Source organism: Mustela lutreola, chromosome 15 (assembly GCF_030435805.1).
Source record: "Mustela lutreola isolate mMusLut2 chromosome 15, mMusLut2.pri, whole genome shotgun sequence".
Classification (NCBI taxonomy): Eukaryota; Metazoa; Chordata; class Mammalia; order Carnivora; family Mustelidae; genus Mustela; species Mustela lutreola.
The window spans coordinates 22,156,523-22,222,581 of NC_081304.1; the positions used below are offsets into that span (position 1 = coordinate 22,156,523).

General features: G+C 56.4%; 5 protein-coding genes across 18 annotated transcripts; 1 reads left to right on the forward strand and 4 right to left on the reverse strand.

Moving 5' to 3' along the window:
* The first annotated feature begins 5,475 nt into the window (after positions 1 to 5,475).
* PGAP3 (post-GPI attachment to proteins phospholipase 3) lies at positions 5,476 to 18,401 on the forward strand. 5 transcript variants are annotated; one of them, XM_059147519.1, is made up of 8 exons: positions 5,479 to 5,719; positions 6,948 to 7,045; positions 8,037 to 8,189; positions 16,245 to 16,307; positions 16,936 to 16,997; positions 17,275 to 17,463; positions 17,777 to 17,981; positions 18,152 to 18,401. In XM_059147519.1, exons 1-8 carry the CDS (start codon positions 5,539 to 5,541, stop codon positions 18,164 to 18,166), a joined length of 966 nt encoding a protein of 321 aa, XP_059003502.1. In that variant the 5' UTR covers positions 5,479 to 5,538; the 3' UTR covers positions 18,167 to 18,401. The 5 variants fall into 5 exon arrangements, with proteins under 5 accessions (XP_059003504.1, XP_059003505.1, XP_059003502.1 ...); XM_059147518.1 differs by having other exon boundaries at positions 17,309 to 17,463; XM_059147520.1 differs by having other exon boundaries at positions 5,481 to 5,719; positions 17,327 to 17,463.
* A 1,940-nt stretch (positions 18,402 to 20,341) lies between these two features.
* Positions 20,342 to 22,353, reverse strand: PNMT (phenylethanolamine N-methyltransferase). The gene is made up of 3 exons (XM_059147523.1): positions 21,706 to 22,353; positions 20,938 to 21,145; positions 20,342 to 20,849 (listed from the first exon to the last, which is right to left on the reverse strand). Exons 1-3 carry the CDS (start codon positions 21,905 to 21,907, stop codon positions 20,408 to 20,410), a joined length of 852 nt encoding a protein of 283 aa, XP_059003506.1. The 5' UTR covers positions 21,908 to 22,353; the 3' UTR covers positions 20,342 to 20,407.
* A 1,362-nt stretch (positions 22,354 to 23,715) lies between these two features.
* On the reverse strand, positions 23,716 to 25,113 carry TCAP (titin-cap). The gene is made up of 2 exons (XM_059147525.1): positions 24,817 to 25,113; positions 23,716 to 24,574 (listed from the first exon to the last, which is right to left on the reverse strand). Exons 1-2 carry the CDS (start codon positions 24,924 to 24,926, stop codon positions 24,181 to 24,183), a joined length of 504 nt encoding a protein of 167 aa, XP_059003508.1. The 5' UTR covers positions 24,927 to 25,113; the 3' UTR covers positions 23,716 to 24,180.
* Positions 25,114 to 26,789: 1,676 nt separating this feature from the next.
* On the reverse strand, positions 26,790 to 49,247 carry STARD3 (StAR related lipid transfer domain containing 3). 8 transcript variants are annotated; one of them, XM_059147515.1, is made up of 18 exons: positions 49,121 to 49,247; positions 45,415 to 45,444; positions 39,226 to 39,346; positions 38,349 to 38,673; positions 36,129 to 36,401; positions 32,841 to 32,918; positions 32,381 to 32,458; positions 32,206 to 32,259; positions 31,691 to 31,808; positions 31,382 to 31,480; positions 31,121 to 31,173; positions 30,667 to 30,759; positions 29,950 to 30,012; positions 29,695 to 29,790; positions 29,296 to 29,375; positions 29,100 to 29,204; positions 27,963 to 28,056; positions 26,790 to 27,569 (listed from the first exon to the last, which is right to left on the reverse strand). In XM_059147515.1, the coding sequence occupies exons 5-18, from the start codon at positions 36,348 to 36,350 to the stop codon at positions 27,465 to 27,467; spliced, it is 1,338 nt and encodes a 445-aa protein (XP_059003498.1). In that variant the 5' UTR covers positions 36,351 to 36,401; positions 38,349 to 38,673; positions 39,226 to 39,346; positions 45,415 to 45,444; positions 49,121 to 49,247; the 3' UTR covers positions 26,790 to 27,464. The 8 variants fall into 8 exon arrangements, with proteins under 8 accessions (XP_059003498.1, XP_059003494.1, XP_059003493.1 ...); XM_059147511.1 differs by lacking the exon at positions 45,415 to 45,444; XM_059147510.1 differs by lacking the exons at positions 38,349 to 38,673; positions 45,415 to 45,444.
* A 490-nt stretch (positions 49,248 to 49,737) lies between these two features.
* PPP1R1B (protein phosphatase 1 regulatory inhibitor subunit 1B) lies at positions 49,738 to 58,960 on the reverse strand. Of its 3 annotated transcripts, XM_059149188.1 has the most exons (8): positions 58,809 to 58,960; positions 58,283 to 58,463; positions 56,555 to 56,615; positions 56,207 to 56,229; positions 55,738 to 55,816; positions 52,290 to 52,499; positions 50,646 to 50,765; positions 49,738 to 50,558 (listed from the first exon to the last, which is right to left on the reverse strand). In XM_059149188.1, the coding sequence occupies exons 2-8, from the start codon at positions 58,361 to 58,363 to the stop codon at positions 50,509 to 50,511; spliced, it is 624 nt and encodes a 207-aa protein (XP_059005171.1). In that variant the 5' UTR covers positions 58,364 to 58,463; positions 58,809 to 58,960; the 3' UTR covers positions 49,738 to 50,508. The 3 variants fall into 3 exon arrangements, with proteins under 3 accessions (XP_059005171.1, XP_059005172.1, XP_059005170.1); XM_059149189.1 differs by lacking the exon at positions 58,809 to 58,960 and having other exon boundaries at positions 55,738 to 55,813; positions 58,283 to 58,802; XM_059149187.1 differs by lacking the exon at positions 58,809 to 58,960 and having other exon boundaries at positions 58,283 to 58,802.
* Between the last annotated feature and the right edge of the window lie 7,099 nt (positions 58,961 to 66,059).

The following is a 66,059-nucleotide window of genomic DNA, read 5'->3' on the forward strand; positions in this document are numbered from 1 at the left end:
GCTTCTGACGAGAAAATCCGCCTTTCTAGGAGCGCCTGGGTGGCTCAGGTGGTTAATCGTCTGCCTTCTGCTCAGGTCATGATCTCGGGGTCCTGGGAACTAGGCCCGCATCAGGCTCCCTGCTTGGTGGAGAACCTGTTTCTCCCTCTCCCTCTGCTGCTCCCCCTGCTTGTGCGTTCTTTCCTTTTGTCAAATAAATAAGTAAAATTTGAAAAACAAAGAAGGAGAGAAAGAAAAAGAAAGAAAATCTGCCCTTTTAAAGGTGGCCTTTTAAGGACACTTGCTACCCAGCCACCAGGAGGCTGCTCCCTGGGCCAGGGTTAGCTTAGTCACTGGGTAGCAAAGAGCAGAGCCCAAGCCAACATACCAGACATGCTGACCCCAGGCCTGCTGATCACCCCCCTTAGCCCTTCTCACCCCATCTCAGGAATGCAGGCCCAAGGCCTAGGGAGTTTTGTCTTTCTCGCTCCCTCTCTAGGCTGCATTGCCAAGACAAAAGGCATTCCCAGCCTTACCTGGCTTTAACGCATGAAGTACACAGAGCTTCCCTCCTGGCCCGTACATGCAAGACTGTCGTGATCTGTGTTCCTGTGTCCTGTGCTGAGTGATTGGGCTGGCCATTTAACACGCACCCTCAGTTTATCTAGGGATCTCTCCTCAGACAGTAGCTGGGTTCTGTGACCTTGAACAAGGCTTCATTTTGCTGACTGAAATATGAGAGAACTGAATAGTTCCTGGTCGCTGTTTTAGACTTAAGTGTGGGAGCAGCGACTCCTTCAAACCCAGGCTTATCCCTTGAAAGCCCCACTGAGCCATCCCTCTGCCAGAGTCCAGATTCTCTGTTTCACAAACACTGAGTTTTCCTGCTCTACTCAGCCCCCTCAGGACTCCAGACTACCCTTGCTTGCTGCTGAAGATGCAGACTCCTGGGATGTGAATGAGGACACTCTTGCCTCTGGCTTTTAATCTGGGGAAGAGAAGGCTGGGAAGTTTCCAGAAGCATAAAACTGTGGCAATCACAAAGTCCTGATTTGGAGAGACAATTCCAGTTTCAGATTATTTCATTCACGGGACCCACGTTAATGATTCTTCTTCTGGCCTTTTACATCTGGTCGTTCTCAGATCTACCACTTCCTCTTCTGATACTTGTGCTTTTCCTCCAGCCCATCCAAGGATTGGCATCTTTGCCATCCAGCCCATCCAAGCCTCTATCAGGTCTTCTCTGGGTGAAAGCACTACCCTCTGATCTCCTACGTGTTGCTCTTGCCTTCTTTCAATCCTACATCCCTTCTTTTCCTAAAACAGCCAAAGTACATGTTTTGTTGTTATTGTTGTTTTTAAGGATTTTATTTATTTATTTGAGAGACAGACAGACAGACGAAGAACACAGAGGCAGAGAGAGAAGGAGAAGCAGACTCCCCACTGAGCAGACTGAGCAGGGACACACCCCCCCCATGTAAGGCTCAATCCCAGGACCCTGAGATCATGACCTGAGCCGAAGGCCGACACTTAACCAACTGATCCACCCAGGTGCCCCAAAGTAAATGTTTGAAACATAAGTTTATTTGTTCGAGTGCTAAAATAGCTCACAATGACTTCCCAATGCCTAAACTCTTTTTTTTTTCAAGATTTTATTTATTTGACAGACAAATATCACAAGTAGGCAGAGAGGCAGGCACAGAGAGAGGGGGAAGCAGGCTCCCTGCTGAGCAGAGAGCCGGATGTGGGGCTCATGACCTGAGCTGAAGGCAGAGGTTTAACCCACTGAGCCCTAAACTCTTACCTGTGACCCGAGACCTGACAGAATCTAGTCTCTGGCTGTCACTTCAAGCTCATAGCCTTCCAAACACACAAGCTTCTTTTCTGTTTTCCAAAGATGCCAGATTTGTTCCTGCCTTAGGGCCTTTGCAAGGACTGTTCCTTCAGCCTAGAACAATCTGCCCCCAGGTGTTCACAGGACTGGTTCCTTTTGGTCACAGAGGTTTCAGCTCAAATGTCACCTTCTCCAAAAGGCCTCCTCAGACCACCCAATCCAAAGTAGCCTTCTCCTCCCTCCCCATTCCCTTACCCCCCCTCCCTATTTACATTATCCAATTATATAACTCCACAGGTGTGACTACCTGAAATTGTTCTTTTTACATTTCCTGTTCCTTTTTATTTTTTTAAGATTTTATTTATTTATTTGACAGAAAGAGAGACAGCGAGAGAGGGAACACACCAGGGGGAGTGGGGGAGGGAGAAGCAGGCTCCCTGCTGAGCAGGGAGCTGAATTCCGGGCTTAATCCCAGGCCCCCCGAAATCAGGAGCTAAGTCTCTAAGGCAGACTAAGCTACCCAGGCGCCCCTTCCCTTCCTTTTTAATGTTTGATGTAATATGTAATATAGGATGAAGCCTCTGAAATCAGAAATTTAAAGGTTTTAAAAGAACCCTATCTCTACTCCAGAGTTCTCTCAAAGGGAGAATCTGCTTTCAAAGGATTTTATCCTCTTTTATGCTAAATTTCTTCATTTTGGGGGGTAAGATCTTAATTATTTATTTAACAGAGAGAGATCACAAGTAGGCAGATAGGCAGGCAGAGAGAGGGGGGGAAGCAGGCTCCCTGCTGAGCAGAGTGTCCAATGTGGGACTCCATCCCAGGACCCTGAGATCATGACCTGAGCTGAAGGCAGAGGCTTAACCCACGGAACCACCCAGGCACCCAATTTCTTCATTTTTAAGAAAGATTTTATTTTGGGGGGTGCCTGTGTGGCTCAGTCAGTTAAGCCTCTGCCTTCCGCTCAGGTCCTGATCCCACAGGCCTGGGATTGAGCCCCACCGTCTTGCTCCCTGCTCAGTGGGGAGTCTGCTTCTCCCTCTGCCACTCCCCTTGCTTGCTTGCTCTCTCTCCTATCTCTCTCTCTCTCTCTGAAATAAACAAATAAAATCTTTTTAAAAAATTATTTTTGAGTAATCTCTATACCCAAAATGGAGCTCAAACTTACAAACCAGAGATCAAGCCTGTAACTTCTGATCTCAGAGTTGTGAGTTCAAGACCAATGTTGGGTGTAGAGATTACTTAAGAATAAAATCTTAGAGGCACCTGGGTGACTCAGTTGGTTAAGTGGCTGCCTTCGGTTCATGTCATGATCCCAGGGTCCTGGGATCCAGCCCCGCATCTGGCTCCCTGCTCAGCAGGGAACCTGCTTCTCCCTCTCCAGCCTCCCTGTGCTTGTGTTCCCTCTCTCCCTATCTCTCTTTGTCAAATAGATAAATAATATAATATTTAAAAAATAATAAAATAAGATCTTTAATAGAGAGAGAGAGAGAGAGTCGTGAACTCTACTGACTGAGCCAGCCAGGCATCCCTAAGGTTCCTCATCTTTAAATGAAAATTCTCAATGGGGTTTCTGGGTGGCTCAGTCCGTTGAACATCTGTCTTCAGCTCCCATCATGAGCAGGGGCTCCCTGCTTAGTGGGGAGTCTGTTTCTCCCCTCTGCCTCCCCCGCTTCCCTGGCTTTGAGCTCATGCTCTCTCTCTCTCTCTCAAATTAATCAATTAATTAATTAATTATTTTTTAAAAAAGATTTTATTTATTTGACAGACAGAGATCACAAGTAGGCAGAGAGGCAGGCAGAAAGAGAGAGGAAGGGAAAGCAGGCTACCTGCTGAGCAGAGAGCCCGACACGGGGCTCGATCCCAGGACCCTGACTTTTTTTAAAAATGAGGATGCTCATTTAAAAATGAGGATGCTCATTAAAAATTTGATCCCAGAGGTGCCTGGAAGGCTCAGTGGGTTAAAGTCTCTGCCTTCAGCTCAGGTCATGATCCCAGAGTCCTGGGATCAAGCCCCGCATGGGGCTCCCTGCTCAGCAGAAAGCCTGCTTCTCCCTCTCGCTCTCCCCACTTGTGCTCTCTCTACCTCTCTGTCAAATAAATAAATAAATATAAATCTTTTAAAAAATGTAAACCCAGCATTATAGTAAGGACAAAATGAAATAATGTAGTAGAAAAGGACTGATCTATCAGATGCAAAGTAATATTAGCACTAGATTGCTTCTGGTCAGCTCCTGGAGGGCTGAGTAGTTGTTTTGTTCCTTTCAGCTTCCCAATCATTATCAATTGGGTGTTCAACTCCAGGGGATACTATTCAAGTTATACTTAACTTGAAAAGGAACCATTCACAAAAAATACAGTGTGGATGGTGCACCCCTGAGCGCTATTCACAGAAAATACAATATGAATGGGGCCTCCTGGAGTTGAGTCTTGCCTAGCATGGTGCTAGAGCTAAGTACTCAGGAAATGTTTGCTAAAGGAGTAAGTAAATGGAATCCAATTTTACTTCTGGTTCATTCCACTTCTCAATATAAAAAGGAAAAGTTGACCTGGTTGGAGAGTGAGAGAGGAGGAAAGGCTGTCATTAATCTACACACACTAATTTGGCATCTAGCTACAAGGCTTCAGTGCTTCAATGACATGGGTATGTCTGTGTGTCCTGGTGGCGATGTCGGGAGGAAGAAATGGATATTAGAGCAAGTATCCTAACCCCAAAGTCCTCTTCTTGATTTTTTTTTTTTTTTAATATTACATCTCAGTGTGGTCTGTATCACGTTGGTGATTTGAGAGCCCTGGGTTTAGCACCCAGATTCTTACATTGAATTAACATAGTTTATTCGTTTAAAAAAAAAAAAGGGAAGAAGAAAAAGAAAGAAAGAAAAGAAATGAGTTCTCAGCGCCTACCAGAGCCAAATTCTCTCCTAGAGCTGTAAGTAGAGTGGTAAACAAGACAGCAGAGGTCCCCACCCCCCTGGGGGAAAACATACCACTTGTATCTTATATCACCCTGCAGGCGTTACCACTCTCAGAAATGGTGTTTAAATTGAGACTAGAAGAAGAAGTAGGTGTGAGAGTATGAATGATAGAGACGAAGCAAAACCAGGAGGGTTGACAAACATGGCCCCTTGGGTCTAGCGCAGGGGTCAGATCATGCAGGACTTGTGGAATTATGATTTTTATCCAGAGGTAATTAGGAGCTAGTAAAGCATTTAAGAAGAAAAGTTTCACGGTCAAATTTGAATTTGTTAACGGAACGCGGAGTCGATGGGGTCAAAAGGAGGGGGCAGGGAGACTCGTGAAGGGGCCCCTGCGACTGTCTCGGCGACAGATGATGAGGTCTTTAAACCAGGGTGGTGCCGATGGAGAGACATGGACAGTTCCAGGTCCATTAGGAAGCGAAATTCGACGGGGCTGGTGACGGAAAAATAACCATGCCTCATAAAAGAAAGCATAGAGAAGAAAAAGGGCGCATGTTGATAAAAGACCAGTTTATTTTGCTCCTTAACCCACCTGGCGTCCCCCTTCTCTTAGCCCTGTCGCCTCGATATATAGAGATGACAGTAAGACGAGGGGCGGGGCAGGCGCCCACAGAAATCCGGGCACTTTTATATTTAAGGCGGGTGGACGTCACCCGAGAGCAGAATACAGAACACAAGGCACTTCCGGTTACTCCGGAAGTGAAGACTTCTTAAGCTCCTCCGCCGGCGGAGGGCCAGGTTGAAGGGATGGCCGGGCGGACGGCGCGGCTGGTGCTGCTAGCTGGAGCAGCCGCGCTGGCAAGCGGCTCCCAGGGCGACCGCGAGCCGGTGTACCGCGACTGCGTGCACCGATGCGAAGAGCGGAACTGCTCGGGGGGCGCACTGAGGCACTTCCGTTCCCGCCAGCCAATCTACATGAGTTTAGCAGGTAAGCCCCACCCCGCGGAAAGCCCCGCCCCTCAGCCTTGGTTCCGCCCCCTTGCTCCCCTAAACCACCTCTGAACCTTCGTTTACCCCTTCTCCGTTATGAGTGTGAATGGAGCCCCAGGTTGATCAGAGCAGCATCAGCCAGTCTTAGTTACTTTTTTATTTATTCAATTAGGTATTTATTTAATATTCCTGGGAATTGGCCCGAGAATGACACTGAAATTGGACCCAGTGCCCTGGCATTCGGGGTCATAGTCTTCACGGGAACATTAGCCTTCTCCAGCCCAAGGGAGAGGATGATTTGAGTCCTAAAAGACCCCTAAGTCAAGCAATAGCGGCATATGGAGGAGGAAGGAATCATTCTGGCTTTGAGACTGTAGGGGCAGTGATCATCCTTGGAACTTTCTTCAAGGGAAGGGCTTCAGGATGGATACATTAAATTTGGACCTGTGGCCATTGTGGTCAGCTGGTGTGTGACAGGAGTCACAGTAGGTCCGGTCATTTTCACAACCCTTGAAGGTGATTACCCTTCACCCAATTTTACAATGGGGAGACTTGGAGAGGTTAAGTGCCCTGCCCTAAGTCACGCAGGCCGAAAGTGGTAAAGCGGAGTTTCCAGTTCTGACCTGTCTAACTACAAGTTTGTGCTCTTTACTCTGCCTTTGCATTCCAGAGGGAACAGAGAGAATGGAGGCCCTGGGCAGATGTGAGCATCTCCTGTAGCTTGGTTTACTCAGGGAGCAGGGTTCAGGGTGCCTGAAAAGAAGTATGGAAAACAAAGTTGGATAAGCAGTTTGGGGCCTCAGAAGTCAGAGGGAAGAACTTGGGCTTCCTTCATTTTCATGTGAGCGGGGTAAGATGGCAAGAGTTCCTCCCTGGCGAGTGAGACCAAAGCCTGAGTTCAGCAATAACAAATATAGCCCACCTATCTATTGATGAGTCTGTCAGATGCCAAAGTTCCCATCTTGGTGGAAGGAGAAGAGAAGAAACATCTCTGCTCGCAGCAGACCCCCATCCTCAAAAACACACCCACATACACACACCTTTCCTTTATGTGTGTAGCCCACTGTCTCTCATACAACCAAGTGGGAAGCTAGAATTTTGAGATTTCATCTGGTTCTCTCCAACCTACAGGCCCTCTTAGCCTGGATTTGAGTTTGGGTCCCATTTGACCTCTCTCTGTACCTCCCATGATGGGGAGTTCACCGGGTCCCATTTCTGTGTTTCAGGCTGGACCTGTCAGGACGACTGTAAGTATGAGTGTATGTGGGTCACTGTTGGCCTCTACCTCAAGGAAGGTCACAAAGTGCCTCAGTTCCATGGCAAGGTGAGTTGGAGGGTCGGGGTAAGTATATGGTATATGGTGACAGTGCTGTAGGAGAAAGATACCCTTGAGTCAGGCAGTCTGAGCTGTGGGGTGATATGGGTTGGTGTTTAGGGTCAGTGCTTATTCTCAGAATCTCTGGTTTTCATATTATCGGATGGAACCAGTGAGTCTTGGCTCTGGATTTGGACTTAGAAGGTCTGGGAAGCTGTGTGACCTCAGAGAGTGATGGTGGACTTCTTAGGGTGGCTGAATGTCCATCTTGCTACAAGAACGAATTTCCTGACCCCACCGCCCAGCATGCTTTCTTTTGCTTCTTCAGTAGTATTCTGGGTTAAAATAGTAATACCCCCCTCAGATTGCTAATGCTTTTTCTTTTCTTCTTCTTTTTTTTTAAATTTAAACTCAGCCAACGTAGAATACATTTTTAGTTTCAGAGGTAGAGGTCAGTGATTCATCAGTCACATATAACGCCCAGTGCTCATCATGTCACGTGCCCTCCTTACTGCCCATCACTCTTTTTCCCCATCTTCTCACCCCCTCCCCTGCTAGTGCTTTGTCACCCAATAATAACCTTGTTCTAGACTGTTGAAGTTGACAAGAATAATTCTCCCCAGTTAGTCAGATTAAGCTAAGGCTCAGAGGCCTGTGGTCAGTGGTAGAAGATGGACAGATTAGGACCTCAGGTTTCTGGATGGCGAGTCTATGCTCGTTCCCCCAGGCCATACTGAGCCACCTGCACTGGCCCGCCTGGTCTTCCCAGAGACCAAGCTTACCAGTGCTGTGAATCCTGGCCCCACAGAGGGAGGACCTTCAGCTGGGGCCTGGAGTAGAGCACAATGACCCAAACAGGGACTGAACCTGAGGCTTTGGCCAAGGTCCAGAGCTAAGGAACCAGCTGAAGACCTGTTGATGTGGCATGTCAAGGAAAAGCAGGTCGGGCTGGCTAGGGGTTGCTTGCCCCTCAGGCCCCCTCCATGTGTTCCCTTTTCAGTGGCCCTTCTCCCGGTTCCTGTTCTTCCAAGAGCCAGCTTCTGCCATGGCCTCTTTCCTCAATGGTTTGGCCAGCCTGATGATGCTGTACCGCTACTACACCTCGGTGCCAGCCTCCTCCCCCATGTATCCCACCTGCGTGGCCTTCGCCTGGGTAGGTAACTTGCCGGGACTCCTGCCCTACACCCTCATCTAGGAAGGAGGAACTCTTCGATCCCCATTCTCACCCAACAGGGCTTGCCTTCCCCTGCCTTCCTCGGTGCTTTCCAGGTCAAAAACTGCAGCTGTGGGTGCTTAGGTCTAGGGAGAGAAAACAGGGAGGTCCTGGATCAGACCTTACCTTTCTAGCAGAGTCTTAGGCCAGGCTGTTTGTCGGGGAGGGAAGGAGGAAGAGAGAGAGGGAGGGAGGAGAGAATTTTGTCCTGAGGGCAGAAGCCACTAAGAGACCTAGTAGGGCAGTTTACAAGCACAGAAGGGACAGGTGTGGTAGGGAGCATGCTTGTAGGGACCCCTCTGGATGAGTCCAAGCAACCCTCTCAGTCCCAGCCCAGGCTTGGAGGTATGGCAGCCACAGGACTCCACGCAGAGCTCAGCCTGGTCTTAGACCCTCCTGGAGAAACTGAAATATGTCCCATGTGAGTTTCCAGAGTAGTCTTGGAGCTTCACAGTGCAACTGGGCAGAGGAGCCAGCATCAAGGGCGGGAATCATGTGAGAAGCACGGACTAGGGTACAGCTCTGCACCATGACGACCTTGGGGAGGGTGTGAGAGTAAGAGGCTGCCCTCAGAACCTCCACTGTAAGCTTCTGTGCTCAATCACCTGCCTGCCACCAAAGCAGCCATTCATTTGTGTATCAAGCACCTCCCATGTGCCCAGCACTTGGCTGAGTGCTGGAGATCCAAAAGTGTATAAAAACAGGGGGCATCTGGCTGGCTCAGTCGGAGAGCGTGCAACTCTTGATCTCAGGGTCCTGAATTCAAGTCCCAAGTTGGGTGTAGAGCATACTTAGAAAGACAAAGCAAGAAAAGCAAAAACAGGTTCCTGCCCTCCAGCCATAACCTCACAAGCACACAACTGAAGGTAAAAGTGTAAGTCTGGAAAAGTGTGGTGGAGGATATGTGTGCTATAAAGGCGTGTGAGGGGGCACTGGACCAGACCAGTGCGGGGCAGTCAGGGAGGGCTTCCCGGAGCACGTGGCTTTGGAAGGAAGATCAGGATGATGAATGACTGTTAGCTAGGTGAATTCAGGGATAGTAGGAGGAGTCATCTACACAGAAGACGCAGAATGTGCACACACAGAAGAGAGAGAGAACCTGAAAGGCGGGGAGTCCTGCCATGCTGGAAGCCAGAGAGTGGGTGCGAGACAGGTGGCGGGTGGGCAGGGAAGGGGGCCAGCCCGTGGAGAGCCTGGGGGCACATTAACACTTTTAATCTTGACTCTCTTTTAATCTTGACTCTCTTGAAGCCTCAGGAAGCCCTGAGGGTTGAAGGGGAGAGATTTCAGGAGTAGATTTGCTTGGAAAGCTCATTTTCTGGCTATTGTGGTAGCAAATAGATTAGAGGGGTAGGAGTGGCTGCAGGGCCTAGTAAGTTTTAGCATCGGGCACAGTAGGCCGAGACTGGGGTGGGGCATGGGTCTTGGGAAGGGAGATATTAAAGAGAACTAGTTTGAGCTATGTTTTGAGGTGGTTAACATTTTTTTAAAGATTTTATTTACTTGTGAGAGAGAGCGTGCACCCATCCCGTGCATGACTTAGGGACAGGGGTAGATGCCGAAGGAGCCTCCCTGCTGAGCATGACCTGGGCTGAAGGCAGACGCTTCACCGACTGAGCCACCCAGGTGCCCCAACATTTTTTAAAAATTTCTTTCTGGGGCAACCGGGTGGCTTGGTTGTTAAGAGTCTGCCTTCAGCTCAGGTCATGATCCCGGGCTCCTGGGATGAGCCCACATTGCATCCATCTCCGCCTGCTCAGCGGGGAGCCTGCTTCTCCCCCTGCCTCTCCACCCTCCCCCCCCACCCTTGTGTTCCGTCTCTCACTGTCTCTGTCAAGTAAAGAAATAAAATCTTTAAAAAAAAATTATTTACCAAACACATACATAGCTCTTACTGTATGTCAAGTACCATTCTTTTTTTTTTTTTTTTAAGATTTTATTTATGTATTTGACAGCGAGAGATCACAAGTAGGCAGAGAGGCAGGCAGGCTGAGCAGAGAGCCCGACGTGGGGCTCGATCCCAGGACCCTGAGACCATGACCTGAGCCGAAGGCAGCGGCTCAACCCACTGAGCCACCCAGGCGCCCTGTCAAGTACCATTCTAAGCATTTTATAAATATTAATCTCATTAACCCCATCATAAGCTTGTGAATAGGTGGTACTATTACCCTGAGTTTACCGCTGGAAAACCAAGAACTGAAAAAGTAACCTGCCCCAGGAGCCGGGCTTTGAACCCAGGCTGAGTTTGCACTCGTGTCATCTAGGCCAGGCCGATGCGCCACTGGCAGGAGGGAGGAGAAGAGGTCTAGGATGGAGCCCCAAGGGCCCCCAAAACATGAAGTTCAGACAAAGCAGCATGAGCCAGCAACAGAGACAGGAGTGGCTGGAGGGGTAGGTGGGGAAACTAGGATAGCCCTGGGACAGGAGCAGGTAGGAGCAGGCAGGCGGTTCTCTGGAATTCTGCTGGACAGTCAAGAGACCTGAAGGACACCCCTGCATCTGGCCACCGCAAGGTCTCTGAGGACCTTGGGAAAACTGGTCATACTAGGGTACTGAGAAGTCCAGGCTGTGCCTCAGACTTAGGAGACGGGGATTGGAAGGAGGGTAGCGGGGAGGCTGTTAAGTTTCTGGGAAATGTCGACCCTCCCTAATATTTTCTATTTAACAAATATCCATAATAACTGTTATAAATTACATAATAGACATTGTCCTAAATACTTTATGTATATTTTCTCATTCAATCCTCATGTTACCACTGGGTGCTCTGAGCAAGGGTCAGAGCGGGAAAATCTGGTCCAAAGTCAACAGCTCACAAGTTAGTGACTGGGGGAGACAGGCTGGCATCTAGGACTGGTTCCAGGACCGTAAGAGGGCTTAGCTCCTCTTCTGGGCTCTTTCCGTATACCAATAAATGTCTGTTGAGCATTTGCTATGGATAGAGACCGGGGTTAGCAGTGGTGAGAACTGAGGCTCCTGCCCCAAAAAGCTGAGCCCTGGGGGGGGAGGTAGGTGCAGGTGTGGCTGGCCCCAGAGGGCAGAATGTGGGCAGAGACCTGGCAGCAGTAAGGTCAGGAGGGAGACTACGTCCTTTAAGTGGAGAAGTCCATCAGAGAAGCCCAGAAAGGGGACAGGCTCCATTGGGGACTCGCAGGCCTGATCAGGCTTAGACACATACACGTGAAGGGAGAGGAGCTTGGATTTCTGCATCTCGGGGTGGAGGCACGGCAAGAGCAGAGGGGCGGAAAGTGGGGGCAGTGGGACAGCCACAGGCAGCCTTGAAAAGGTCAGCGGGGCACAGTGTGGCTGGGTGGAGAGGAGAGGAGGGAGAGGTAAGGTGGCACAGAGAGGCCCCGAGTGCTGGGGGGCAGGGATGCTTGTGTAGGCCGGGGCCTGGCATCCTCTTACCCTGTCTTGGCCATGGGTGGCCTGGAACCACCACTTCCTGTTTAGGCCGCTCTCAGAGGAGGGAGCTTGGTCCTGGCCAAGAAAGCAGGAAGGGCAGAGAAATTGAGGAGGGTACACCTGTCTCCTTTCCCTGGGGGTTCTTCCAGGGTCACTGCTGTCTGGGCCCACAGCCTGCACCACCCCCCCTACCCCCACCCCTACTAAAGAACGCTGGACAGCCCTGCCTGACCTCTCTGAACAAAGCTGAGCGCCGCCTTGGATAGACCCATGGGTCTTGGGGGGAACTCAGAGGGTCCCAGCCTTTGCCAGAGGTCACATCACAACTCTCGTCTTGATCTCCCTGATTCTTGGATCTTTGATCTCGCTGGTATCTGCCACTCAGCTTCCTTCTCGGGGAGGGTCAGGCCTGCTGGTATCCCACAGTCCAGTCTACTGAGAACACTTAGGACAGAGCAGGGGATGTTAGGTTGAGAGAGGGCAGATACCTGGGGATTGTGCCTGAGGACATCTTCAGGATATGGGGTTCTGGAACATGGAACCCCCACATGCTGACACTAGGTCCTCGAGGGAACGGGTCTCGGTGCCCACACTCCCTTTGATTTTACGCTTGATCTTTACACTTGATCTTTAGTCCCATGTGCTTGTGTTTACGGGAGGGAGGGATCCTGAGCTGAATGGAGGGTGTGGTGGTGGACTTTGTCTAGGGCTGGGTCTTCTGGAGCGAGTGAGGCTCCTGATTGCTCTTGGGGTAGGATCAGAAGGCCTTTTTCAGGTTAAGTCTTGGGAGAGTTGTCTCTGTCTTTTACCCCTGGGAAATGAGGAGCTGCTCCCCAAACAGGGCTGGCGAAGCTTTGGCACAAGGGAGTAATCTCTGCCTTGACATCTGGTCCTGGCTTGGGCTGGACATCAGCCAGGCTTTGGGAGAGCTTGCCAGAGCTCTTTGACTTCTGGAAACTGGGGGTGCCTGCTCTCTGCAAAGCCAGGAGGCCAAACCAGTTCCCCACCTTTCGTCTAGTAAGGAAAGGTCCTCAGAAGTAGAGGGGAGGGAGAGAATGAGGGGTCAGGAGAGCCCAGACTATCCCTGCAGGTTGATGGATGGAGGTGGGGACTGACTGTGTTCTGCCTCTGCTGCAGAAACCAAGAGAAGAGACAGGTTGAGCCTGCAGCAGAATGATGGTTAGACTTCGGGAAGGACTTCCCACTGGTCAAACAGAAGTCAGTGCAACAGACAAAGGCAGGAAATCAAGGAATCCTTTTTGATGGTGGGAAAAGCGATCTTCCCCCCCCCCATCTCATCAACCTCTTCCCCTCTTCCCTCTAAAGAGGGAGGTGGGGAAGGGCTGCCCTGCCTGAGGCAGGGGGCGAGACACTGTGGCCTGTTGGAGGGGGGGAGGCCAGGATGGCAGCAGGCGTCATATTTAACATTCTGCCTCCCCCACTTCTGAGACACCAAGCTATTTAAAGAGCCACATGTCCCCACCGTCACGGTGTCAGTGACAAGCCCCGAGCACTGGGGCTTAGCACTGGGGTCAAATTCCTGACAGATCTGGCTCATTTGGCATCCAACCAGTTTCACGGCTGTGATATATTTGTCTCAATTTTCTTATTTTCCGACAGACTGAAACAGCCTCCTGCTCTCCCTCCCGGAGCCTTCCCTTTCCCCCTCCATTCCCACCCTTGTTGGCACCCTGCCCCTGGCCTCCCCCTTTCCTCAGTGTTTACACAAAGCTCCCGGTGCCTGCTGGGCAGCCCAGCGCCTTCCCGGCCTGGCTGGTTGGCCAGTTACCATCGCCCCCCCACCCCGCCACTTCTACCCGAGCCACACACTTGTGTCTCTTGGAGCCTCTCCCTTCCTTCCATGTCTGTCTGTCCTTTTCACTTGAGTCTTGGTTACAAACTTTGCATGAAAAGAAATAGTATCTCTTCCGTGCATGGTGGGGGATACTGACATTTAGGGACCCACTGTGTGCCAGTGGTCACAGCAGCACCCGTTGAACAAGTGGCTTCTCTCTGCCAGGCATTCTGCAGACAGCACCTTCAGGACCCTCTTGTGCACTGGGTATCCTTATTAAGCCGCTCTGGTAGATGAGACAGCTGTAACTCAAGAGATTTTATTGGTTCAAGATCACAGAGCTATTTAGGGACTGAGGCAGAACTTGAACTCAGGGCCCATCTTATTATGGAGGCTGTGGACATTCTGCCCCCAGCATGAACAGTTTTGGGGGAGGGGTCACCACGGGGAGACCACCTCTTTTCTTCACCTGGACTTCTCTGGCCTTTGGGGAGAGCGGAAGGCAGACTTGGCCTCTTTGGCCTCAAGTCTGTGGAGAGATGTGAGGGTCCTATTCTGTTCAACAAATTGGGAAGAAACGCCCCATCATGTTTGCCCTGTCCTGGGCTGTACACTGCACTTGTATCGCTCATTAAATCCTTGTGAACACTGTGATCATTCCCATTTTACAGATGAGAAAACAGAGGCCCAGCAAGGTTAAATAACTTGCCCAAGGACACATGGGAAATGCAGAGCTAGGATTTGAACCCTGGCAGCCTAACCCTGGGGGCTGCATTCTTTTTTTTTTTTTTTTTAAGATTTTATTTATTTATTTGACAGAGAGAGATCACAAGTAGGCAGAGAGGCAGGCAGAGGGGGAGGGGGAAGCAGGCCCGGACTCCAACCCAGGACCCTAGGATTGTGACCTGAGCTGAAGGCAGAGGCTTAAACCCACTGAGCCACCCAGGCACCCCAGGGGGTTGCATTCTTAATGACACTTCTCTCCCAAGTCCGAGGAGAAGGTCAGAAGAGGAGTCCCTCATAATGGGACAGGGTCCCCGGGAGAGAGGACTTTTCAGGGATGCAGAGTCCAGGCTTCAGGTGGGGGTCTGTAAGTGGAAGGCCCCCCGGAGAGGCAGTTGAACAGGGCACCCGGCGACTCTCACTCTGTTGGTGGAGCTAAGCCCTGGACCCATGCTGTCCCCCAGCCCAAGAACCATCACTTAGCTCAGTCCTCTTGTCACCTCTCCCTTTCTGCTGTGGGGAGAGGGAGGCCTGGGTGGTTGCCAGCCCCTGCCACTTTCCCCTTCACCTTCCTCTCCTACTGGCTGCAAGGCCACTGTCCTCCCCAAGGGCGTCCCTATTTCTGGCCTGCCCTGGGTCCCTGCCTCCAGCCCTAAGTGTCCTCCTCTCCCCACGCTGACCCTGAGCTTCACAGACCTTTTGGGAGCAGTGTCTGAGAAGCCACTCCATGCTGTCCCTGCCTCCAGGCCATGCCTCTTATACCATCTCTGGGGAAGGGTCATGGGGACTGGATGGCCATCTTCAAAAGAGCACGCAGCCTGGCATGGAATAGTCCCCTGATGTCGGGGCTGGAGAGGGAGGAAGGGTCACTGAGGTTAGGCCCTGATGAGTCACAGGACGAAGCTCAGGCCGAGGGCAGGGCCTTTGTCCAGGTCATGGGGAGCAGAAGCTGAGAGAGAGAATCAGCGTAGGACCCAGGCCAGACAGGCTTGCATGGGGCTACCTGAGCCTCCAGAGACTTCTACTACTGACTGCCTTTGCAGAGAGCCTGGCCTGCCGCCACCCCTTTGCTTTTCCTGTGCTCTCATAAACCCCTTTGGGCCTGCAGTAAGGGACCCATCCTGCCGCCTGGCCTTCCTGCTGCAGGACTGGGCAGAGAGGCATCCTCCCTGCCAGTTTTCCTGCTGTCCTGGACCCAAATGAGCAGCTCCTGGCCTTCACCCATCTCAGGCAGGCTTGTTCCCCGCCTCAAGGGCACCCCTCCCTATCTCCAGTGCATCCCAGGCCAGACTTCTGGCTGCGTTCCCTTTGACGGGCTGTGCCTGGTTTTCTAGTGTAGGAGTCTCCCCACCCACCCCCAAGCCCACCCTTTTCTCCATGATCTGGGCATCCACCATGGGTACCGCCCCAGCTCCCACAAGATCTAGGATTCATTTGCAAGAGGTTTTGTGCTGTCTCCTTACAGTTAATTGCCAGGGGAAAGGCCCCAGACGTGCTCCTGGGCCCGTGCCCACCACAGCCCCTCCAGCCTTCCGCTCCTCCCAGAGCTTGGGAGTAGCAGACACTGGTCTGGCGGGTTGGGCCGGCCCACCCAGGAGGAAGCTGGGCTCCCCAGGCCAGCCTCCTCCGTAGAGACTTGGCCCCAGCGGGATCAGCTCGATCTCCCTGCCTTGCTTGCTTTGCTCTGGACACGCCCCAAGCTGGCTCGAGCCCCTCCACCCCACCCACTTCATTCCCGCCCCCAGAGGCTGAGGTCACCAGCTCCCCTGGCCCGGGCGGGGCTGTCATCACCTGCCGGTTGGGGGAGGAGGCGAGGCCCCCCCGGGGGCTGTTGTCTTAGTGATTGAGTAAGCAGGGAACTTGGCTCTGCCAGAACTGGTTCCTAGGCCAGGCCGGAACCTGTGGAGGCCCCAGCCCCCTTAGCCTGGGGGTCAGGGTTGCAGCTTGGTTGAGGGGGGCGGCCCGCTTTGGAGGCAGAGGGAAGCATATTTCTGTGCTCCAGAGTGAGACCCGTGTGGGTGCCCTAGGGCTTCTCCCCAGCTCAGGACACCATGCTTACCAGCCCCTCCTTGCAGGTCTCCCTCAATGCTTGGTTCTGGTCCACAGTATTCCACACCAAGGACACCGACCTCACAGAGGTGAGCGCCCCTCCTGCTCCCCCTCATGTGTGGGGCAGTCCCAGAGGACCCCAGAAGGGGTTGAGGTCTCTTTAGGTTTCCTAGGGACTCCGATCACAGAGCCCTTGCTCCGCCCCAGGCCCTTTTAACCTCTTCACACACCTGAGCCTCCCTTGACCCTTGGGAGGCAGGTGTGACCACTGGCTCTTAACTGATGAGGCAGCTGAACCTTGGAAAGGCCCAATCGCCTGCCCAAGGTCCCCCAGCCAATGAGGGAGCCACCAGGACCTGGGCCCACAGCTGTGGGACTCACCTGCGCTCTGCTTTCTGTGGCGTCCTGGAGCCCTGGCAGGCACCTCCCCAATGCCCCCAAAGCCTTGCTGCTGTGGACATTTTAACAAGGTCTATAATGTGACTACAGGGATATGACCATTAAATTCAGAAGTGAAACAGCGACAGACAGAGGGTGCTCGAGACATTGACACCGCCCCCCAGCACCCCCGCCCACCACATAGGCCTAGGACTTCCAGACAGTGCCTCTGCCGCCCCACCTGGCCCCCTACGCCCCATCGGTGCTGGGTCCTCTCAGAGCCCTGCCCACCTCCCTCTCCCTTATGCTGGCCCCTCATCCAGCTCTCCCTGTCCTCAGAAAATGGATTACTTCTGTGCCTCCACCGTCATCCTACACTCCATCTATCTGTGCTGTGTCAGGTGAGCCCATCCTGGCCCCAGTAGGGGCAAAATCAGGCACTGGGGGTAGAACCGGGTGGCCTCACCCATCCCTAGGGGTGTTTCCCCCTGGGGCCTTGCAGCCCAGCACACTCAGGCATGCCCGCCCATACACACACACACACCCTCTGGGCTGCTCAGGATGGGGACTCTGGAGTAGAGCAAGTGGTCCTGACTCTGTCCAAGGAGCAGTTACACTTGGTCCCAGGCCCCTGGAGGAGGAGGGCAGTGGCTTCCCCATACTGACGCCAGGGTGAAGGGCTCTGGGCACGGGCCACCCTCCACCTGAGCAGCTCTGGATGGCGGGGCAGGACCGTGGGGCTGCAGCACCCAGCTGTGGTCAGCGCCTTCCGGGCCCTCCTGCTGCTGATGCTGACGGCGCATGTCTCCTACCTGAGCCTCGTCCGTTTCGACTATGGCTACAACCTGGCGGCCAATGTGGCTATTGGTGAGGCAGGAGGAGGGACTGAGGCCCCGAGGGGTTGTGGGGAAAGGGGGGGCACCTGGACCACGTGTAAAACTGCTGGCCTGGGGTGCCGGTAGGGATTTGGTGGTGTTCCTAGAGAAGGTTCTAGAGAGGCTCTTAGGGTGGGGGAGGGGGAAAGAACTTGGGGTGGGAGGGGGAGGCTGGGAGGAGAGTCGGAAGATGGCCCTGGGGTCAAAGAGCATGAGGACAGGGGAGGCTTTGTGGGGGGCGGGGCAGAGGGAGGTGCAGGCAGTGAGCCTCTCCCCACCCCCACCCCCCACCCGTTCGTTCCCAGGCCTGGTGAACGTGGTGTGGTGGCTGGCCTGGTGCCTGCGGAACCAGCATCGGCTGCCTCATGTCCGCAAGTGCATGGCGGTGGTCCTGCTGCTACAGGGCCTGTCCCTGCTCGAGCTGCTCGACTTCCCGCCTTTCTTCTGGGTCCTGGATGCCCACGCCATCTGGCACATCAGCACCATCCCTGTCCATGTCCTCTTCTTCAGGTGGGTGCTACTCGCCGCCCAGTGGGCTCCTTGTTTGCGTCCATCCTCACTGGCTTCTTGGAGGACACTAAGGCCTCTGTGCACGGTTCACCCCCTGCTGGCTTGCCCATGCTCTCCCCACGGGGTGCTTTCAAAGCTGGACCTCAGCGGGCTCCTCCCTCTGCCCACAGCTTTCTGAAAGATGACAGCCTGTATCTGCTGAAGGAATCGGAGGCCAAGTTCAAGCTGGACTGAAGGCCCTGGGAGTGGGTCTGCCCTGCCGGGGATCCTGCCCTCTCCCTGCTGGCTCCCCTTCTCCCCAGAATCCTTGAGACGATTTTTGTCTTTTAGCATCTTGAATTTGGACATGAAGGGTATGGGCCCAGAATCATGTAACTGCCCATCACCTCGCTTGCCCCAACATGGCCCTCACAGATCTCAGGTTCTGTTCAGGCTTGGCCTGTCAGCATCTGGGGTTGGAGCATGGGCAGCGCCTCTGGTTCCTGGAGAACTGGAATGGAACTGTGTTCTTAGCTCCGCTGAGAGGGGAGCTGCCTCTGCTTCCCCATCAGCCTCTTTTTCACATCCCTCAACGCCTGGGTGCTTCCCACACCTGTCTGTCTCACTGGGAGACAGGCCTTTGGGAACACAGCGGGGGTTCCCCCCTTCTCTTACCCCTGCCCTCCTTCAGGGCACCACTAGGTGGCAATAGACTCTTGCTCTTTGGCTGCCCAAGTTTCCTGGCAGGTCTCCTCCCCATGGGATCTTGAGGGACCAAGCTGCTGAGATAGGCGAGTGGTCTCATCCCGACTGTTGCCTCAGCCAGACCCCCAGAAGACCTCATTGCATTCCGCCTTTGGGGCCACAACCCCAGAGAGCTCAGGACAGGTGTATGTCTGGCTTTTTGGCTGGTCTCCTGGTCAGAAGCCTGCACATGAGTGTGTAAGGGAGTGTGAGCTAGACTGAGTGCATGCATAGGTGACAGTGTGGCGGGCACAGGCCTGAGTGTGTGGGCTGCTGGGTGGGACAGTGGGTGTGAGCACGTGTGGAGAGTGGGGAAGGCTGTGAGTGGTTTGAAAGTGTGTGTTGCAGGACACGTGGGTGAGTGTGGGACAGGGCAGTTTGCAGAGACTGGGTGTGAGGTGAGTGTGAGTGCCATGAGTGTGCCACGTCGGGGTGGGGGGAGGTTGGAGGAAAACAGGTGCTCTGGTCACCACCACCAACTGTCTACTGCCTACAACTCTGCACGGAGCCCCAGGCCAGGCCGAGAGCCCGGATGTCCTCAGGGGCTGGCTTGGTGGGGTTCAGCTGTCCAGACTGTATTTGTGTCTTCCTGTCTGTTGCCCCCACTTTACAGTCACCGTCCAGATCTCAGAGGACCCGCACACAACTCAAATCACCCTCCAGAACCAGCCTCTCTGGAGGCCTCTCCAGCCTTCCTGTCTGTCTCCTCTCCTAGGCTTGGTTGGCCTCCCCTCTCCCCATGCCCTCCCTGCTAAGCCTCTCTGTCACAGCCTGGACCTTGGGGGGCAATCTGAGGGAGGAGCGGCAAAGGCCTGTGGCTGGGTCTGGTTTCTGGCCTTCCCAGAGGCAGGCAGGGGCCATGCTGTATCTGTACCCCAGTAAAGGTGACCCCTGCTAGCTGCCAGCAGCCCGAGTACATTCTTGCTCCACAAGGATACCATGTGGAGCTCCAGAAACTTTCCATCCAAAGGCAGTCTCTGTGATTGGAGCAGGGAATCTGGATTCTTGTTCTTTCCCAGCCCCCTTGTCCCTCCCTGGGGTGTAGAGGTGCTGTGCTAGGCAGACTTGGGTGGCCTGTGTTTCTTTTGATATTGAGAACTATTTTAAGATAGGAGGGTAGCAAGGGACATTCTTAATAAACCAATTCTCAGCCTCATCTACCCTTGTTTAGCTCCTTTGTGTGAGCAGTGTGGGCCGGAGGGAAGGAGCACACAGCTGGCTGGAGGCAGTAGGCATGTGGGGTCTCTACCTAGGCACGTGGGGGTGGGGATGGGGGAGGAGATGCAGAGCTGGGGGGAGTGCTCTGGGGGAGGGAACTGGTGCCTGGGTTGTCACTCCCTCCCCCTGTACTCTCTCCTTCCCTTCTGGTCTAAACTAGGCTCTGCTGCTGTTTGCTACTTAACCTTTCTTAGCTTCACCTGCAAACAAGACAACAGGACCTGCTGAGTATGAGGCCCGAGTGTGCCTGGCACACAGCAGATGCTGAACGAGCTCCCTCTGGCCTTGGCTTTCCTTAGTTTGGGAAGAATGAGTGGTAAAGAAACCTACTGTCATGGAAGCTTCTGGAAAAAAAAGGCTAGGGTTGGTGGCTTCCACAGCCCCCCAAGCCCAGAGAGAGCCACAGACAAAGCTCATGCTCAGCTGGAGGAACTTCTTTATTTTGTGCCACCTCACATCACAGGGGATCTGGGTGCACTGGGCCATCACATTGCCACCTTCTTCTGGGCCCAGGCGAAGAAGATGCCCTTGACATCGTCAACCCCTGTCTGAAGGCAGGCAGGCATGACGTAGGTGCGCAAGTCCCGCACCTCATAGCCGCTGCGGACCAAGGCCTCCGTGACCTCCTCCTTTCCCACGGGCACCACGGCCAGCCTGGCCTCCCCAGCCAGGTACCATGACTCCTCCAGGGCCCCGATGAGGAGGAGGTGCCCCCCAGGCCTCAGCAGGGTGGTGATGTGGTCCAGGGCCCTCTGGAAGCTGGCAAGGTCCGGGCTCACGGCCTCCAGGCAAAAGGTAGAGACCAGGGCATCGGCAGGCAGGGGCGCCGGGCTCCCAGCACCCAGCGGCTGGGGCTGGTGCACATCGATATGCAAGACCCGCTTCACCCTGGCTCGCAGCTGGAGCTCCTTCTCCTGCCAGGACTCCCTGTGCCGGGGCAGGACCAGGGCTCAGGGCCACCCCATGCTCAGTCCTCAGTTGCCCCCCACCCGTGCCGCACGGGCAGCCCCCTTACCCCTTGCCCTCAATGAGGCAGACGTGCCGACTATAGGTGCTCCAGTCGAAGGCTCCTGGCTCCTCCCGCAGCCAGAGCCGCAGCTCCTGGCGGTTCACCTCCAGAAAATCTGTCAGGGTGATGTCCTCAAAGTGGGCGCAGGCGCTGAGCAGCTGGTATATGGTGGGGCCCGAACCAATGTCGATGAGGCTGTGTCCTGACACCTCACCTGGAGTGGGGGGCAGCGGAGGGGGGTCCTGTGCCAGCCCTGTCCAGGCTCCCCCGCCTCAGTCCCTCCCTCCCTCACCAGCTTCTCCCAGTTGTTCTCCCTTCCTCCAGAAGTGGGCCTCTCTCTGGAAAAAGCATTAGCTAACCTGGGTCTGAGTCCTGGCCCTGACGCCAACTGGCCGACCTTGGGAAAGGGACTGAACCCCTCTGAGATTCCGTTCCACATCTGTATGACCGTCTCTACCTGTGAGGCTTAGGTGGGGAAGTCCTGAGGTCCCTGGCAGTTCTGCCAGGGGCCTCTCTTCCCTCTCCCATCTCCGCCTCCCTCTCTGTCTCCGGAGGTCTCTGGGGTCTCTTTCCTGCATCTGCTATTTCACCTCCCAATGCCCTCTCCGAGGGTCTCTCCTCTGCGCCCTAAGAGATACTGCTTCTTTTCCTCTTCTATTTTCGCCTCTTAACTACCTATCGCTGTTTCTTGGTTCCCATAGGGCTCGCGCACGTATCCCCGTTTAGCTCCCCGATGCCTTCTTGTCCTCCAGGCCTCAGTTTCCCTGCGCTCACCCGTGGCGAAGGTCTGCGCCAAGCATCGCAGCTTCCAAGGCCCCACGCCATCCGGGCGGCTCAGGTCCCCCCGAGGGGGCGCGTAGTTGTTGCGGAGGTAGGCGTGGGGCTCGAAGCGCTGGTAGGCCGAGGCGACAGCCGCCGGGCCCGGGTCCGAGTCCGGGGCCATGCCCGCAGCGGGCTTCGGGTCTGCCTTGCTCATGCCGCCGCCGTCGTCCGCGCTGTCCTCTCTCGCCTCGCTGCCCCTTTATCTGCTGAGCGACTCCCCGCCCGACCCTCCAATGCGGGGGTGGCGGCCGCGCCAGGAGCAGCCCGGGGCTCCGCGCTGCATCTCCCCCACCCCATCCATCTCCCTTAGTGTCCGAGCAGCAGACACTCGGGGCGCGTGGGGGCGGCCCGGGCCTGCCTGCCACACACCCCACCTCCACCCCCCGGCCCCGCAGCTGCTCCCGCCGCCCCCCTTTGCCTCACCGGACCTGGTCCAAGCCAGCTCCGTGCCCCCAGGACCCTTAGATCCCTGTCTCCCCCACCCCCACCCCGGACCGCAGCTCCTCCAGTTGCTCTCCCCTGGCTCCCCAGCCATTCATTCACCCGCTTCCCCCACCACCCCACCCCTTCTCTCTGGCCAGGGTTCGAATCAGCCCCCGCCCCGGGCTCTCCTTCCTCGGGGACATCCCGTCCAACATTCACACCTTTGCCTGGTTAGGTCACCTCAGCTGCACCCCGCCCCCCGTCGCCCCTCCTCCAGCCCTTTTCCGTCCTTTCCTACCAACCCCTGTCCTCCAGGGCCCTCCACCCCCACCCCCACCCCGGAAAGGACAGTCCGTTCTGGCCTCTGTCGCGGTCGCCCGGGGGCCCCAGAGCGGAGCTCTAGCCCCGCCCGGCCGATGGCACCCGCGATAGGGGATGTGAGCGAAGCTAATGCACTTAACCAGCGGAACAGCAGGGCCTCCCCGCGGCCCCTGCAGGCTTGGAGCCGCTTATCTGGGGGCTTCCTAGAGCAGAAGGCTCGGGTCGTTCTGGCCACGGCGTTGTCCGGGTAGTGTGACGGTGGGGAGGGCAAAGGGTGCAGGCGTTCTCCCCGTGTCCCCGGGCCCCAGAGGGCGCAGGCTGGGCTTTCTGCACCAAGGGACTTAGGGTTACATCAGTCTGGGGTCTCTGACCCCTCTTCTCCCCAGCCCACACTGCATTCCCCTCTTGGGGAGGGGGCCAGCCCAGGTCTGCAGGTCCTGCTTGGCACTACAGGTCAAGATGCCAGGGTCTTCCCTCCTATTCCCCCAGATGGGAGGTGGATTCCATGGGGCTGTCTCCGTGGTCTTCCTGGAGTTGGAACGCTCCAGGCCAGTCCACTGTTGCTCTGCCCGGGTGAGGCTACCAGCCCCTGTCCAGATGGGCCCCTAGCCTCTTCTATGCCCTCACCTGTGTGCCTTCCCTGGCACCCCACCTTGTCCCAAGGGGAACGTGTCTCCTTGTTGAGCCAGCTGACCAGATTGGGACAGGAGTCACAGCAGCTGTGGGGGTCACAGACAATAACCTGAGCCTCTACTCGCCACAACCCACCCTGGGCTCCCTGGGCAGGGAGGGTAGAGTGCCTGACCCCCGCCAAGGATTGATTCTATCTGGGTTCAGGTCTGAGACGTAGGTCAGCCTTGGGGTCATTGACCCCATTCACACCCTTAGGTACAGCCAAGGACAGTCCTGGTGCCAGCCCCCTCCATCTACTCCATGAAATCATTTAAGCAGGCCCTGGATGCCAGCTGGCCTGCTGGGCACTGCCCAGTGCCAGGGAACTGAACACAGAGGCCAGGCACTGACAGCAGACCCATGCTGGACAGACACCCTGTTTACAGCTCTGTCCCGTCTCCCCCACCCCCACCCAGCATGGAGTGTACCCACTAGCTCTGCCATATTTAGCTCAGTTGCAAGGCTTATTCCCAGAAGTGAGCATGGGGGGGGTAGTGGACACCAATGGGCTGGCCCCCACAAGGAAAGAGACTGGAACAAGAAAAGTCTGGAACATAACTGAGCATTTATTGCAGCGCTAACAGAGGATGCTGGGGGCTCCACTCTGCCTCTGCCTTCCTCACATCCCTCTCACTCCAGTCTCCTCCAAGCCTCCTTCCTAGAGCATTCCAGATCCCCTTTTCCTCGTCCTTCTCTGAAGCTGGAGCCTGGACCAGGGTCACTCCCCTCAGGGACCTCTGTCCTCACCAGCATCTTTTGTCCTTTTTCCTGGGGCTGGGGATGTTTGGCTGTGCCAGCCCCCAGCTCTCCAGCCTTTGTGCCCACTGTCTTTGCTCCCCTCCCTTTGGGAACTCAGGGACCCAGGCATCCTGGCCTCTGGCTCCCTCCTCCCCTAGCCCCCAACTCTGGGCAAACTACAAAGCGTCCATGGCCAGCAGCTCCCCTCCATGGTACTAGCCAGGAAGGGCCCAGCCCACGGCAGGCACATTAGAGCCCGAGTCACCATCTGTCTCAGCCTCTCTGTGCTTCCTGGGACATGGAGCGGGACAGGGAGCGACGCAGGGCGCCGGGCTTGCTGACAGGCACCACAGGGGGCAGCTGCTTGGTGATCTCGGCCACGTCCTGGCGCTCCACACACTGGCCACCCAGGGCTGTCTCCAGTGCCAGCAGCTCCCGCAGCTGGGTGGGGGTGTCCTCGCGCTCCTCCTTGGCGGCACCCATCTTGGCGGGGGTGAAGATGGGCAGTGGCAGCACGCGCTGGTAGGGCAGCAGATACTCCTGCAGCCCGTGGCCTAGGAGGCCCATCCGCATCACCAACCAGGGAGAGCGCTGCACCAGTGCCCGGCACTGGCCCTGCCGGTGGTAGGTCTCATGCCGCTCGGTGTCCTCCTCATGCAGAGAGCAACTGGGGAGGAGAGGGCACGGTGGTACCGAGCTCCTGAGATGTGCTACCCTCCAGTCCTGAGCGGGGCAGAAGGCTCCCTGGGGCTTGCCGGTCCTGGGGTGCAGAGTGACTCCACTCTCCCTACTGGGACCTCTCCTAGGCCCCACTCCCCAGAAACTTCTGCAGGGCTTTGTGCTCTGATCCCCTGGGGCTCAGGAGGGGTGTTCTTGGGGAGAGGGGATTCCCAGCTGCGTGGCACTCACCCCTCCTCAGGCCGCGTAGACAGCGTCAGGTCCTTCCATTCAGCCCAGAAGGCTTCTCGCCGCTCACGGTCCTCCTCGGACACCTGGCAGATCAGCTCTGCAGTGGCCATGATCAGTGCTCACTGGCTCTCAGCTCTGCTCCTCCCAGGCCCTTTAAATAGCCCCCTCCTCCACCTCCTTCAGGGGCTATTTTCAGCCCCTCTGGCGTCAGATGCTATAAGCAGAGCCAAGGCTCACCGATGGGGGACTCTCGGCCCAGGGTGGGGGTGGGGGTCCCTGGGCTCCAGCCGCCGCCTGGGGTCAGCAGTCAGCTTCTCAAGAGATCAAGATGCTCCACTGGGGGCAGAGGTCCTCAGAGTGACACCTCCAGGTGTGTGACACTCCTTTGACACCATCTGAGACCAGGCACATGCCCAGCCTCGTGCCACCTTGGCATCTGCTCTCTGCCCCACCCCTTCCCTCTCGCCCAGGGAGGGCAGCAGCCTGTCTGTAAACAGAGTGGGCAGCGGCAGGAATTGAGGCCCTCTCTGGGCTCTGTACCAGGCCATTGGGTCCTGCTCCCACAGCTCTCCTCTGCCTGGGACCAAGGGCAAAGCCCCCGGGATCTGCACCAAGACCTGGTCCTCAATGGCCACCACTGCACTGGCAGAAAAGGACTTGGTTAGCTCCACACCTGGGACCCCGGACATGAGCATTTGCCAGATGCTTTCCTTTCCGGTGGCCACAAGTCAGAGAAATGGCTTCCCAGTGGCCAGTCAGGGTGGAAAGAGATGTGGGAGGCGGCCCCCGGCTCTGTCCCCAGCGACACCCCAGGGCAGGTGCAATGCAAACCCAGGGGCTCTGATGAGTGGCAGTCAGACCTGGCTCTGCCCCCAAATCAGCCATAATAAGCCTCCGTGCCCATGGGGCAACCTCTGCCCCTCTCTGAGCCCCATTTTCTGGCCACAAAGTCCTGAGCAGCTCTACTGGGCCACCTGGGAGGGGCCTGGCTCTCCAGGGGAGCAGTACAGCTGCTGGGAAAGCCAGCACCCAAGGAGGACAGCTCACGGTGCAGGAAGCTGGCACACGGGGTGCTGGGCATGGGGCGGGGGAGGATGGGTCATCGCCGAGGAGACAGACACAGCAAAGGGCGCAGGAATAGGCCATACAGGAGCTGAGATGAGACCCTGCGGGAGGTGCAGAGCACCCAGCAGCTGGGAAGGCCCGTAGGTGCCCACCCAGGGCAGAACCACATCCTCTTGATTACTGAAGCAAGCTCTGATTCTTGCTTTAATCTCAGGACAGCCCTCCGACATAACGAGTCTCGTCTTGACAAAGAAGGAAACAGAGGCCTAGAGAAGATCTGCCCAGGGTCACGCACCTGGCCAGACCAAGCTAGGATGCCCTGCCCATGTCCTGGCTCCAAGCTAGCTGAGCTGCCCCCCGGAAGCCTGCAGGCAGGGAGGGAGGAGTGATAGAGGGAGGAGGGAGGGAGGGCAGGGATGGCTGGGATGGCGGTGGCCCTGCACTGCTCTGGCCGTTGCCTGCGATCCCACTGTGCTGCCCCTGGTGAGTGTGCTGGGGCAGAGGAGGCAGGTGAGTGGAGCCAGAGAAACAGAGATCCCAGAGGTGCCTCAGTGACCCAGAAGCCCAGGCCCCACTCCCAGACTGGCTGTGGGATCCCAAGGACAGTCAAGGCCTGCCACGGATGCTGCCGGGCCACTCCCACCTCCCCCAAGTTCCTGGGCAGGAGACCTTCCACTGACCTTCCCTCCCAGGAGGCCTGGCTGAGGGCTGAGGCATTTTCCTCTGACCAGTCATCTGTCCAGTTGGACCAGTCAGGAAAGCAGGGGGCTCCCAGACCAGGGACCCCGCCTTGCTCTGACCTCCTGCCAGCTCCAGAAGGGTGTGAGAGGGTGTGAGAGCGGTCGGGCTCTGTCGCCCCCTCCACGGTGCTGCCCCCTTCCCGCTAGAGGCCAGGTAGGAGGCGCTGCTTTTCTTTCCGTTTTTTTTTTTTTTTAAGTTCATTTTTAATAATTGGCTCAAATTACAAAGGTCCCCAAGGAACCCTGGGGGAGGGAGAGAAACCGGGAGTGGCAGACATTCACTGCCTGCACCCACCGACCCCACCTGCCACCCATTCCCCGACAAGTGCATGGGGAAAAAGGTCCCAGACCTTTTAAATAATCCTAAAAAAGCATGACGAGAGAGCAGGCAGATGAAGGGGCTCCTGCACCTGAAGGTAGGTGACCAGGCCGCCCTGACCTCCATCCTGCTCGGGGCCCTGGTGTTCTCCCACCAGGTCTGCCCCTTCCATTCCAGATCCTGCCCCGGGCCAGGCAGGGGCATCTTGCATCTAGTCCTCCTGAAGGCAAGGCCAGTCACTGCGTAAACATCAGCAGAGCAGACCCCACTGGCCTTGGTGGCAGAGCCCTGGCACCTGGGTGCCTGACTGCACAACTTGCTCACGGCCATGGCTCCCAGGCACAGCAAAGCATGGAGGACAGTGGCAGCCAGGGCCCGAGGGGCTGCACCAAGAGGAAACGTCTTCCTTCCTAGTGCTTGAGGCCAGGTCCTCCGTGGGTGCCGGGAAGCCCTGCTGGCCCCCTTTCTGGCTCTGAAGGCTGTGGTGACAGGACCCTGCCCTGCAGGGTGATGAGGGGGCACAGTTACGCCCGGGCCCCCAGCTCTCCGACGCGCTGCCGCAGGTGAAAGGCAAATTCAAACATGGTGGCCGCGAGGCTCTGATGGATGAGGTACCGGGGCAGGCGGCCCTGCGGGAAGGTGGGAAGAAGTTTCGGGAAGGCCTGCCCTCAGCCAGCAGGACTGGGGGGAGGGGGCTCCCCTGGGTCAGAGCTGCAGGTGCAGGTGCAGCTCTGGAAGGCAGCCTAACCACCCACCCTCCGCCTCCCCCGGCAGGAAGAACACACTGTGCCGGCTCCTGGCTCCGGCCACACAAACACACCCAGGAGGGGCTGGCTTGGCAGCCAGCCACCGCTCTGCGGGGCCCAGAGAAGTGAGGGCATGTACAGGCCCTCCAGCAACCTGGGAGAACATCTTGACCCGGTCCCCAATTTGAGCATAAGAGAGGAGACAGAGTAGGTGAGGTCCTGAGTGTGACAGGTGACCGCCCCCAAGATCCCCCAGCAGAGTCCCAGCACCCCCACCTTGAGATCTGTATTAAGGATCCAGATGAAGGTGCAGACTCGGGGGTTACTGGCTGACTTGAGCACGATGAAGCCCCCAGGACCGTTCTCTCCCCTATGAGAAAAACACAATTAGGGGGGCACGTTGGAGCCAGGAAAGGCCTCCGACCTCACCCCACACCCCATTCCTGGCCCATCATGGGCTGGGGTGAAGGATGGAAGGGAGCTACTGGTCTAGCTAGCCACTGCCACTCTGCCTGAGTAGGGCCCAGAACAGGTATCCCGGAGGCCACAGGATACAGTCCTCCACCTGCACCTTATGAGGCCCAGCTCCCCCTTCTATAGCCTGCGGATGTCTGCGCACCCCTGGTGGCAGCCGTCACCCTCTCTGTGCAGGTCCTCTAGGGAAGGGAGGGGTGGGCCTTGCGTGCATTTGCTCGCATTTCTCAAATCAGCTCGCAGTACAGTGCTGGGGGGATCCCGGAGGGGGCACCTTCCCAGGAGGAGGGCAGGGCACAACCCGTCCCTGGGCCATTCCCCCACAGCCCCACTGAGCACACTCAAGCCCACTCCGCAGAAAGAGGCCCGCTGGTCACCCGTGGGTCTGGTGTGTCAAATCTCATATTCATTGCCCAGTGCTCTCTGTGGAACCCCAAGAAGGACGGGGAGAGTGGGAAATCGGGAAGAAGGTTGGCTGCAGCACTGGGGTCTAGGGTGACAGCCTGAGATCTGGAGGATGCCCCAAGACGTGGGACAGGAAGACTGAAATGTCTCTTCCTCCGTGGGGACTTCTGAGCAGTCGGGGTGGGGGGGGGGGGCAGGGCAGCGGCAGGGAGGTAAAGCTCCAGGACACCAAGCCTTCTGCTCAGATCGCCTGGACCAGCGCCACCTCGTGGCTCCCAGCCCCCTTTTCTGGACTGCTCCCTGGCCTTGGGCCGTCCCCGGAGCTGCCCTGGAAGGCTGTGTGCTTCCAGCCCTTAATCCCCCAGTCTCCAGGAGGCTGAGCAGATTAGCCGGGCCTAGGGGCTGGGAGGGGCAGAGCCCAGCAGGACAGGGGGCTGGAAGGCGGCCTTGGCAGGACAAAGTGCCCAGAGGTCCACATGGTCCCCTACCCTGCCCTCAAAGCCACCAGGGGACGGGCCAGCCGGGATGGCTCACCTGACATATTTGTGTGTAGGGGGCCTGGTGCAGTGGGTGGTGGCGATGCCCGAGGACAGGTAGCGGTCTCTGCGTCGCTCAATGCGCCGCACGTTCACGAAGTCCCTGGGGGCGGGAGGGTTAGATGGGCAGGGAGCCAGGCCCAGGATGCAAGGGCAGGAGTCCTGCCTGAGAGGAGGGGCTTGGTGGAGCTCACCTGGGGGAGACCACCCCGCCCGCGGCCCCCGAAGAGACATCGTAGGAGATGAGAGTGTTGTCCTCTACTCGCTGCAGGATCTAAAGGCCATCAGAGGAGATGTGAGGTACAGCCCAGCCCAGGAACACCCCAAGCACAGGGTCTCAGAACCTCAGGGAACCCCCAGACCAGCCTCTTCTCTGCCCAGGTCCCTTTACTAAAGCCACTCCCAGGTCCTGGGCTGAGCTCTGTCTGTGCACTCCCTTTCCAGAAGGTGCCATTACCATCATCCCATTTTATAGACAGGGAAGCTGAGGCACAGGACAGTTTGAGGACATGGTCATGCTGGGGGATGACTGTACCTGCCCTGCCGTGTCGCTCTGCCCTGAGGGGTGGCCAGGCTGGGCCCAATTGGCTCACCTGGCAGGCGGTCACGGTCTTGTTCCACAGCACCATCCTCTCGGGCTGGAGGATCACCTCCTGGTACACCAGCTCGGCAGGGCAGGGCAGGAAGGTCTGGGACAGGGTGGGCAGAGAGCTGAGTGGGGCCAGATGTGCTTAGGCACAGCAGCCCTTCCCTCTTGGTGGGGAGAAACCTGCCAGAAGGCCCCTCAGCCCCCTGCTGAAACCTCAGACAGACCAGGAGCCTCCAGGACCCCTGCTTCTCTCCCTCACCTTCAGGATGAAGGTCTTGCCGTGAAAAGGAATTTCGATGGTGTACACAGTGTCCCCGTACTCCTACGGTAGAGACAGAAGGGGGACAGGGAAGTGGGCGGAGGGCAGGTAGAGTGGGCCAGTGGTGAAGGGATGGGCGCCCCAACAGGGCAGCTTTGTAACAGCTCAGGGTGGAAAACTCCAGGAGTTCAGCGATATTCCGGCAGCCGGTAAAAAAACAGTGGTTCTGACAAACATCCAGCAACAAGGAGAGAAAGGCTTTTGCTGTCACATTCAAGGACAGAAGCACAGCTGCAGTTACAACTGCGATGACCCATGTCTCCAGGCCATCCTGGGCCGCCAGAGGGAATGGCCACACACAGGGACAGGGACGTGTCCCCATTCTCTAAGCTCACAGCCATCTCTTTAGAGAATATGGTTCTGCTCATGAAACAAGACACCCAGACCACGGCCAAAGCATGGCTTCCCCCTGAGCGCAGAGAGCAGTAGGGGGCCACGGATGGGTGCGGGCAGGGCAGCAGTCAGAGGAGGGCGCAGTGGAAACATCCAGTCCAGCCCCACCTCCTGCTAAGCAGCGACCCCGGGGGCTCAGCCCCCTCTCCTGGCACAGGAATAGGGTTCCAACCTGGGCCATCCCTGGGCTTCTTGGGCCTCAGAAAAGCAAGCAAAAACTCTCAACATCACATGGGCAGGTCAGATGGGAGAGAGTTTCCTTACATTGTTCTTCTCAAACTTCCAGTTCTCCTCCTGAGCCAAGATCTGGTCCACCACCGCCATGGCCTCCTTCCCCTGATGGATGTACTCCCGTTCCTGGCCCAGGAGAAGAGGCAGGAAGGAATCACCCTGGGGCTCGCCCACCACCTGCTTTGTGGCCAGTTCCTTCTCCACATACTCCATACCTACAGAGTCTGGGTTTGTCTCTCGGGCCCCATGGGGGCCCCAGGTGCTATGGCTGAACCGCTCCCCTCTGGGCCCCAGGTGTGAGCCGGCCCAGCAGGCCTGACTGACGGTGAGGCAGACACTCAGGGGTACACTGATTGGCACTCGGGCTGCCTGAGGTCCACCCTCTTTGGGGAAGCCCCTTCCCACTTCGGCTTGAGCCCAGCACTGGCACCTTCTCCAGGGGGGGTTGCCCACTCCAAAGATCGGGTGGGAGCAGGGAGCCAAATACCTGGGCAGAGAAGCTTCTTTTCCCAATGTCTTCATCGGATTCATTGTCAGACCCTTCGGAAAATAAGCACAGATGACAACAGGAAGGAGTGGGAACAGACTGTGAGGAGGTGGTGGGGTACAAGACTGCGGGGGGACAGATAGGGAGAGGGGTGCTCGCCTTCCCCAAGGACCTGAGAGAAGGAACAGAATGAAGAGACCCAGCCAACCCGCTCCTGATGAATACTCTCGCTGAAGGAGTTTCTCACCCACCGGCCCTCACCTGCAAAGGATTCTGGGGGTGAATAGAACTGGCCCTCGGACAGAGCACCAGGGAAGAGCAGGGGTCCACGGGCGACAGCAGCCTGGGCAGCAAGATACCCTGGGGGAGCAGACACAGGCAGCCATTGTCCCAGAACAAGGACAGCCATGCCTTAGCAGCCTGGGGTCCCCCCATTCCAAGCTCACCCTCAGGCTCTGTCCGGGAGGCTGTTCAGAGTTGCCAAGATAGCTCCGAACTGGCTCTCATGCCCGAAACTCTCCACTCTTGGGGCTGCAATGACCCTCCCTGCACCCCTTCCCCAGGACTCACATCGTTCCTCCTCGGCCTCCTGTGGCAGGACTTTGAAGTCAAGGAACCAGGTCTCCAGCCAGGCAAGGACAAAGGAGACGATAGGGAGCAGGTAGCCAAATGCCCCTTTGCTGAGCAGCTGTGGAGGGAGGGGGCTGAGCTCCACAGCAGAGGGTCACCTGAATGCAGAGTCTTCTCTTGGGGCTACCAACTGTGGCACACACCCCACTCCTGGGCCCGGCTGCTTGGGGACCCCGTGTGGCACATGCCTCTGAGGTGGCTTAATGAATTCTGCGGCAGGATAAACTGAGGATAGGCTGGCAGAGGAACTTTTTGTTCTTGGGGTTGCAGAGGGACAGGTGGAGGAAGCCAGTGAAGATGCTCCCTTGGAAATATCAAGGACAGGATTCCCCCTCACCCCAACCTGACAACAGGGACAGATGCCCCAAATCGGAGAATGGGTCCCCTCTTGGGAGAAGCCCATCCCTCCCTCTGGTGAGAGGCCCACCAGACCAGCCTGACCGTGAGCCACTGACCTCGGAGAGGATGACCTTGACGATGAGGAACGCGCTGGACACCAGCGTCGTGACCTGCCCAGGGGAGGGAAGGAGGGAGAGAGGGAAAGCGAGCTGGGGAGTGAGTCCTCTGCCACGCTGCCCCTCGCACCAGCCCCGCCAGGGCCCACACGCTGCCAGGAGAGGGCCATCTTACCGCAATCACCCACCAGTGCCGAAGCCGCAGCACCGCGTAGCCCAGGAGCAGTCCCGAGAAGCGGAAGAATGCCAAGACCTGGTGGGGAGGCGGGCAGGGGACACACAAGCCATCATGGGCTAGCCAATGCCCCCTGCTCCTGCTGAAGGTTGACTTCCCCGTCCGTCCCGCTCCCCCAGCTTCCCTCTACATGGGGTGTGATGCCTCAGGAGAGAACGACTGAGTCAGTGTTTCTTGCGGGATGACTCGGATGTGACCTTCTTGGACAGGGGTCTACTCTTCTCCCTCACCCTTGAGGCTCTCTGAAGGGAGGGCCTTATTTAGGAAGAGCTCCCTGAGGGTGGGAGCCAAGTGTCCCCGATCAGACTAGGATGTGTGCTGCAGGAACAAGAGAATCCAGCCAGAGGCACATCCCTGCACCTCCGCTGCCCCCGAAGGCCCCCTCCCTAAGTCCACTCACAAAGATGTCAAAGAAGGACGTTTTAAAGTTGTAGTGGATGATCTCCTGCTCCAGGTTCTTCCGGATGCCTGTGTTGGTCTGAAAGAGGAAGATACGAGCAGCTCTGTAGGCAGAACCAAGTCCCCAGGGGTGCCTCACCTCTGGGAACAGCGAGCAAGCAGGCGGAGTGATAAGCCACTGCCCAAGGAGGGCCCCGAAGCACCAAGGGAGGACCTGAGACCCCAGCACTAATCTCGTTCCTCCAAGCACCGGGGCAACCCGGACGGCCAGGGCCTGGCTCCAGCATGGACACCTGTGGGCACGCTGCCCAGGGAGGAGGAGGCATGGGGGGCCTCGGGGCTGTGCAGGGGAGGCAACAGTCCCCGTGCAGGCAGGTAGGGCTGGCTGACTGGGTGCTGGGAGCCTGCCTCTCACATAATCTCATCTCCCCCTCTCCACTATGGTGCTTCATCTTCCCAGCCAACTGTCCATCTGGGGTGATGGGGACCGGGGGTGGGCAGTGGTGTCAGACAGAGCCCCAGGTGGCAAATCAGTTGATTAGGTTTGTGCTTAATGGGCAAAATCCATCAGGCTGCTAGAAGGAACGGCTAGCAATAGAGAGCGAGCAGACTCGTCCCTGCCCCAGCCACCCATATATTTTCGATGGGACTCGACACCTTGGCTGGGGAGGGAGAGGATCTGGACAGATACTGAGAGCCAGGCTGCAGCCTGATTTCTCAGGAGGGATGGGGCAGCAGGCCTCGGCTTCCGCCAGCCCCCTGCAGAAGGGAGGAAACAGGAGGACTCTGGGAAATGGAGCCCAGGAGCCTGCAAAGTGAGGACCCTTCATGACCACCTAGACGAGAGCTTCTAATCTCCTAGCAGGTGACCCAAACTGAGGTGTGCAGGGGGTGCTTACTGACATCTAGATGTTCAGAACCCTGAGTCTGAATCCCAGAGCGAGCTGAGCGTCTGGAATCTTTGTGAAGCTCCCAGGTGACTGCAGTGCTTAGAGCAGAAGCCAGTAGCCCAGGCAGCCCCCTCGCTGACACATGAACACCTCTGAACATCCCCACTGTGCATCTTTAAAGATTTTTTTTTTTTTTTTTTTTTGACGAACAGAGATCACAAGTAGGCAGAGGCAGGCAGAGAGAGAGAGGAAAGCAGGCTCCCCGCCGAGCAGAGAGCCCGATGCGGGGCTCGATCCCAGGACCCTGGGATCATGACCTGAGCCCAAGGCAGAGGCTTTAACCCACTGAGCCACCCAGGCGCCCCGCCCACTGTGCATCTTGACCTCAAGACCCCCCTGAGCCCCGTGGGGTCTCACATGCCACCCCCCACACTGACATCCTCCCACCCCAGCCTGGCCCTCCTCTTGGGCTCCACAGCTCCTCCGAGCCCTAAGAGCTGCAGCCCCTCAGAGGTCTCCCCCTGCCTGGGCACGTGCAGGTGCTGATGGCAATGGTATCCTGACTCAGGGGAGCCAAGCCCTGACCCCTGCCAGTCTCTGGCTGTAAGACCCTTCTGGAGCCCTTGTAGCCACTGGGCAACGCCCGGCCTGTTCAAGAACTAAAAACATATATGCTTCAAAACATGAAAATAAAGCCACAAAACCAAAAATTAATCACCTTTTAATTGAATGTCTATCAAGTGAAACATGATGGCTAACTCGACGAACGGCTAAGCCCAGCATTCTGAAGTTTTCATTACATCTGAAAACAATTTGGAGATCGGACTTCTCGGTTTGCAAGAATTCCCAAGTACGCACGAGGACTGCTGAGCAATTCTACCCAGTACCCAGTACATTCAGATAATTTCAAAAGGAAAATTATCAAAATTTTTTCAGCTGTCTGCTGGCAAGAAAATATATACTGAATGAGAGCTGTGGGTAACTTTTAGTGCTTGCTTTGATGCTGGCTGGGACCTTCAAAAGGAAGAATGCCTCCCGGGGCGCTGGGGAGGTGCAGTCCGTCAAGCATCTGACTCTTGGTTTCGGCTGGGGTCGTGCTCTCAGGGTTGTGGGATGGAGCCCCACGCTGGGCTCCACATGCAGGGTGGAGTCAGCTTGAGATTCTCTCTGCCCCTCCCCCAGGTCTCTGTGTGTGTCTCTCTCCAATAAATAAATAAATAAATAAATCTTTAAAAAAAAAAAATGTTAAAAAGGAAGAATGCCTAAGACATCAGAAGCTCCTCAAATGGCCCTGGATCTTATGGGCCCGTAGCTTTCTCACTGGTAAAGAGGGTCCCTAGGGTCCCCCATGGCTCAATCTTGTTGAAGGTGCCAGTTCATCTAAGTGCTCAAAGGACAATCACCCCCAGAGCCCTCTCCCTGAACACTTGTCACACCTCAAACTTGTCCTTTTCACCCTTAAACCAGCCCCTCCCCGAACTCCTCACTTCCATCAACAAACTCGTCGTTTTCCTGTCATCAGAGCTGGAGACCTGGAGGAAGGCGCTCTGACCCGCTCCGCAGAAGGAAAACAAGGGAAGGCTCAGAGAAGCCGAGTCCCTCACTGACATGCCGTAGTGAATACAGAGGAGACACTGAGACCCACGGAGCCTGGGAGCTTTGTTCTCACAGCTCCTGCCTCTGTGGTGGGGTCCTGCTCGGGGCCGTCAGCGCCTGGAGGTCAGGTGCCATGGCCCTCTAGCCCAGCACCACACGCCAAGGAGGAGGGTGGGGACTCAGCACAGAGAGGCGGCCCCACCTCCAGGCTGCTGAGCCCAAACTGGGGGGCACTGGAGTTGTGTCCAAAATGGGGAGGGGGAGCTAGGAACCACCAGGAACTGGGAGTTTTTACTGGCTGGCCCTGCACCGTGCCCTCTGCGTTTAGCACAGCGCCTCGGATGCAGCAAGGCTTTGAAAACTGCTGAGTGAGTGGATGGATGAAGGAATGACTGAATGGAGCCAGAGAGCAACAGAAGCCAGAAAGAAGACAAAGGTTTCAACCGTACCAGCACCGTCCACTGGGATCTCTCCGCCCTCCTCACTGAGTGTCCACTAGAGGGCAGTTTGGTGCAGAGGTCAAGAGTGTGAACCCTGCAGCCTGAGGGTCCGGGTTCAAACTCTGCCTTTCTTCACCTACTTGCTAAGGGACCTTCGACAATGACTCTCCAGCCCTCGGAGCTCCCCTTTCTTTGGAAGATGAGAACGGATGTTCCAATCTTCCCACTCTTCATTTTACCGAGAAATCTAACCCCCGCCAGAGACCATCCTCTGGTAGCTGTAGTGGCAGCTACAGCTGGAGGAAGGCCCAGGTGACACCCCCACCCCCAGTGCAGTCTGGGGTCCACTCACGGTCCACTCACGTTCAGCTCGATGATCCAGAGCAGGGAGATGAAGAGCAGGTCGAAGGTGACAAAGAGACAGAAGGTGCGGCGGACATCAGAGATGGTGCGGCGCTTCTCCGGAGGGGGCGGGAAGAAGTGCGAGGAGAGGGCCTGGCTGTGGGACAGCGATGAGCCGAGGGAGGCCACGGCGGGCAGGCTGCGCTCCAAGTCGCGGGCCAGCTCCCCAGACAGTTTGTTCATCCTGATGGGCCCCCACCTCACGGGGGGGAAGGCGGGGCCTCAGCTGCAAGGCTGCAGGGAGGCGGCGGGTGGCTGGGTTAGGCAGCCTGGTGAGGGCCTGGAGGTCCTGTTAGTTAACCTCCTTCCCTCTGCGCACCGCCCCCCACCAACGCCCTTTGCTCCCAAACGCATCTGCCCCCCTCACATCCCAACCCCAGGGGGGCCCAGGGCCCTCTAAGCCCAAATTCTCCCCAGCAGCCCCACTTCTGAGCTGGAGGGGGTTGAGCGCCCCTCTCGCTCTCATTCCTCCTCACCAACTCCTGCCCCGCAAAGCCCAGCAACCCACAGTTCACCCTTGGAGGGCTCTGGGGTCCTCCCCGCGGCTTTAGGGTACAGCCTGCTCCTGCCAGGCCCGCTGGAGGTTCAGCCTCTGGTCCTGTCAACAGCCTCTCAGGCCTGCCCCCACCCCCCCCCCCCAGGAGAAGAGGGCCCCAAGCTCTGTTCTTTGTTTGCCAAGCACAAAGCCACATTCCCTCCCAGCAGCCAGCCCTACCCTCCCACCCCCTAATCCATGGCAACTGGGAGGGACTTCCTAGAGCAGCGTCTCTGAGTGCTGTGTGCCGGGACAGCCGTATGAAGGAAGGACATCTTGGTCCCTTCTCTCCAGCGTCAGGCCCACTACTATCCTCTCCCCTGGTGTGACAACCAGCCCTCGGGGTGAGTCGGCCTCTCTCACCCTGCCACAACTGCGAAAAAAGAGTTGTCGCAACCGGCAGAGGAAGGTCTGCCAAACACTGATCACAGCCCGCCTTCCAGAGCCCTCCAGCCCAGGCCCTGCCCTGGCGGCCCCACCCGCTCTTCCAGAAGCTCCTCTTACAGGGCAGATAGGACTCAGGACCACCCCACCGCCCATCCCATGGCCACCCTGGCCTTCTTTTCGGTCCCTCAGTGTGGCCGCCAGGTCCTGCCTTGGGACCTTGTACCTAGCTCTCCCCTCCCCAATCCTTCCAACAAGCAGCTCTAAAGTCCTCTCCTTTGGGCGCCTGGGGGCCTTGGTCATTGGGCGTCTGCTTTCGGCTCAGGTCATTGATCCGGGGGTCATGGAATCAAGCCGCGCATTGGGCTCCTTGCTTGGCAGGAATCCTGCCTCTCCCTCTCCCACGCCCTGTTTGTGTTCCCTCTCTCCCTGTCTGTGTCAAATAAATAAAATTCTTAAAAAAAATAAAAAGTCCTCTCCTCCTCAGAACTGCCCCATACCCACCCCCCAGGGACAGCAGTCTTGCTCTATGACAGGGACCCTGAGCCTGTCACAATCTGCCAGCGTCTTAGTCCTTGTTCTGCCAACTCTCCGGGTGCAGGGCTTCCCCCGGCCGAGTCACTGCCGTCTCCCAGCACCTTGCACAGGGCCTGGCACCCAGGAAGGCTGCACGACTGCCTGCTGGTGGCTACTGCAGCGGGTGTCCTGGTCCTCAGCTCCGTGCCATGCTGCCGCGACATGGGTCGAACCTCAACAGAGAACCAGCCACGGCCCGAGGCGAGGCCCGAGCCCCACTGCCCACAGAACCCTGTGCCCACAGCTGTGCTTCAGGCCCATGCAGGCCAGGACGGGGCCTTCTAGTTCACAGAGCAGGCAGCCAAGACTGAAGGGGCAACGGCCCGAACTACCCCTTGCCTGTGCGACCACGGGCCGAAACTCTTACGAACACTAGGGCAGGGACCTGGAGGACTCCCTGCTGGCCGCGCGGTCCCCAGACCCAAGGTCTCTGCTCCACTCATGTGCTGGCAAAGAGCCCGCAGCGGCCCTGTCCCCGGGGCTTAGCCCAGAGCCAGAGGAAGCAGGCTCAGTGTGGTGGTGCCCAGGCTTCTGGGGCTCGGTCAGAGTCTCCCTGAATCTTCTCTCATGCCAGAGAGCCAGGCTTGGGGGCTAGTGGGAGGAGAACCCTGGATGTCGGTCTCTGGGTCCTGACAAGGCAAGACCTAACCAGTGCCCTTCCGCCCCGATCTGCTATCCCCTCATACCTTTGTCATGTCTACTACCTTCTGGGGCCCCTCAATCTATCAGGTCCCGAGCAAGCTCCCCGTCTGTGACTGGCAGGGGATTCTGAGCAAGCCAGTGTGTCCACCCCTCTGCCTCCATGCAAGCCCCAGTGGACAGGAGTGGGCTGTTCTCAGCAGAGGCAGCCGCACAAGGCCACCCCCCAACAGCACACTCTTGGGGTTGCCATGCCCGGCTCATGTGGAGGGCACTGAAGGAAAGCTGGGCCCAGCTCTGGAAGAAGGCAGTCAGAGAGGAGATGTGACAGGCTGCCGGCAATGTGACCCCCCCAACATCCGTCAGCTGGACCTGGTGGCAGACAGAACGCACAGTGCATCGCTCACTGTGACAGGGCTATGGCTCCAGGGTGGGTGACATTTCCGTTTCTTTAATGGCCCTCTTGTCTGCTGCCAGACCTGTTTCCATTTCTCTTCCTCCTTCCTGTCTCTCTCCCAAACCGCCTTTCTATCTTTGTGTCTCTGTATCCCGCTCCTGTGACCATCTTTATGGGTCTTCCTCCCCAAGTCTCCCCCATCTGTGAGTCTGTCTGCACCGCCATCAGCTCAGTCTCACGCTCCCTTCCTCCTCGTGTGTGTGCGCGCGCACGCCTTCCTCTGTGTGTGCGCGCGCGCGAGTGTGTGTGTGTGTGTGTGTGTCAGCTTCCCTATCCACTCCTCTCCCTCTTCTCGATCTCACTGCAGGGTGCTGTGGCTTCTCTCCTGCCAGGCTGCTCCCAAGTCTGTCTGGCATTGTCCCCAGCTTCCTTCCTCCCTCCCTCCCTGGGGACAGGACCCGGGTGGCAGCAGATTGGTGTGAGACCACCCCCCCTCCTCTGGGAGCAGCAGCGGCACTGACACTCACACATGCAGACGTCCTCGGTGAAGCGAGAGACGCAGATGAGGGCTGAGAGCAAAGGTGCTGGGGGAATCCGGGAGAGTTCCAGACGCAGGGGTGCATGGAAGCCAGGCAGGGCTGGGGACAGCTGGCCAAGAGAAAGGGGGTATGGGGGGGTGGTTCTACATCACCCTCCACCGTGAAAGCTGCTCAGAAACCAAAGAACACATACAGTAGAAGGAGTACTGGTCAGGGATGAAGACCTGAGCGCCAGTCCCGGGGAAGCCACTAACCCTGAGTAACCCGGCAAGTCCTCACCAAGGCCCTGCTTCTTCTTTTTTTTTTTCTTTTAAGATTTTTATTTATTTGACAGACAGATCACAAGTAGGCAGAGAAGCAGGCAGAGAGAGAGGAAGGGAAGCAGGCTCCCTGCTGAGCAGAGAGCCTGATGCGAGGCTTGATCCCAGGACCCTGGGATCATGACCCGAGCTGAAGGCAGAGGCTTTAACCACTGAGCCACCCAGGTGCCCCAAGGCCCTGCTTCTTTATCTGAGGGGAGAAGTGCTTTTTCAAACCCTTTTCTTCAAGCAAGAGAAACTTAGAGAACGAGAGAGAGAGAGAGAAAGAAAGAGAAAAAGAAAAGAAGAAAAAGGGAAAGGAAAAGAAAAAGGAAGAAGGAAAAGAAAACCTTACTTAGAATCTAAAATAGAAAAAAGATAAAAATGGGACTGCTCTGGGTCTTGCCACAGAAGGTGGCCACAGACAGTCCCCCTGGGCAGACATTCCTCAAACCCCAGGGTTACCCCAGGGGCACTTCCTTAGGCCCAGTTTGAAAACTGCCCACTCAGATGACTTCAAAAGCTCTCTGGGCTTCATCAAGCCACCTGCCAGTCTAAGAGGTGGAAATCATCTCGGCCTGGAACTCCCCTGAGTGGTCCCCAAAGCACTTGTGCTCTGGTCCCCTGGCCCTGGGGGTGGAAGGTGGCAGCTGGCCTCCGCCCCACCGTGCCCAGCATCCTGCTGAGAGGGAGGCAGGAATGAGTGCTGTGGGCGGGAGACAGCAGGGCTGCCGCCAGGGACCCCGGAAGCAGCTCCCCCTGCTCCGCCCAAGCCCCTGACCAGGCGTCAGGCGCAGAACAGGACGCGTGGGGTAAAGGAGTCCACCCTGGGGTTAGCTGCAGACTTGACATTCACAGGGCCTGTGTTTTAGGAGAAGCTTAGCTACACTGGCTTGGGGAAGGGGATGAGGAAATTGGAGGTTTTATCATCCCAGCTTGCAAGGGAAAGAGGGGTGAGGAGGAGGAGGCAATCCACCCCAGATTACTCCAGTTCTTTCAGTTCCTGAGGCAAAGAAGAGGGGCAGGCACGGGCCCCCAGGGCCTGCCAGGCCTTCTCTTACCCCAGGAAATGCCACTGTTGGCCAGACTGCAAGAGGGGCTTTCGGGTAGGGTCCCAGACTCGGGCCAGACAATAGTAGGCAGCTGACACTGTTGAAAGAGAACTGGACTCCGAGGTTAGGGTTCAAGTCTCAGTCTGCCCTTATGAGCTGGGCACTCTGGAGCAAACACAACCATTATGAGACTCAGTTTCCTCCGATACATTAAATAAAGGCAACACTGATATCGTTAAAGCCTTTGAATCATGCCCTTAAAAATGGTTAAAACGCGGGGCACTTGGGTGGCTCAGTGTGTTAAGGGTCTGCCTTCAGCTCAGGTCATGATCCCAGGATCCTGGGATCAAGTCGCACATCAGGCCCCCTACTCAGCGGGGAGCCTGCTTCTCCCTCGGCCTGCTGCTCATCCCCCCTTGCTTGTGCTCTCTCACTCACTCTCTCAAATAAATAAAATCTTTAAAAAAAAGAAAGAAAAAAGAATGGCCCGAGTCATTCCAGCTCCAGGCACAGGTGAATTCCCAGGGTGCAGGCGGTGGCAGGAAGCGGGGGCTGTCCTGGCTCCCCGCACAGGCTCTAAGGGGCAGTGCCAGGGCCGACCGCCAACACTACAGCTTCCCACTGGGGCCCGGACCTGCTGCAGGCACCCCTCGTTTCCCATTTCCACAGCTCTTAGGGGACAAGGGCACTGATGGGGTCCTTGACAGCTCTCAGTCACAGCCCAGACCAGAAGCTCCAGCCACCTCTGCCGCTCCGGGAAGGCCTGCAGCTCCCAGCGGGGGTTCCCAGGCCGAGGCAAGTCTACAATTTAACAGTGCCACGTACTCACTGTACCAGCCTCAGAGGCTATACAGGACACTGGGGACACCTGTCTTGACCCCGCTATCTGGGGCATCAAAGGACACAGCGATGCATGTGAAGTGCCTGGAACAGTGCCTGGAACCACAGAGTAAAGGCTCAGCAGACGTTAGCCCCTGATGCCACAGTCCCCTCCGAGGCCCCCTGCCCTTTAACACGCCCTGACCTCCAACAGAGAACCAGCCAAACTGTCCCAGGTCCAGCTAGAGCTTCCTCTGCAAAGCTAAGCTACCCTGGTCTCCGGGTACGGGAACCAAGCCTCATTAGTAGCCAGAAATGACCCACACCTCTGAGACGTGTGGCTTCTCCAAACCTTCTCTTGAGGCCGACGGGACAGTGGACTCAACATCTCCCTCAACATCTCCCTCACTCCGTACTCCTCAGCAAATGGGAGCACTAGCCTCACACTGGCCATGGAGGCTTCCCAGTGGGGTCCCTATCTCTGTACAAACCAGGAGGAATCAGTGAAGCTGAGAAAGAACTGAGAAAGAACCGAGAAAGGCCAAGCCCGGAGAAGTTTCAAACCCTGGATTCCTGCTTTACTACAGCTGAGCCTCTCTGTGCCTCAGTTCTCTCCTCTGTAAAGTGAGGATAACAGTGGCACCTGTTTTGTACAGGTGCTGTAAGGATTAAACGGCTTATTAAATGCACTGGCCTAGAACAGTCCCTGACACAGAGTGATCACCGCCTAAGGATCAGCCAGGATGACACCCCTGTCTCTTCTTTAGAGGAAGACACAGTCTTGAGATCTGACTGCCTCAGTTGGATAGCTTCAGGCCAGGACTGGGGCTGTTCTGGGTCAAGTCACCCCTATAAGGCCCAGTTGAGTGGAGACTCCACAGACTGACAGGAGGCCAAGACTCTGAGAGATGGTGGCTGCTGCCTGTGTCCTGCCACTGGTCAGTCACCAGTCAGGGAGCTGGTTCAGGGAGGGCAGGACAGCAGATCAAACAGGACTACAGGGCAGCTGGGTGGCTCAGTCTGTTGAGCATCTGCCTTCCACACAGGTGGTGATCCCAGGGTTCTAGGACCGAGTCCCGCCTCGGGCTCCCTACTCAGTGTGGAGTCTGCTTCTCCCTCACCATCTGCCTGTCACCCCCACCCCGGCTTGTACTCTCTCTGTCAAATAAATAAAAATCTTTAAAAACGAAAACAAAACACAGGACTACAGGCCATCCTGAGGAGCTAGCACAGAAGAAACAAATGCGGCCTAGCAGCGGCCTGCACTGACCCCCTGCAGACACCTCTCCTTTACTCTTCACACCCCACCAGAAGCTGTGGAGTGAGGGTGGGCTGGAGGAGACAGAAGGTTGGAGAGGACTGCCCACAGTCCCCCGGGGCAGGATGGGGCAGAGCTGGCCCACCTCTGCTGGCCCCGTAGGCCCTACGGCCACCCGCCAAGAGCCTGTGGAGAGCCCAGCACCCTCCCCTCCACATCCAAACCATCAGCAAATCTTACTGGCTCTTCCTTCAAAATCTGGCCAGTGTATGTGCCCGCTGTCACCCTGTCCAAACCATCACCTCTTACCTGCTACACCTTCCTGGCTACCTTCTTGTCTACATCCCAAGTCTCGTCTCAACACAGCAGCCAGAGGGATCCTGGTAAAAGTCAGACCACACTTCCCAATGCTCCAAACCTCCAATGGCTTCCAGCTCACCCTGAGTAAAGGCCAAAGTCTCCATCCTGGCCTACAAGCCTGCTCTTCCCCAGCCTCTTCCCCTGGAACCCTCTGATCCAGCTATACTGGTCCTTCTCTGTTCCTTGGACATAACTAGCATGGCCATGCTCCCACCCCAGGACCCTTGCACCTGCTGTCCTGTCTGTCTGAAGTTCTCCCCCAGGTCTCTGCAGTACTCCCTCCATTCTGGTCTCTGTACATGTCCCTTTGGAGAAGCCTTCCCTGAACTCCCTATTTAGCTCCCACCCTTCATCCCCTTCCCTGCTTTATTCTTCATAGAGCTTACCACCCCAGACGTATTATATGTTTACAGGTCTGCGTTTACTACCTGTCTTCTTCTGGAATGCAAACTTCACACAAGCAGGAACTCCTCCTGCTTTGCTCCGTGCTGTGTGCCCAGCACCCAGAGAGGTACCAGGCTCTGGAAGATACTCAGGCAAAGTGTCAAGCAACTAGCCTGAGCACGGGTGTGCATGTACACAGCCCTGCCCAGGCCTGAAGGAGGAGCCCTCCCAGGCCAGACTGTCTCTCCAGGAGCTGGACTCCGCCCTCTGCTGGTGTCTCTCCTCAGGTAGAGTCGAGGCACCAGCAGGCCAGGGGAACTGGTTTCCTCTGCAACCTGAGGCATGGTGGATGCCCTCCTCCCTTTTCCTGGGCACCAATTTGCAGAGAGAAGATGACATAAGCTAAGTTCCTTGGATAGCGAAGGTCCAGAAGAAAGAAGGACATGCTCCCTGGGAGAGATCCCAGTGCTCCTCTCCGGCTGTGGGGGCCGAGGCTCCTCCCCTTTCCAATACTCTCCTGACCACTGGCTGCTTCCAGAACACACCGTGGCTGGCAGTCTCCCTTCTGAGCCTCCACTGCCCTCCACTTTCACATTCTATAATGACCTCCTTCCCCTGGGAGAGAACTCCAGTTCTTCAGAGACCAGTTCAAACCTCACTTCCTGGGCAAAGCTCTCCCTCACCATCCAAGGCTCCTCCGACCCCAGCTCTCAGGACTCTGGCTCAGCACTACTCTAGACTTGAGGTTCAAAGTCAAGGCATCTTTCCTTGAACACTTTAGGCCTGAGTCACAGTGCTTGGCCATGGCACCTGTTCAGGAAGTTAACTGGTCTGTGGGTCTGTAATGTCCAGCCTGGAACAGGGGAAAGGGCACGGGTTTGCGGACTGGGCATCAGACCTGGAGTCAAAAGTTGAAGACCGACCATTCATGACTAGACTGTGAGCCCTTGACTAAATCACTGAGTCTCTCTGAACCTCAGTCTCCTTACCTATAAAATGGGGATGGTATAGTGACCACTTCACAGAGCTACTGAAAGGATTAGGAATAACCCACACAGAATGTCTGTGCTTAAGTAACAGCAGCTATGACTACTGTGAGGGGCTACGGATCTGGTCTTAGGGGCAGGGCCTGGGCCAGGCACGTGCAGCATAGACTCTGCCCAAACAGGGCCCCATATGTACTGCCGGATGCAGAGATGGGCCCTGGCCTCAGAGAGCTGACCCCAGACAGCAACAGCAGGCTCTATTATACTTCCGGGCTCAGTGGCCCGTGCCATCAGCCACGGCACAGCTGGCTTATTGGCCCCTACCCTGTCTCACTCACAGAGAATTTGGGGAAGTTCCTAGAGGCGGACTTTAAGAAGAGGACACAAACCAGGCTCCATTTCTCCTTTCCCTCTGGAGAAGTGGAAGGGGAAGAGTCAAGCCAAAACAGAAAGTACATTCATCGCTGTGCACTGCCCCCTCCGGCCAGGATGTTCTGAAAATACAGAAAAACCCTAACAGACCAAGGCTGACTCAGGCCCCCTGCCTCCTCCACACACCAGGCCCCATTAAATGTCCAGGATGCCCCAGCTTGGTGCTGACAAGACCCCTGGCCTACTCAGGGGCTGGTGAGTCAGGCCCCACCCACCCTTAGTGCTACTGGATAAAACTCGGGAGCTAGTGAGGTCAAGTTCTCAAGGTCAGTCTGGAAAGGGCCAGTCATCTTCCGGGAGAGAGCTCAGTCAGGTCAGCTCATTCAAGGGAAGGCTCCACAGGCAGAAGGGAGTTCAGTACAGACCCCTGCCAGCACCAGCTCTGGCCAGGCAGAAGCCAGGATCAGCCCTAGCCAGAAAAAGTTCGCAAGGATACACAACTGGTCAGAGAGGATGCCCTGCTTGTCCCTTGTTTTACAGATGTGGCAGCCACCCCTGGGGGAGGGGTACCCAGGCAGTTTCTCAGAGACAGCTGTGGGCCTGGAGTCAAGAGACAGTTCTTGAAGGTCCTGCTGAGTGACACTGACCTTACTTCCCTGGAGTCCCAGCCTCCTCATCTGTAAAATGGAGCCAACGAGGGAACAAGTATGAGCCGACAAATGTACAGGCTTTCTCGTCTCACCCACACAACCCCCCCACCCCCCCGCCAACTCTAGGTGTGTGAGAGCTCTGGTTTTTGTTTTTGTTTTTTTAAAGATTTTATTTATTTATTTGACAGACAGAGATCACAAGCAGGTAGAGAGGGAGGTAGAGAGAAAGAGCCGGATGTGGGGGGGGGCTCCATCCCAGGACCCTGGAATCATGACCTGAGCCAAAGGCAGAAGCTTTAACCCACTGAGCCACCCAGGCGTGCCCCCCCAAGAGTTCGGTTTAACTCGGAGCCTGTGCTAGTCCCTGGGGCTATTCGGGGACTCGGGGTCTGGTGAAGGAAGCTAACACATACATAAAAGAGTGTCTCACTGTAATCAGCACTTTCAGGGAGGAACAAACAATGGACCGTGGGCCCTCAGAGAAGGGACATCTGACCCAGGCTGCAGTGGGTGAGGTTGGGAAAGCCACAAAGGGGAGGAGCCCTCTGACCCAGGCCTTGAAGAATCCATATATATCAACCATGGGCAAGGAAGACAAGCATTTCAGGCAGGCAAACTAGCATGACCAAAGGCCCAGACTCTGGTCTAAAGCACAGGCCCAGGGGCGCCTGGGTGGCTCAGTTGGTTGGACGACTGCCTTCGGCTCAGGTCATGATCCTGGAGTCCCGGGATCAAGTCCCACATCGGGCTCCCAGCTCCATGGGGAGTCTGCTTCTCCCTCTGACCTTCTTCTCGCTCATGTTCTCTCTCACTGTCTCTCTCTCAAATAAATAAATAAAATCTTTAAAAAAAATAAAAATAAAAAATAAAACACAGGCCCAGCGCATAAGCTTGCAGGCTGAACACCCCAGGGGCTCTGCTCCCAACACCAGGCGCCAGGCCTTCAGTCCCCTCCTGGCATGGTCCCCACAGGCTCCTAAACCAAGGGGACACTTCCTTATGGCCAAGCAAGGAAAGGAATCCCCAAACTCAGCAAAGGAGGCTGCCTCTGCCCTCCTTAGCCCTCCCCCTGCAAGAGCTCTGTTCAGAGGACCCAGCTGCCCACTCTCTGAGTCCACCCTGGTCTCTACCTCTCTTTGGTAAGCTCATCCTCTTGCCCTAAGGTCCCTCACTAATTGTCAGCTGCTCTGGGAAGCCATTCTTGGCCCTTCTTTCCCACGGGTTCCCAGAGCTCTGTGTACATCCCCACAGAATTAATGCTTGTCATGTAACATTCATTCATTTCCAGAGTCATTTCTGAGCAGACTAACATCAGGCCTGGGTCTTTTTCATTCTTGAATCCTCATTCAATAAATCCAAACCCCGAACCCCATGCCCTCCACCTCAGCATTTTATTTATTGACAAAAAGCCAGGCTTTGGGGCTCTGGGACAGAATGAGAAGTCAGCCACATCAACATTCCTCAAGTAACTTACGAAATTAAAAATTACTACCACTGCTCTGTAACATTTTTATATAAGCAATAACAGCTCACATGTATTTACTGAGCATTCATGTGCTCACTGATTTAAACCCTACACACACATTATTTCATTGAATCCTTACAGTAACTCTATGAGGTAGATGCAGTGCTACCTCCATTTTACAAATGAGGAAACTGGGGCACGTGGGTGGCTCAGTGGGTTAAGCCTCTGCCTTTGGCTCAGGTCATCATCTCAGGGTCCTGGGATCAAGCCCCGAATCAGGTTCTCTGCTCAGCAGGGAGCCTGTTTCCCCTCTCTGTGCCTGCCTCTCTGCCTACTTGTGATCTCTCTTGCTCTGTCAAATAAGTAAATAAATCTTAAAAAAAAAAAAAATGAGGAAACTGAGGCACTTTCCTCACCAAGGGGACAAAATAGTATCAGAACCCACAAAGTCTGAATCAGGAGCCTGTATTCTCAACCACTGTTCTAGTATGGACAGGGTGTTGCAGGGACACAGTGGGGTAGTATTGTCTGGGGGGGGGGGGGGATGGGAGAAAGTCAACCCAGAGGTCATATTGCCTGAGCTGAGCACTTAAAAAGACAAGTAGAAGGTAGCCTGGCAGATAAGAGAAGGGGCTTCCCAGGCAGAGGGGCTGGTGTGCAAAGACATGGAGACAGAAAAGTACAAGGTGTGGGCAAGTTCATTCTGCAGCACCTTGTTACTGGACTTGAGGGTGCACTTAGGAGACTGGCAGGAAAGAGGCCAGAACCCAGACGGTGCTGCAAACTGTGCTGGGATCCACCTTTTTCCACAAGCAGTGGGAGGCCAACTTGTTTGCTTTTTCCACAAGCAAGAAAGTAATGCTATGAGACTTGTGCTTTAAAAAGATCACAAGGGGCGCCTGGGTGGCTCAGTGGGTTAAAGCCTCTGCCTTTGGCTCAGGTCATGATCCCAGGGTCCTGGGATCGAGCCCCACATCAGGCTCTCTGCTCAGCAGGGAGCCTGCTTTTCCCTCTCTCTCTTCCTGCCTCTCTGGCTATCTGTCAAATAAATAAATAAAATCTTCAAATAAAAATAAAAAGGGGCACTTGGCTGGCTCAGTCAGAAGTTTAGTTTAAAAAAAAAAAAAGAAAATAAAAAGGATCCTAAGGCTTAAGTGTGGAGACTGGGTTGCAAGCAGCCAGGATTGGAAGCTGCTGGGAAGCCACTACAGTTATCCTGGTGAGAAACACATCCAAGTGGTACCAGAAGAGATGGAGGCCCAGGACCAGGTGTACAGCATGTTCAGGAAATCAGCTGGATCGGGGCACCCCACAGATATGGGAACTGAGGGAGAAGAGGAAGCGTAATACAATTTCCTGGTCTCGCGCTGGGATGCGATGGCACAGGAAGAATGCACTTGCAGGGGGGAAAGACCAGTCCAAGAGAGCTGCCGCTGAAGTGGAGCTGTCCACTGGTAGCTGGGACGCCGAAGTCTGGGGCTCCAGGGAGGGACTACGCTGAAGAAAGAGGTCGATGTGGGTGCCTTTCGGGTACCTAGGTGGTGTAGAGCTGAAGCCAAAAGAGTGGATGAGACCATCAAAACTCAGTGTATAGAGCGGGGGTTTGGGCAGGAGACGAGACTGGGAAACGGTACTTCCACTGTCAGGACGGGAGGAAGAAAATCAGGAGACGCAGACGCCGAGGACGCCAAGGGGGAGGGGCGTGTCAATTACATCAATTAGGAACGAGTGTCACTGGTGTAATGCACCTCTAAGAACTCGAGATTCTTTAAAGAGCCCTTTTGATGTCAGTTAGGGAAGTCATTCACTGCCGTTTTCAAAGGAAGTTGGGGGAGACCGGAAGACAGTGAGACGCAGACCTATCGGGACGTGTAGATGTTTTCCTCCTCTTTCAGAGACCCTGACCCCTGCCCATATCCAACTCCTGACCCCCACTACCCAGATTCCGTGCCTCGCCTCTCCCCTCAGAGTGAAGAGCGTGTCTCGGGAGGGCGATCCGGGACGCCCTTCCCGGGCGCTCTCGGGTGGGCGGGGCCGCGGAGGGTCGGCGTCGGAGCCCCCCAGAACCCCGCGCGGGGCGGAGCGAGGCCGAGCAGGGAAAGGGGGCGGAACCTGAGACGCGGCGGGTGCGGGAAGGGTCGGACGGAACCAACAACGGACACTGGGCAGGGAGGTGGAATCCGTTGACAAGACACAGACCTCGTACCACCCAGCCCCAGTGACCTCCCCCGGACCCACCTGCTCCATATCAGCCACCGCCCAGGCTCTTCCTGCCTCAGCCGCAGTCCGGCTCGGCAGCCCTCGGAGCGCCTCCGAACGGAACAGGATCTCCCGGCGGCGCCACTTCCGCCACTGCGCCCGCCCCCGAGAGCGACGGGGCTGTACGTAGGGTGCAGCCCCGCCCCTTCGCCTCAGTCTCCGCCCCCAAGCGTTAGGGCCCGGCTTGGAGGGCCGGAAGTGGGGACTGCTTGAGAGGGTCTTACTAATGGTGGGGGAAATGGGAAGGAATCCCAGGATCATCATCATTGTTGGGCCACAGAGGCCTGGCACTGTGGGGTTAAAAAGGGGAATTAACCGAGGGGAGGCTTTTGGGGCTGGCGGACAGGTCCCTTTGGAGAAACCCAATTACTCTTGAAAGTTCTTTTCCCTCCCTGCCTCGTTCAGCCACCCCCTAGCAGGATCCTAGGGTACTCCTGTGGTCCTTCCTAAGAGTGCTCTGACCTTGTCTGCAGGAAAGATCCAGACTAGAGGACCAGACACTAGGGTCGAGGTGGCTACCCACCAGGTCTTCCACATAGGGGACCCCGTCTTCCCCTCCTCCCTCTCCTTTTACCTGAAAGAGAAGTCTCAGCACGGTTATTTACAAAGATTTATTTATTACGGCACAGAAGTGGTTCAGGCCTGGAGTCAGGGACGAGGGGAAGGGGGCAGAGCAGCTGGAGGACAAGGAGAACCTGGCTTCCCCACCGTGCGCCCCCCTAAGGACATATACTAGGCGGCATTCCTGGCATCAAAGCACAAACAAAACGCAACAAAGCAGCCTCTGCTAGTCCATCTTCCAGGCACCCAGGCTGGGGAGCAGGGGTGATAAAGGGAAGATTTCTAAAATGATGAGGTTGAGGAGAAGGATGCCTGAATCCTGGGCCCTGGTAGAAGACAGAGAGGGGTGGTAACTTGAAATCCCCCATAGGAGAGGGGATGGAGAAGGGTCTAAGGGCACCTACAGGTTCTCAGTACCCTCTTTCCCCAGATCTTAGGGTCCTGCCCTGTGGGTTTTCTGTGCCCAGGAGAAGGGTCTGGGGAGTAGAATTGTGAAAGATAAACCTTTGCCCCCAACCCTTACCGGATTATCCACTGCAAACTCTCTCACATCCCGCCTCCCTCTGGGTAAATGGAGGAATGACTGGCAGGGGTAGGCATCAGGCAGCAAGTGCCCAGGGACTCTGGGCATCAGCCAAAGGTGGGCAAACAAGCAAACACAGACCAGCCTTAAGTCTTCTAGAAGTCAGAAGCCACAGCCCTAGCGAGTGAGGGGGAAGGATACAGAATAGGGTGGGGACAGAGCGGGTTTCTGGGGAACAGCAATGCCCCCTCCACTTCCTTCTGAGCGATGCGAGGACGGTTGCCTATGTGCCAGGCTCAGGGTGGGCGGGGCGCTGTGGCTCCTCCCCAGGCTCTGCAAGGCAAGCGGAGGGAGTCAGGGCTTGGCCACGCCTACAAAAATCCCAGCCCCACCTCCCCATCCGCCACCACCACGCCTCACCATTTAGTGCCAGATCTTCCACTTGTTCCTTGGAGCTTCCATCTCTCTGGGGCTCATCCAGAGGGGGTGGGCGCTCCCAGGGTCCTTCCAGACCCTGGCCACAAGCTGTCTTCTGCCCAGCTGGGAATGGGAATGAAGGGATAAGAACACAGACTCTAAGTATCCGTTCAGCAGCCCTCCTGGAGCGTGAGCGGAGCCTAATGGCTGAGGCTAAGCTTTCTGAGGGCATCATGGTATGATGGAGAGAACGCTGGACTAAGAATGCTGTCCCTGGGCGCCTGGGTGGCTCAGTGGGTTAAGCCGCTGCCTTCGGCTCAGGTCATGATCTCAGGGTCCTGGGATCCAGTCCCACATCGGGCTCTCTGATAGGCGGGGAGCCTGCTTCCCTTCCTCTCTCTCTCTGCCTGCCTCTCTGTCTACTTGTGATCTCTCTCTGTCAAATAAATAAATAAAAATCTTAAAAAAAAAAAAAAAAAAAAAAAGAATGCTGTCCCAGTGACTAGCTATGTGAGTTCGATAAGTCAGTTACTACCTCTCTGAAGGGGATGGTGAGAAGGAAATTGCATAGATTATCTTAAATAAGAGACTAGTTAATATGCTGACCAGACCAAACCCGCAGTCTGGGAGTGGTGGTGATCAATATCTCTCCTTGGTAATCTTGCCATTTGACCCTCTGCCCTGCTGCTTTTCCAGAAGGAAGGTCTGCTCTTGCTTCCTCTCGACCTGTCCTAAGGGTCTCACCGGGGAGTTCACTCAACTTCTACCTAAAGCTTTTGCTCCAGTGTTGATCCCCCACTGCCAGAGATAGAGGGGGTCCAAACCATTTTGTTTGGGTGCAAGGGCTGGACACTGCAAGCAGGGGTGGTCGAATGTTTCTCATCCCCATAAATAATAGGACCAGAAAGTTTAACATGCACCGGGAGGGATAGATAGGGCACAGCTTTCCATAGCTAAGCATGGAAAACACAGCTATGGGAGGGGCAGAGATCTTTCTGCTGCCTAGGAATTCTCTGGGCCTTGGGACCCTCCGTGGAGATTTCTAGGTCTGGGGCCTCTAGCTTTGAGGTCTTTTGTGTAGGTCTTAGGTCCCTTCTGGACCCCTCTCTTACCTCGCAGTTGGAGTTGAAACGCAGAATCCCAGATTCTTCATCTAGACACTAGAGGGCACCCTCTCACCACCCCCACCCCCTCACCCCAGCCCAGGAAATAAAAGGGGGAGAAACAGCCTCCTGGGGAGGACTTAGGAATCTGCTCTTTGCCTCCCAGCAGAAACCACATCCTACGTTTAAAAATGCAGGAAATGGGGACATTGGACCCTTTTAGTTTTCTATCCCTGCATCTCCTGTAGCCCCTCACGGCCATGGCCGGGAAGTCTTTTCTTGGGTCTAGCCTCAAATCTCAGGTGGCCTTGCCGTAATCCTCAAGGAAGAGAGGAATTACTGGGGACGACTTGATCAGGAGAGGAACAGGATCAGGATGGGAGCAGCCCAGATATCCAGTAGAGCACCTTGTGGGTGGGTGGGAGGATGGGGAGGCCCTCGCCGTGCGATGGCGGTTTACATGTATGAAAAGCTATGAACTGGGAGGGGTGCCCCAGGACACTCAGGGAGGACCCCACCAGGCTTCCCCACCCCCTCAGCTTACCAGGCCCCCTGCTACTCTTCAGGATTTCAGCCTGGCTGTCCTCCTCCTCTTCCTCCTCTTCATCATCGTCCTCCTCCTCCTCCTCCTCGTCTTCCTCTCTTGGGTAGCCCAGCTCCCGCAGCTCCCCCAGCTCATCTTCCTCCTCGGAGGCCTGGTTCTCGCCCAGGTTGCTGATGGACTGCAGGTGCGACTCAGCAATGCGCTGCACGGCTGGCACATGGGGCCCCGGGAAGGCAGGGGTGAGCCCGGCCGACCGGGGGCCCATGGCGCTGGAGAGGCACGTGGCCTGGTGCATGGCTAACTCACTCAGGGGTCTAGTTCAAAAGCTAAAGGTCACAGGTCAGTCTTGCTGGTGGCCAGACCAGGACAGAAGCAGCAGGGGGTAGACCCTTAATTGCGCTTGGCTCCTAAGCTGTCCTGTGAGGCAGACCTTCTTGGAGGCTGGCACCAGGGGGCCCCCCCAGAACCACAGGGTACCAAGCCAGACAAGACCAGGCAGGTAGAGCAGCAGCTTAACATTCCGTGGCTGGGATGCTTGCTTCTCCAAGGACCCGGTACTGGAGACTGTGTCCACTAGTTACAGCCCCGGCTAGAAGGCCCAGGACCCGTGGGCCCAGGGCCTGTGGGCTTTGTCCCTCTCAGTTTCTAGTGGAGGGTCCAGACTGCCTAGGGCTCATTGCCTACCCCGATCCTGCTGGGCTTGGTCCCCACCTCCTCGCACTGCCCCTGTCAGAGGTGCCACTCCACACATCTCTGCCCCAGGTGCTGAGCTGGGAACAATTCGGAGACGGAGGACAGAACAGTCTACAGCCCGTCAAGTTGGTGCCTGGGGATGTGGCGTGCTCAGACGCAGCCCCCACAATCTTGACCCACATCCCCAAGCTTCCAGCTCCCTCTGTGGTGACCTAGAAAGCAGCAAACACCACCCACCCCCCCAACACCAGCAAGGCCTGCTGGGATAGGAAAGGAACAGTGTGGGCAGCTGAGGAGAAGTTTCCAAAAGATGTAAAGGCCCAGGGGCTTAGGAGAAAGGGGCCAGGGCTGGGGGATTCTAGGGGAATGGCAGGGGTTGAGGGGATGCTGTGAGGAGTGTCTGGGGCAGAAGCAACAGGGGACTGGGGGTGGGGCAAGGGGGGAGACTTCAGAGCCCTCCGGTAGCAGACCTCACAGCTCACAGACAGGAGCTGACAAGCTAGGGGCTGCGGTTGCTACAGCTCCTTCTCGGGTGGCAGGCAGGCCCTCCCCTCAGAAAGCCCAGACTGGGAGGGCCAGGCTGGAAACCTCCGGTGCAACGAACAGGGCACCACACTCCTGCCAACTTGGGACAGGCACAGAGGGCTCATTGTGTGGGCCCGCTGCCCTGCCCTGCCCCAGGCTCCCAGCCCAGTGCCTCCCGCGGGCTCTGGGCAAACTACCCAGGCAATAAAAATGCAATAGATCGCCCTGCCCTGGCCTTGGGGACGCGGCAGAGCATCACCTTGAGCCAAGTGAGAGCCTGGCCTTGGAGAGTCCCCCTCAAGCCAAGACCCCGGTGTTGTCCACCCTCCCCTGGAACCCTTGGCTTCTCCCCTTACAAACCCCCAACCCTGCCAGGAGATTTCTCTTGCCTGGAAAGGGGCTAAAGCCTGCAAAATCGGGTTCTCCAGGTACAGAAGGGTCCTCTGAGGGTTGGGGGGCAGGGCGGAGAGGAGGTGGCTGCTCCAGCAACCGCCCTCTCCCCTTCCCCCAATCAGGGGAGGAGAGTTTAGTTCCTGAGCCACAGTGACAATAGGTATGCGGAGCCCACCCATGCTGTCACCCCGTGTGCCTCCCTCGCACCTCGCCTCCCATTGTGCCTCTCCAGTCTCCCCCTCACCCTTGACTGTCTTCTTCTCTGGCTCATTTCTGGGGTCCTGGACTCCAAGTCTGGGGCCCAACCCAAGCTCCCCTTTCAAAGCTAGACTGTCTCCAGCACAGCCCCCAGAATGCCCTGCCTCTCCCAACACAGACCCTGCTAAGGGGTGGCCCAAAGGAGCAATGAGGGGGAGCCCATTTCTAGCCCTGGCAGGGTACTCGGGAAGTCCATCCTCTTCACCCCAGCCTTCTGCCCCAAGCTCATGACCGAGAGTCCAAGGCACAGTTCTGGCCCCTCACATCCACTCAGCCCTCCTCAGCCCAAAGTAGGGAGGAAAGAGAGAAACTTCTTTTCTCTCCTGAGAAGATGCCACCACCTCCCTCATCCCTCCCTCAGGGGCTGGCCTTCCCCCACAACGCTCAGGTGGGAAGTCCTTCCTGGTGCTGTACCCACTGCCCACATGCTGTCCCTTCCTCTTTCTGTCCTAGGGGGAAGAGAAAATGAACTTGCCCTTCTCCCTTCTCCTCCTACCCTCTCTTCTCTGCTCCTAACCCTGGCAGGCAGGAAGACAGGTAGGCTGACAGGTGCACCTGTTGACCTTGGCTGGTGCTGGGAACTCATTAAACCCACCCCAGAGGGAGCTCCCAGCACACCCTTCCGGTCTCTTCCCTCTGTGGAAGGAGAGGGCTGGCCAGGCAGGAAGAGCCTCAGGCCAGAGCTGAGATGGGGGTGGGAAGGCATTCTTTGGCTAAGTTAGGAAGAGACCTTCCCCAGGCCCCCAGCTCCAAGCTCTCTCCTCCAGGTGTAGGTTCCCCAGCTTCCCCGTGAGAAGCCAAGTCTCCAGACGGACTCTAAAGACTCCCTGCGATTTCACACTGCCTCCCCTGTGCACATTTCCTTTCCTCTTCCTAGAATGCCTTTCCACGCCTTGACTGCCTGTCGAATCCCAACTCATCCTTCAAATCCAGGCTTAACCTTCCTCTCCTCTGTAATTCGCCCACCACCCCTTGAAGCAAAAGGCCCCAGGAGGGCGAGGGTCAAATCTGACTCCTCCCATCTTGCCCAGTGCCCACCTGTGAGGCCTGGCACACACTAGGTGTTCTCTAAGTGCGTGCTCTAGGAATGACTTGTGTTTCAATATAGAAACGAGAAGCAGGACCAAGGAGGAACCAGTCTGCTGACCTTGCAAATGTTCTTCCAGTGGGAGAAGGGAGCAAGGGCTGCACCTGGAAAAGGTCATGTTTGGGGGGGGAGATCCGGGGTGGGGGGAATCGAGCGGGGGGGGGGGGGGACAGGTGGTCTGGCACACATTTGCAAAGAGGAGGTAGAGAGCTGTATCTCTTTATGTTGATGATACTTGTTATTTCAGGCCAGTCCCCTCTTTTCTTTCAACCCCACAACCTGATTTGGAGGCCCTCAGCCACCCCTTTCAGCCCCTGAGCCCCTTCTTTACAAGGCCAAGTTAAGAAAGATCTGGTCCCTAAGTAGTGGTTGGGCTACAAGACAATCCCTCCCCATTGATAAAAGCTCAACATTTCACCTCCCTCCCCCCAGTGTCAGCCTGGTTCCTGGGTGAAGGAGCCAACCAGACTGATGGGTGGGGGGGGATAGTACCTTTCAGCGAGGGGGGTGTGTAGGCACATGGGTTGGGTCTCTTCGACTTGAGGTGGTGGCCCTCTCCTGAGGCTCTCTGCTGGGGTAAGTGCCAGGTTACACAGGCTCACCAGAGGCCCCTCCCTTCACTCCTCCTCCACTCCATCCCACCCTGGCAGCCCAGGCCACCCACAACTGCTCTGGTCCAGCCAGGCTGCCCTGTTGCTTTGGTTGGGGCAGGGCGGGGGGTTCTTCCATAAGTTGTGGTCTGGCTCAGGGCAGAATCCAGGGTTCTGGAGGCCCAGCTCGAGTCTGAGCAGAGGAGAGACAAGGTCTCGGAAGTCTGTTCCAGTGGGACCCTGGCACCAGGCCCTCTTACCAAGGTGCCAGTGGATATCCTAATGTGTCCTCTGGGAGGCACCCTGTGTTAGTTGGGAGGAATCCTGTCCAGCCCACCACAAAGGGCTCCCAGGGGCCCTTGGAAACTCACCTGGTGAGGGGAGGCCTCCTCCTCTGAGGGAGGCCATGAATGAACCAAGGAAAACCGAAGGAAGAAGAGAGAAGACGGGGAGGAAAGGGAAGAGAGAAAGAGAATCTGAATTACTTTCCCCAAAGGCTCAAGCTCTGGGGAAAGGGAAAGTGTGCCCTTTCCTTCTGGGTGTTGGAAGGTGCCTGGGCAATAAATGAACCCAGCAGAGTTGGGCTCCCAGACCTCACCCCCTCCCCCTCATCTTCTGCTCCGTCTCCTACTCTTGGGACTTTGGCAAGGGCCCTGAGAAGGTATCAGAGCTAGGGTGGGGCAAGGGCTGGGGCAGCGGGGAAGGGGGGAAGGGCCCACCTGGCGAGGAGTGCTCTGAGAGCCGGAACAGCATAGCAGGGGTTGGCCTCCTGCGCCGGATCTAAGGAGATGGAGAAAGAGGTGGGGCGAGGGGGAGGGGAGCAGGACAGACACCTGCACCCCCCCTCCACAGGCAGCAGGGAACAGTGCTTTGAAATCCCCAGGGTGCCTTTGAATCAAAGACTGTCAGAGCTGAAAGGAACTCTATAGTTCACCCAACCCCCTCATTTGAGAGCTAAGGGCTCAAGGCCACCCAGCTCGCAGTGGCAGAGAAAGAAGAAAAGCCCATCGCTGACTCCTAGTCCATGCTTGTCCCACTCCATGGCTTTTCCAGAATGGGCATCTCCCTTTCCACCTTCACTTTCAAGGAGGCCTGTCCTCTCCTGCTTTTCCAGATGTCAATCCTCAGGAACCAGAAGCTGGCTGTGGGAGATGCCCTGTGGGCCGTGGCACCCACCTGTCCCCACCCACCTAAGGTCAGCTCAAGGGCTCCAAAGAAACCGGATCCTGCCACAGAGGGAGGCTGAGTCTGGGCAAGGCAGACACCTGCAACCCCACACTGAGGCTCAGGTGTGGGCCTGAGCCCCAGACCCACCCAGTCGGGGAGGCATCCCTGGAAGGCTGCGTCTGGGTCTCTCTAGCAGTGTCTCTCAAAGGCTGAAAAACTCTTGGCCCAGTGCTCATAAAAAAAACAAAAAGTTGCCCTCCTTGGTACGTGAGGCAAGCTGAAGAGTGAGAGGGTGCGGTGGGGGGGGGGCACTGAGCTCTCCCAGTAACTGCCCCCCCAACTTGGCAATCAGACCAACTGTCAGTTAATTAGGTCCTCTCCAAGCTCCAGGGAAATGCACAAAGAGAACCAGGTGAATGAAGCTGAAACTGCCACCGCCCCCCCCACCCCCCCACCCCCGCCGCCGGGCTCTCCAAACTGCCCTCCAGATCCAAAGCTGCTTAGACCCAGGACCCAGACCTCCCCTTCCCCCATGGCCTCCCCTCTCCCCGAAGAATGACTTGTCTCCACTCTCACTGCTCTGCTGGGTGTCAGTCGCAGCTCAGCAACAAGTGAACACGCTACTTTTGGGGGGGGGGGGAGCGGAGGCCCTCTTCTCCTCTGTCCACTCCCACCACTGCTGCAGGCGCCTCGACCCCCAGGAAGGCTCTCCAGAGAACTCAGTACTCTGTGAAGGGGTCTGGCTTCTGTGATGACTGGTGCCCCCCAACCCCATGTTGTGGTTCTGGATAGTGCCCGGCAGCAGAAGGAGGTCAGAACAAGGCTTTCGCGGCGCGGCCCAGGCACACACGGTGGGGCCACAGAGGCGGCAGAGCCCGGGACCCGCAAGGCGGAGGCCCGTTCTGTACCGTGGGTCAGGGCACCACGCGTCTCACTTCCGATCGACTCCATCTGGGGCCAGGGCGCCGCGGTCCCCGGGGCAGCCTCGGTCAGGAGGACACCGTGCAGGGTCCAAAGCACAGTCTCCCCACCCGGGGTTGGCCCGGAACGGCCAGGCCCCCCAGCGCTCGCCGCACAGCAGTCTGCGGCCCGGTGAAAAAGTTGCCGGAGTCCTCAGCGAACTTCACGCGCTGCCCCGCGCCCCCGCGTGTCCGAGACGGACGGAGCCTCTCCCGTCTTCCCCCACCCCCAAGCCGGTCGGGCCCCGGCAGCGCCCCGCGGCCAGAGGAGCCCGCGGTGTGTTGATGGGCGCTGCCGGGGGTGGAGCCCGATCCCCTTACCATCTCCACCTGGCGGGGGTCTAGCTGGCTGGGGGGCGCAGGCACCGAGAACTGGATCTTCTTGCGGTCCTTGGGGTCCATGGCGGGCGGGGTGGCCGGCGGGGCTGGGGGTCTCGGGGTCCCGGGCTGCGGTCCCGACTCGGCTTCCCCGCGCTGCTCCGGGCGCGGCGGCGAGCGCTGGCTGTGCGCGGCGAGGGGGAGGCGAGCGGCTCACGCTCAGATAAAAATACCGCGCGCCGCGAGGGGAGGGCGCGCGAGCAGGAGGGGGTCGCGCCGGCTCCGAGCGCCCCCGACTCTCGGCTCTCGGGCTCGCTCGCCGCGCGGGCCGCGCTGGTCCCCGGGAGCCTGCAGCCTGGGCTCCCGGCTCGCCCGCTCCGGGTCTCTGCCCCTCTCCCCGAGTCTCGCCTCTCCCTCCTTCCCTCGCTCTCCCTGAGGGTCTCCGTGGGTGTCTCCGCCTTCCTCTCTCTCCCTCCCTTCCTCTGCCTGCGCCTCTGTCTCAGCCTGGCTCCATCCCTCCAGGTCTTACCCTCTGGCCCCAGCCTTGGGGGTCCCCTGCCAGTCCCCTCCGCCTGGGACTGGCGCCCGGGGGCTGGGTGGGAGGGCCCAGCGGGAAGTGGCCAATGAGCGCCGAGAACCGTGTTCTCCGCGGGCTGGGAGAGGGGGGTGCGGAGTGTGCGCCAGGACCCGGGGAGCGGGCTGGGGGCCCCCTGCCGTCTCCCGAGAACTTGAAGCTGCATTATTGATGGAGTCCAGCGGGGAGGATGATGGAGGGAGAGGCCGGGGCGGGGCGGGGGTGCCGTCGTGGGGGGGGAGGAGAGGGACAGCGGGGAGACAGGACTCTGGCCTTAACCCCTTCGTGGCCTGGGTCCTCGGAGTTTCGCGAGGAGGCCTGAGAGGTCCTCGAGAAACTACCACCAGCATGTCACGCTGTGAATGGGGGTGTCCTAGAGAGCCAGAGAGTGTGAAAGAGCGGGTGTGTGTAGGAGGACACGTGTCAGTCATCATGCCAGGGAGTGTATAAGTGCCGGGGCCCTGTGGTGCCTGTAGCTAGGAGCTCGTGTGTGTGGGGTGGGGTGGGGGGTTCGTGTGGCATGAGTGTGTGTGAGTCTATGTGAGTAAGTGTGTCAGAGTGTCAAAGATGCGGGTGTGAGTGGCAGGGTGTGGGAAGGCTGTGTGCTGGGGGAGGGTGTGGGTGTGGGGGAGGATGTCAGAGGCTGTCAAGGTGATGGGCTGGCGTGTGGCAGCTTGCTGGTGGGGGGGTGGGGGTGGAGGGGCTGTATCCACAGCTCTAGCCCATGCGGAAGAGGGAGATGAGGTTGTGGTCCTGGGGGGCGGGGGAGAGGGAATATGTCCCTGCCCTGATGTACCCTGGGGTCACGTGTCTCCTGCCTTTTCTCCCCAGATCTAAAGTGGGTGGGGGGAGCCGAGCCAGCCCAGGGGGACAGAGTTGGGGGGCTGTCTGTACCAGTACACGTGCCATCACGTGTGTGAGTTTGGTGCGTTCAGGAACAGAGCTGGGGGGAGAGGTGCGTGTGCTCATTTCTGAGGTGTGAGCTTCTCTCTCTTTGCAGAGGTGTCTGTGTGTGTCTCTGGAGGGGGAGAAGGAGGAGCTGGCCCTGTGGGATAGTGTCCCTGTTTATGTGTACAGGCCCTCAGTATCTCTGCAGGCCTATGGGAGAGCACAGAAACGCTTCTCCTTAGCTCCAAGAGGGAGCATGTGTAGACGTGCACATAAGAGTGCGTCTTCCTGGGGCTCTATTTGTGTTGGCTGTCTTCTCTGCTGGTCACGCTCAGACCTGGAACAGCCAGGAGCACGCCCCTGCCCCACCCCCTCTGGCCACTTTTCCACTCCTAGCCCCAGCATGCTGGGTCCTTGGCAGTAGGAAGCAAGAGAACAGAGAAGTCTCCTGGAAATGGGGTCAAGGGCACGATGTTGTACCCCAGAGTGACCCAGAGGGAAGCAGGAGAGCAGAGCTTGGCTTAGAGGAGCTGGGAGTCCTGGCCACTCGGTTCCACTTCTCCCAACCCCAGGCCTGGTTCAAATCCCACTGTGTTTGTCGACATATATGTTTGTCAGGGAAACAGGCAGAGGCCAGCTCGTGACACAGGGTTTTGGGCATCTCTGGCAGCCGTGGCTTGGGCTGGACCCCTCTTCCCGGTGGGGTGTGCTGGGAAGTGGCAAAGAGCACTTTGGCAGTGCCTTGAGAGGGTCAATAAGGAGGGCCTGAAAGCCAAAAGGGGCACAGGAAAGGCACTCCACAGGCAGTATACCTGAGTGGGCCCTGGGCCAAGGTGAGGGTGAGGGACCTGTGGCTTCCAGGGCTGGAGAAGTAGGAAAGTCCTGGAGCAGGGTGAAGGGGACAGAGGACAGTTGGGTGGGTGACAAGAGGACAGGGACAGGGAGGCCTCACCACCAGTCACACCTGAATGAGACGGTGTGCATCAGAATGGAAAGGCCCTGGGGACCTTGGTGGCTAGGCTGATTTGACTAGGCAGAGCTCTGCTATGGAGCTTCTGGCCAAAGGATTGGCGCTCTGGGAGGCCATATTGGAAAAATACCCCAGACCCAAGCTGGGGCAGCGGGGAAGGTAAACTCCCCCTGTGAGCCTAGGCCTGGAAGATAGGGTCCTTGGGGTGGAGGTGGGGGGGATCTTTCCCCCAGCCTTAGCCCAGGCCCCCACAGCTCTGCCCACAAAACCTGGGCCAAGAGGGGTGGGGAAGCCTGACAGAAGAACAGGCACAGGACAGAGGAAGGGGGAGGAAGGGAAGAAGGATGACAGGGACAAGAGGTGAGAGAGAGAAGGTGGGGAGGCAGGACAAAGTGAAAAGAGACAGAGAAAACACATGTGAGAGATGGAGAGACAAAGGGAGAAAGAAAGCTTCACCGTGGAGAGAGGCAGAAGACAGAGATGGAAAGAGAATAAAAATAGCTCAGCATTAAGATAATTGCTGCTCACAGCTCTGCCCTCCGCTAGGAATTAAATGAGGTTTTATTACTTTGATTTTTCTCTCCTGGTTCCTACGCGACTTCTCAAGAACTTGGGGAAAAGTTTTTCAAGTGGGCGGCCAGGTGGCGGGGGCTGTGTGGGTGACAGAGGAGGAAGGGAACAGGACTTCTGGGACCTGGGGGGATGCAGTCAGGGGCAAGGGGTGGGGTGGGCCTAAGTGAGGGTGGGGGAGCCCAGGGGGAGCTGCGAGATATGGCCAGGATCAGGCACATGGGGGATGGGAACTAAGAAGCAAAGGGCCAGGGTGACCTCCATTCTCTTCGACTTAGAATTAATCATATGGAAATGAGATGTAAAAATAATGTGCCACTCCTCGGTTATTATTCTTGAGTTAGAAGCACAGGCGGTTGGGTCCAAGAAACAAAATCAAGACCTTGTTTGACTTAACTCCGATTGAACTGTGGGTCTTTCTGTGTGGACAGACAAAAATAAGAATTGTAGCGTGTCCATTAATGTATGGTAGGGCTGAACCTACTGTTTGGAGACCTGTCCTTCTCACTTTGCCTGCTTGCTGCCCCACTGCCCAGCATACAAGAAGCACAACATTCACCTTCTCTGGAAGATGATTTTGGAAGGGAGGTGGGAAGCTGTGCAATTCCTTCTGGGAGTTGGAGAGAGTGGAAGATGGAGAATATTCCCTCCCTTCCCCCAAGCAATATACTGTCAGATGGACAGAACATACACTGGGGAGTTGCACAGACCTGGGTAGGAAATCTGGAATCTATAATTTACTGTGATAAAATCTTACTATCTCTGTGCCTCAGTTTCCTCGTGTTTCAAAGCCCACCTTACATGGTAGCTGTGACGATTCAATAAGCTAAAACGAGTAAAGCCCCCAGCCCAGTGCTGTACTCCTAGCAGGTCTGCAGTGGATTCCCCCTTCCCTGGAGTTCAGGGGTGCTGTTCCAAAAAGAGCCAGCAGGTGGCGGAGTCGGCCAGGGTTTGGGTGACTGAGCTGCTGGCACTGCGGGTACCTGTAGTTGGGCATCACACCCGTGACCTTGGCACCACGGAGCTGAGCAGAGCTGGCCGGCTTGGCATGTGGCAGCTGGAAGGGAGGCCCTGGAAGCCCTGGGAAGTAACCTTAGAGAAGCCGGGGAACGCTAGCTGGGCACACTGGGGCATCTTTCACTGTCGAAGCTGCTGGTGGAGAGATGGGAGGAGGGGCAAATTCCAAGGCCCGCCTCTGGGGGAAACCAAGGACAAGAAGAGGAGAGGGCAAGGGCACTCTCGGCCAGGACAACAGTGCTATCAGGACAGATGCGCAATCATCGGAAACATTCATTCAACATATTAATTCATTCGTTCATTTATTCATCTATACCCATCCGTTTGACCACCGAAATGGGTGCTTTTTAAAAAATCAACTTTAGGGGCGCCTGGGTGGCTCAGTGGGTTAAAGCCTCTGTCTTTGGCTCAGGTCATGATCCCAGGGTACTCTCTGCCCTTCGGGGAGTCTGCTTCTTCCTCTCTCTCTGCCTGCCTCTCTGCCTGCTCCTGATCTGTCTGTCAAATAAATAAATAAAATCTTTTAAAAAATAAAAATAAAAAATCAACTTTAGCAGCTCTTTCTGCCCATGGGTCCTGTCCCCGTGCTTTAATAAACCACCATTTTGCACCAAACCAAACCAAACAAAATAAAAAATCTTCATGGGGGGCACCTGGGTAGCTCAGTTAGTTAAGCATTTGCCTTTGGATCAGGTCATGATCTCAGGGTCCTGGGATGGAGCCCCACATCAGGCTCCCTGCTCAGCGGAGAGCCTGCTTCTCCCTCTTCCCACGCCACCCCCTGCTCTCTCTCTCTCTCTCTCTCAAATAAATAAATAAAATCTTTTTTTAAAAAATCAACTTTATTGGATCAGTTTATATACAATAAAATGCATCATTTCAAAATCTACATTTAGGGGAGCCTGGGTGGTACGTTCAGTCGGTTAAGTCTTGGACCTTTGGTTTCAGCTCAGGTGGTGATCTCAGTGTCATGTGATAAAGCCCTGCTTCCAGGCCCGTGCTCACTGAAGAGTCCAATTGAGTTTCTCTCTCTCTCCCTTTCTCTCTGCGCCTTCCCCCCATCAAATATAAATATAAATACATACATTTCTTTCTTCATTCCTTTCTTTCTTTCTTTCCTTCTTTCTTAAGTAAGCTCCACTCCTAGTGCACAGCCCAATGCAGGGCTTGAACCAGGACCCTGAGATAAGATCTAAGGTCATAGTAAGAGTCAGGCAGTTAACCAACTGAGCCACAGGTGCCCCTAAAATATACAATTCTATGAGTTTTTGAGAATTTTTAACAACATACAACTACTACCACAACACAGATATAGAACATTTCATCACCCCAAAATGTTCTCTTTTGCCCATCCAAGTCAATCTTCTTTCCCTGTTCAGTGTGTGTGTCACAACTCTTTTTTTTTTTTTTAAGGACTTTATTTATTTATTTGACAGAGATAGAGAGAGCACAAGTAGACAGAGCGGCAGACGGAGGGAGAGAGAGAAGCAGGCTCTCTGCTGAGCAGGAAGCCCGATGTAGGACTTGATCTCAGGACCCCAGGATCATTACCTGAGCTGAAGGCAGACGTTTAATGACTGAGCCACCCAGGTGTCTCTATATCACAACTCTTTTTTTTTTAAATATTTTTAAAATTTTTTCTAAAGATTTTATTTATTTATTTAACAGAGAGATCACAAACAGGCAGAGAGGCAGGCAGAAGCAGGCTCCCGGCAGAGCCCCGGGACTCGATCCCAGGGATTGGACCCGGGATCATGACCTGAGTAGAAAACAGAGGCTTAACCCACTGAGCCACCCAGGCGTCCCCCTGTATCACAACTCTTAACACACCGTTTTGAGAAGTGTCCTTCCCACCATTTGTCTTTGCACCATCACCTGCCAGCCAGAGTGACCAGAATACAGGAGGCGCTGCGGGCAGGGGATGGACTGAGGAATGAATGGATGGATGGATACACAGGTCATAGAAATTGTCAGCAGGTGACATGTATGGAGCATTTACTCTGTGTTGGGCACTGAACTAGGCCATTTATATGTATGATCTCATTTAAACCTCGTTAGTATCATTCCATTTTACAGATGAGGCAAATGAGGCTCAGAACTTTTGCCCAGAGGGTTCACCGGGTTTGTGAGAAGACAGTCTGACTCCAGAGCTCTCACTCTTTACTGCTGCCTTTAATACATTCAAGATGGGTGAGTAGAAGATTGCTAGCTTGCACTGGACCAGCCCTCTCTGTTGCTCGGCATTGGACCCGGTTTCTCTCCAGCCCATTTTGGACTCACACAGCGGGGCCGAGGGTTGGGGAGCAGAAATCCGTGTGTGGAGACTGCCCTCTGGTGGCAGACATGCGTACAGCGGTGTCTGCCCTCTGGCGCCCTCAGGTAGGATGGCTTTGAGAAGAGTGAGCAAGCAGGCAGCCCACGGTGGCGGCAGCCTCAGCCCCGGGCACCTGGAGACCCCCTGCTCTGACCACTGCCTGGTGCCCCCCGAGGTGCCAGCTGAGGCTGCCCCCGAAGAATGCCAGCTGCCGGAGCCCGCCGCCTCCTACCCCCTCCACCAGCCCTCACACACACTCCGATCCCGGTCCAGTCGGCTGCTTCCATTCCCTGAAGAAGAGGCCCTAAAGTTAAAACAGCTGTTAATTTATAAACCAATTTTTCCGTGACTGCTTAATAAATCGCCAGCAGCTGCTCTGCCCCCTCCTCCTGCCCAGGCACCCGGCCCTGAGGGCTGCGTGGAGAAGCTCAGAGCCTCCTGCCTCTTTCCCTCAACTCCCCAACTTGCCCCCATTCTCCTCGGAACTGAGCATGTGGGGGGGGGGGGCGCTGGTGAACCCAGCTTCTCTGGGCTTTGGTGGAGTAGAGGGGTGAGGATGAATTTTCTTTCCTAGAGGGCTGCAGCCCAAAGGCTATCCCTCCCTACACCCCTCCTCCCCCAGGACTCCCAGGCTAAGAAGGTAGGTGTCCAAGGTTTTCTTGGGGCTGGGGAGTGAGGGTGTCCAGATTCCCTGAGGGAGTTCCTCTGAGACATTGGGAGGTAAAAGGACCCTAGGGTCATCCCTGAGAGTGGGAATCTCAATTCCCTGAATGAGGGTGGTCTGCCTGACAGCAGCCAATGGACTCCCTGACCCTGCTGTTCTGGCCAGGGTGGGCTGAGAGGGGAGTGTTGGGATAGCATCCCACTCTGGGGGGCTGTCCATCCCCAGGAAAATGAGAGGAGGGATCTGGGCTTCCTGAACATTCATCTTATCCAACTTCTGCCAGCAGGTACAAGGTTCCATGAAAATTCGTGTAGGTTGGGGGCCATGGGAATGAAAGACATGAGGCATGTTCTTTATCTTTGCATCTGCCAGTTTCAAAGGTACCCACCCAAAGCCCTGACCACTGGGCAAGGGGGTCAACATGGCCATGCCCCTGTAGCCGCAGGAGCTCAGCAGGGAAGGGGGAGCTGGGTGGTAAAGCACACCAGGTCAGAAGTTCAGATTCTACTCTCCTGCTGGCCAGCTGTGTGACCTTGAGCAAGTAACTTAACCTCTCCTTTCTTCCACCCTGCCTCCATTAATAAAATAGGAATACTGACTATAAAATTGTGAAAATTGAAGTTGGTGCACATCGGGTGCCTGGCACAGAAGAAGTATGTACAGTATGTCTCCTTCCCCCTGCTGGGAAGAGTGGAGACTGGATCTCTTGAGTCCCCTCAAAGAGCAAATCTTAAGAGTGGAGGAGTTCAGGAGATTTCCAGAGGAAGGGGCGGGGGCAAGTTG

Coding starts and splice junctions, on each gene's coding strand:
- TCAP (XM_059147525.1), bottom strand. CDS start 24,926: ATGGCCACTGCAGAGCTGATCTGCCAGGTGTCCGAGGAGGACCGTGAG. Junction 24,575..24,816: donor TCTACGCGGCCTGAGGAGGG/GTGAGTGCCACG, acceptor TCTCCTCCCCAG/TTGCTCTCTGCATGAGGAGG.
- PPP1R1B (XM_059149188.1), bottom strand. CDS start 58,363: ATGGACCCCAAGGACCGCAAGAAGATCCAGTTCTCGGTGCCTGCGCCC. Junction 56,616..58,282: donor ACCCCCGCCAGGTGGAGATG/GTAAGGGGATCG, acceptor CCATCTCCTTAG/ATCCGGCGCAGGAGGCCAAC. Junction 50,559..50,645: donor GGAAGATCTGGCACTAAATG/GTGAGGCGTGGT, acceptor CTTGCCTTGCAG/AGCCTGGGGAGGAGCCACAG.
- PNMT (XM_059147523.1), bottom strand. CDS start 21,907: ATGAGCAAGGCAGACCCGAAGCCCGCTGCGGGCATGGCCCCGGACTCG. Junction 21,146..21,705: donor GGCGCAGACCTTCGCCACGG/GTGAGCGCAGGG, acceptor CCCCCACTCCAG/GTGAGGTGTCAGGACACAGC. Junction 20,850..20,937: donor TGCCTCATTGAGGGCAAGGG/GTAAGGGGGCTG, acceptor GCCCCGGCACAG/GGAGTCCTGGCAGGAGAAGG.
- STARD3 (XM_059147509.1), bottom strand. CDS start 36,350: ATGAACAAACTGTCTGGGGAGCTGGCCCGCGACTTGGAGCGCAGCCTG. Junction 31,174..31,381: donor ACCCCCAGAATCCTTTGCAG/GTGAGGGCCGGT, acceptor TATTTTCCGAAG/GGTCTGACAATGAATCCGAT. Junction 28,057..29,099: donor CCTACACACAAATATGTCAG/GTGAGCCATCCC, acceptor TTTTTCTCATAG/GGGAGAGAACGGTCCTGGGG.
- PGAP3 (XM_059147518.1), top strand. CDS start 5,539: ATGGCCGGGCGGACGGCGCGGCTGGTGCTGCTAGCTGGAGCAGCCGCG. Junction 5,720..6,947: donor AATCTACATGAGTTTAGCAG/GTAAGCCCCACC, acceptor TCTGTGTTTCAG/GCTGGACCTGTCAGGACGAC. Junction 16,308..16,935: donor AGGACACCGACCTCACAGAG/GTGAGCGCCCCT, acceptor CCCTGTCCTCAG/AAAATGGATTACTTCTGTGC.